The following is a 72,089-nucleotide window of genomic DNA, read 5'->3' as shown; positions in this document are numbered from 1 at the left end:
CATGAAGCATCCCCCTCTGCTAATGATTCATGAACAGGAAGATGAGGCATTCTTGCAGCTATTACCTCCCCTCCTAAACTGAAATATCATGCTGTTTACATCACCACACACATGTTCACATTGGTTGAAATGTGTTGTCATTGTGTATTATTAGCCACAATGGTTAGACTCCTATTTGAAACAAAACGAAACAAAGCACCATTATGTCACAGAGCACTAAGTGTTTTAGCTGTTATGTTAGCCCGGCTAGACTCTCACATTAATATACCTTGGTAGTGTTAATAGGTTAAAGTTTTATTAAACAAGACTTTGTTACAGTTGCTCTGGCCATTTAATAGCCAGGCATAATTATTACAATGGATGGTATTAGCAATAACAATTATCATATAATTGCCCCTTATAAGAAGATAGTTACTGTGTTCATTTTAAGTTATTAACTAAGACACCTTGTTTACTATCTCATTTAATCTTTTGAGCAATCCCAATGTGTAAGTGTTATACCCATTTTACATATGAGGAAACAACAGCACAGAGAGGTTAAGCAATGTGTCCAAAATCACACAACCAATGGCTAACAGAGCTAGATTTCAAACTCAGGTAAACTTTAATCCAGGTTAAGAACAATAAGAGAAGTCTTATTAGATGAAGAGGTTTATAAGGTATGTTTTGAAACTACTTATAATTTCTTGGGGAAAATACATTACTGGTGTATGGAATAATTTGTCAACCAAAAAGGGCTGCTAGGGCAGAGGATGAGTGGGAAACGTGTATGGGTAGCCTGGAGAGACAGAGAGTAAAGAGAAGAATCCTGTATCGCTCAAACAATACAACAATTGCCTGTAAAAGAAAACAGTTAATATCATGCTTTAATGCAATTCTTTTGGGGGGAAAAACCTGTATAGTTTTGAGGGAAATCATTATTTTCATCTATTATTTGAATTGATTCATTGGGGGAGGGTACAACTGAAAGACATTCTCAGGAATGTGTGAAATGAGAAAAAGCACCATACCCCTAGTCTCCCTGAAAAGAAGGAAAAGGAAAGGAAAGCTTTGAAAAACTATGCCAACTGAGAAATCAATAATTTTTAAAACGAGCTCAAGATTAGAAAAGGTGTAGCATTACAAAAAATAGACATTGAACCAGTGAAACTTAAAAGTTAGTGTCTAAAGGTTGTTAATATTATTACAAAAGTGCAGCTATCAAATAGTTTAAAAGTAAAGGTAAATAGTGTAAAGTCATGATAAAATCTGAAGCTAGGTTCTTGAATTCCTGGAACAAAACAACAACAAAAAGAAGTATGAGGAGGGTGATTGGGATAGAATAAAGTTTTTATTTTAAAATGATGGAGTGGGTTGCTATTGCTTCTTTATTGATAATATTGAAAAATATATGTTCATATTTTTAAAAATATTTGAAGATAATTATAAATAAAGTTAAATAAAGATACAGAACATCTGAATCTGTAGAGGAAAAGTATGATCTAATAAACCATATGTAATACCTGAAGATAAAAACAAAAATTAAAGAAATATAACAAATGTCAAATAAATATCAAATACAATTACAAATAAGCAGTCTTGTAATAAATATGATTGAATTTAAAATCTTATTAAGAGAAATAAATTATAAGGCGATTCAACATACTGTTTATGAGATACACAAAATAAAAAATTACACTAAAAGAAAGTTAAAATTGAAGTTGCCAGTTTTACCCAGTCATTGAAATCAAGGGCAGAAATATTAGTGACAGATGATATAAGAATTCAGGACAAAAGTATTAAAAATGTCAAAGAGAATTTTACATATTTGAACATGTCCAGTCTATAATTAAAATATAGATATCACATATGCAGCACATGCAAAATATGTCAGACTCTCCCCCACACCAGATACAAAACTTAACTCAAAATAAATCAAAGATTTAAATACAAAAGCTAAAATTATAAAACTCTTGGAATAAAATTTAGGTATAAATCTTTAAAAAAATTTTTTTAAACATTTATTTATTATTGAGAGGCAGTGAGAGATATAGCATGAGCAGGGGAGGGGCAGAGAGAGGAGGAGACACAGAATCTGAAACAGGCTCCAGGCTCTGAGCTGTCAGCACAGAGCCGGATGTGGGGCCTGAACCCACAAACTGCAAGACCATGACCTGGGCTGAAGTCAGATGCTTAACCAACTGAGCCACCCAGGTGCCCCTAGGTATAAATCTTAAAATAAAATCTAGATATCACAAATATTCATGTTCCAAGTGTCATAGTTTCAAAATATGTAATGTAAAATTATTAAAAGTATAAAAATGTAAAAGAGAGGGAGAAGTTACAAGCAAATAAAGCAGAAGAGTTTTATTTATTTTTTTTTTTAAGCAGAAGATTTTTTAACTTGAGAATTTTTCAGGTCAAGGAAACAAACAAAAAAGATGTAAATTATTTGGATAATGTCATAAATAAATTTTATATTGAAATTATTTGTCCCTAAGGCCTTCTTGAACTACTTCGTTTCAACATAGCCCCACCTCTAACATAATTCAGAGTTTTACTTGGGCTTCTGTACCTGTTCAGTACTTTTATTCCTATCACCTAGAACTATCTTTATTTTATTTATTTATTTTTTTAATTTTTTTTTTCCAACGTTTTTTATTTTTGGGACAGAGAGAGACAGAGCATGAACGGGGGAGGGGCAGAGAGAGAGGGAGAAACAGAATCCGAAACAGGCTCCAGGCTCTGAGCCATCAGCCCAGAGCCTGACGCGGGGCTTGAACTCACGGATCGCGAGATCCTGACCTGGCTGAAGTCGGAAGCTTAACCGACTGCGCCACCGAGGCGACCCTAGAACTATCTTTAAATATGTGAAATGCCAGTCAGAAAAAAAAAAGTCCACTGCTTTATTATTATGGTTCATGCTCTCAAAAGAGAGGAAGGGGTGAGGTGAGTTAAATATAAAATGCATAAATATAAAAAGCAAACATATTTTCTAGTTATAAAGGTGGTTAGCTATAATTTGTATGGGGTCAAAGTACAATGTAAACCGAATGGTATTGAACATAAAGTAATTCACTTCTGTAAAACTTTTGGATGCTGTTCTGGCTGATGCGTGGGGACAATAAATAGTATTTACAATAGCAAAAGAAGTACAGTTGTGTTCATTTTATAAGTCTGATATTTCATCTGTTTTCAGCTTCCATCCCTATTACAGATGGATTCTTTTTTCCAATAAGTATTTTGACATCCATTTCCCAAGATCTTTGGCTATTGAATACTGAACCAAAAGAAAAATATCAAGCACAGTCAGACCGTAGACACTGAGGACTCACATTACATTGGTTAAGAAGCTTAGAATAAGAGGGGCGCCTGGGTGGCTCAGTTGGTTAAGCATCCGACTTCAGCTCAGGTCACGATCATGAGGCCCGTGAGTTCCAGCCCCACGTGGGGCTCTGGGCTGATGGCTCAGAGCCTGGAGCCTGCTTCAGATTCTGTGTCTCCCTCTCTCTCTGCCCCTCCGCCGTTCATGCTCTGTCTCTCTTTGTCTCAAAAATATATAAACTTAAAAAAAAAAAAGCTTGGAATAAGAAACATACTTTTCAGCATCAACTGAAAGAACCAGATAAATTCAGAATACTCGAAGCTTAAAAATGTCACGGATCCTAAGTGAGGAGAACCTATTTATATCCTGATATCAGAATTGCATTTTGTATATTCTTTATGGTTACTTTATACATAACCATGGATAGGTAAATTATATGTAATTCATAATATTAATATAGATTGTAAGTTCAATCAGAATTAAGACATTTGTTTTTAGGTAGCAAGCTGAACTGAGAGATCCTTTCTGACTAATAGGGTGGCAATTCTGCCACCAAGAGAGATGAAAAGCTAGGTTAATAGCACCCCTTAAAGAACAGTCTTAATGAGGCTTTTTGTTAGAGGTTTTCATTTTCTGCCTCATTTCATAAACAAAAACAAGAGATTTCCAAATCAGTTATTTTATATTCAAGAAAAACTAACCAGACAGTCATGTTTGTGGAGGAGCATAATCTCTCCTTATATGTAGTACCTAGTTTGGTCCTTGGGCCTGGCATTAAAGTGAGTGAAGTCACAGTCCTCAGGCTCTGACAGCTCTATTCATGCATCCTTTCTGATACTAGAGCTGTCACACTGAGAATATTCTCCAAGGCCTTGACTAGAAACTCCGAGCAAAAAAAAAATCACAACAGAGTTTGAAGGTCTGAGTTTAGTATTTTTCACAGTGTAGGAAATGAACTGGTTTTAGAGTAATTTTAGAAAATACTAAGCTAATGGTTCATTTGCTATGTAGTGGGTTAGGCAGTGTGTGCTTCTTCTGTGTAGCTGTAGACTCTATGGCATAGGCGTCCCCTAGGAGAATTTCAAGTTCATAGCATTTAAGTGTTGCAGTTTCTTCACTTGTAAAAGGTTGTGAATTATTACTATAAAGAAAAGCATGGGCATTGGAAGAAAAATTATTTTTCATTCTGGAAAAAACTTGATTTTGCTTAATAGAAAAGGTAAAATCCATATGATACCTATGTAGATATCACAGAATGTAAACATGATATACCTGTACTGTATAATAGTAAAGGAATGTCAGAAAAGATGTGCCTGTGCCAGATGTAAATTGCAATTTTACTTGATATAAAACATTTGGTTTTGTAAGAAAGTGTGTTGAATTTATCAGCAGAGTGAGCTTTTATTTTGAGGTCATTTGTTCACTTTTTCTCCACAATTACCTTTTTTTTTTTTTTTTTTTTTTTTACTGAAAGGAAAGGAAAATACAAGTGATTTGCAATTAAGATGGTGCATATTCAAGGACACTTTATTCTTTTTTCTTTAATTTTATTTTTTATTTTTTAAAATTTACATCCAAATTAGTTAGCATATACTGAAACAATGATTTCAGGAGTAGATTCCTTAATGCCCTTACCTATTTAGCCCATCCCCCCCTCCCACAACCCCTCCAGCAACCCTCAGTTTGTTCTCCATATTTATGAGTCTCTTCTATTTTGTCCCCCTCCCTGTTTTTATATTATTTTTGTTTCCCTTCTTTTATGTTCATCTGTTTTGTCTCTTTAAGTCCTAATATGAGTGAAATCATATGATTTTTGTCCTTCTCTGACTGACTAATTTCACTTAGCATAATACCCTCCAGTTCCATCCACGTAGTTGCAGATGGCAAGATTTCATTCTTTTTGATTGCTCAGTAATACTCCATTGTACATATATCCATCTATCTATCTATCTATCTATACATAGATAGATAGATAGATAGATAGATAGATAGATAGATTATACCACATCTTCTTTATCCATTCATCCATTGATGGACATTTGGGCTCTTTCCATGCTTTGGCTATTGTTGATAGTGCTGCTATAAACTTGGGGGTGCATATGTCCCTTCGAAACAGCATACCTGTATCCCGTGGATAAATACCTAGTAGTGCAATTGCTGGGTTGTAGGGTAGTTCTATTTTTAGTTTTTTGAGGACCCTCCATACTGTTTTCCAGAGAGGCTGCACCAGTTTGCATTCCCACCAATAATGCAAAAAAGATCCTCTTTCTCCACATGCTTGCCAAAATCTGTTGTTGCCTGAGTTGTTAATGTTAGCCATTCTGACAGGTGTAAGGTGGTATCTCATTGTGGTTTTGATTTATATTTCCTTGATGATGAGTGATGTGGAGCATTTTTTCATGTGTTGGTTGGCCATGTGGATGTCTTCTTTGGAGAAGTGTCTATTCATGTCTTTTGCCCATTTCTTCACTGGATTATTTGTTTTCTTGGTGTTGAGTTTGATAAGGTCTTTGTAGATTTTGGATACTAGCCATTTATCTGATATGTCATTTACAAATATGTTCTCCCATTCGATCGGTTGCCTTTTAGTTTTGCTGATTGTTTCCTTCTCTGTGCAGAAGCTTTTTATTTTGAGGAGTTCCCAGTAGTTCATTTTTGCTTTTGTTTCCCTTGCCTCCAGAGACGTGATGAGTAAGAAGTTGCTGCGGGCAAGATCAAAGAGGTTTTTGCCTGCTTTCTCCTCAAGGATTTTGATGGCTTCTTGTCTTACATTGAGGTCTTTCATCCATTTTGAGTTTATTTTTGTATCTGGTGTAAGAAAGTGGTCCAGGTTCATTCTTCTGCATGTTGCTGTCCAGTTTTCCCAGCACCACTTGCTGAAGAGACCATCTTTATTCCATTGGATATTCTTTCCTGCTTTGTCAAAGATTAGTTGCCCATACGTTTGTGGGTCCATTTCTGGATTCTCTGTTCTGTTCCATTGATCTGAGTGTTGGTTCTTGTGCCAGTACCATACTGTCTTGATGATTACAGATTTGTAGTGTAGCTTGAAGTCAGGGATTGTGATGCCTCTTGCTTTGGTTTTCTTTTTCAAGATTGCTTTGGCTCTTCGGGGTCTTTTCTGGTTCCATACAAATTTTAGGATTATTTGTCCTAGCTCTGTGAAGGACACTTTATTCTTGAACATGCTTGTTTTACTACTTATGTACAATGAAAAGTAGTTGTCTTTATTTGTTTTTAGTTATTTTTAAATTCTCTACTCTTCCAATTTCACCATCAAATAAAAGAAAGCTTGGCATATACAATTTTACTGTGATTCTTTCTATGTTACTAGTTTTTTCTTGTATTAATTCCTCTGCTAGATTAAAACCACCTCAGATATAACCAACCAAGTCATACTTCCCTTGTATGGCACATATTTCAACTAGCATCTTTACAATGGCACATATTTCAACTAGCATCTATTAAGTTTAATGTAGCCCTCAAGTAATTGTTCAATGGCATAACCATTTTCTAACATGTATTTTACTACCATGCCATAATATATAAAATCCAGAGGACTAAAAGGAATTTATAGTGAAATAACATGAAATTAACTTGATAAGGCATTTCATTCATCTTCTGTGTGTATATATATATATATATATATATATGCATATATATATATATATATACACATATATGTATTTTTTTTTTTCATTTAAAACACTGGTGACTGTTTCAACAGTATGGAGTAATAGAAGTTTTTTTTTTTGTTTTTTTTTTCATTCTGGTTAAATAACGTCCTGATACTCTAGATTCTTCTGAGAAAATGTACACATCTGTGCCTGCCTCTGTTTAATGTGTTTAGGAAATGTGGGAAAAGTACTTTGCTTATATTATTGATTAAAATTTAGGTATTTTAAGTTGACAATCATGTAGAACTTTTAAATATTTATTATTTTTTCTATTAAAGAAGACTGCTGAGATTAGAGAGAAATATCTTTAAGTATTTTCTTTATCTGGTTTAAAAGAAGCTTAACTATTTTAATTTTTATACTTTTAAAATTCTATCATAAAGAAAATGAAAAAGGAATAGTTTCATTCTCAAAGTAAACACCTATATAGTTGGGAAACTGTTAATGTGACATGTATAATTTTATATAAAGAGAGGTTAGTTCTTCTTCAAAGAATGCACAGTATTTCCCCAATCATTTAATCAGAAAAAAGAACTAGAGTTCAGAATCAGGGTTTAAATTAGAGAGAGAATAAAAAATTTTCAGTGATGAGGTAATTTGTAGACAATCCCTGGGATCATGTAGGGTTTATCTAATTTAAACCCTAAATAATAAAATTTAAACTTAGGAATGCATTATTTAGTTTTGTGAATATTTTAGTTTATAGGTTTCTTTATTCACTTCTCCTTAACTGTGCTAAAAAGGAAATGATTAACAACTACAAAATACTGCAGTCTGGTTAGGAACTGAGAAAACCCAGGCACATAGTAATTTTAGTACTACATTTGAACACATAGGGAAAGGCAAGGAGAATGGGAAAAAAATCAGCCAAAAATATAATTTTGGAAAAAAATAGAAAAGCACAAATTTTTACAATCACCAATCTTTCACCACTCAGAAATAGCCTTTATCATTCTGGCATATTTCTGCATATTGACAGAATATAGCTGTCTAGTAATAACATCAAAAGGAATATATATATATATACACTTGACTTTTTGAATGTCAGTACAAATTATTTTTTAATATTTTAATTTTTCATAGTATTATGAGAATATAATTAACTCTCTAATGCAGATATTTGAGTTGATTTGGAATTATAAACAAGGCAGAGATGAATATTTCATAGACTATAGATTTTTGAGCATATTTCTGATAGTTTCTGTTGGATTAATTTGTAGGAAAAGAACTAGTTTAAATGGTATGAATACTTTAAAGTTAAAAAAACTCTTATCAAGTTATTTGATGAAAATGTTTAAATAATATCCTCTCCCTCAACCCCACTCTAATGTGTGGGAAACTCATTTTCTTAACCCCTTTGTTAGATTGATGAATGGAAAGAAAATATTATCTCATTTAATGCATTTTTAATTATTGGATATGTTTATTGACTAGTTGTATTTCTTTTTTTTTCAATATATGAAATTTATTGTCAAATTGGTTTCCATACAAGACCCAGTGCTCATCCCAAAGGTGCCCTCCTCAATACCCATCACCCACCTTTCCCTCCCTCCCACCCCCCCATCAACCCTCAGTTTGTTCTCAGTTTTTAAGAGTCTCTTATGCTTTGGCTGTCTCCCTCTCTAAGCTCTTTTTTTTTTTTTTTCTTGCCATCCCCCATAGACTTCTGTTAAGTTTCTCAGGATCCACATAAGAGTGAAAACATATGGTATCTGTCTTTCTCTGTATGACTTATTTCACTTAACATAACACTCTCCAGGTCCATCCACGTTGCTACAAAAGGCCAAATTTCATTCCTTCTCATTGCCACGTAGTATTCCATTGTGTATATAAACCACAATTTCTTTATCCATTCGTCAGTTGATAGACATTTAGGCTCTTTGCATAATATGGCTATTGTGGAGAGTGCTACTATAAACATTGGGGTACAAGTGCCCCTATGCATTAGCACTCCTGTATCCCTTGGGTAAATTCCTAGCAGTGCTATTGCTGGGTCATAGGGTAGGTCTATTTTTAATTTTTTGGGGAACATCCACACTGTTTTCCAGAGTGGCTAAACCAGTTTGCATTCCCACCAACAGTGCAAGAGGGTTCCTGTTTCTCCACATCCTCTCCAGCATCTATAGTCTCCTGATTTGTTCATTTTGGCCACTCTGACTGGCGTGAGGTGATACCTGAGTGTGGTTTTGATTTGTATTTCCCTGATGAGGAGCGACATTGAGCATCTTTTCATGTGCCTGTTGGCCATCCGGTTGTCTTCTTTAGAGAAGTATCTATTCATGTTTTCTGCCCATTTCTTCACTGGATTATTTGTTTTTCGCGTGTGGAGTTTGGTGAGCTCTTTGTAGATTTTGGATACTAGCCCTTTGTCCAATATGTCATTTGCAAATATCTTTTCCCATTCCGTTAGTTGCCTTTTAGTTTTGTTGGTTGTTTCCTTTGCTGTGCAGAAGCTTTTTATCTTCATCGGGTCCCAGTAATTCATTTTTGCTTTTAATTCCCTTGCCTTTGGGGATGTGTCAAGTAAGAAATTGCTGCGGCAGAGGTCAGAGAGGTTTTTTCCTGCTTTCTCCTCTAGGGTTTTGATGGTGTTCTGTCTCACATTCAGGTCCTTTATCCATTTTGAGTTTGTTTTTGTGAATGGTGTAAGAAAGTGGTCTAGTTTCAATCTTTTGCATGTTCCTGTCCAGTTCTCCCAGCACCATTTGTTAAAGAGACTGTCTTTTTTCCATTGGATGTTCTTTCCTGCTTTGTCAAAGATTAGTTGGCCATACGTTTGTGGGTCTAGTTCTGGGGTTTCTATTCTATTCCATTGGTCTATGTGTCTGTTTTTGTGCCAATACCATGCTGTCTTGATGATGACAGCTTTGTAGTAGAGGCTAAAGTCTGGGTTTGTGATGCCTCCTGCTTTGGTCTTCTGCTTCAAAATTACTTTGGCTATTTGGGGCCTTTTGTGGTTCCATACAAATTTTAGGATTACTTGTTCTAGCTTTGAGAAGAATGCTGGTGCAATTTTGATTGGGATTGCATTGAATGTGTAGATTGCTTTGGGTAGTATTGACATTTTAACAATATTTATTCTTCCAACACATGAGCACGGAATGTTTTTCTATTTCTTTATGTCTTCTTCAATTTCCATCATAAGCTTTCTATAGTTTTCAGCATACAGATCTTTTACATCTTTGGTCAGGTTTATTCCTAGGTATTTTATGCTTCTTGGTGCAATTGTGAATGGGATCAGTTTCTTTATTTGTCTTTCTGTTGCTTCATTATTAGTGTATAAGAATGCCACTGATTTCTGTACATTGATTTTGTGTCCTGCGACTTTGCTGAATTCATGTATCACTTCTAGCAGACTTTTCATGGAGTCTGTAGGATTTTCCATGTATAATATCATGTCATGTGCGAAAAGTGAAAGCTTAACTTCATCTTTGCCAATTTTGATGCCTTTGATTTCCTCTTGTTGTCTGATTGCTGATGCTAGCACTTCCAACACTATGTTAAACAACAGCGGTGAGAGTGGGCATCCCTGTCGTGTTCTCGATCTCAGGGAGAAAGCTCTCAGTTTTTCCCCATTGAGGATGATGTTAACTGTGGGCTTTTCATAAATGCCCTTTGTGATGTTTAAGTATGTTCCTTCTATCCCGACTTTCTTGAGGGTTTTTATTAAGAAAGGATGCTGAATTTTGTCCAATGCTTTTTCTGCACCGATTGACAGGATCATATGGTTCTTATCTTTTCTTTTATTAATGTGATGTATCACATTGATTGATTTGCGAATGTTGAACCAGCCCTGCAGACCAGGAATGAATCCCACTTGGTATGGTGAATAATTCTTTTTATATGCTGTTGAATTCGATTTGCTACTATCTTACTGAGAATTTTTGCATCCATATTCATCAGGGATATTGGCCTGTAGTTCTCTTTTTTTACTGGGTCTCTGTCTGGTTTAGGAATCAAAGTAAGGCTGCCTTCATAAAATGAGTCTGGAAGTTTCCCTTTCTATTTTTTGGAATAGCTTGAGAAGAATAGGTATTATCTCGGCTTTAAATGTCTGGTAGAATTCCCCAGGGAAGCCATCTGGTCCTGGACTCTTATTTGTTGGGAGATTTTTGATAACCGATTCAATTTCTTCGCTGGTTATGGATCTGTTCAAGCTTTCTATTTCTTCCTGTTTGAGTTTGGGAGTGTGTGGGTGTTTAGGAATTGGTCCATTTCTTCCAGGTTGTCCAGTTTGTTGGCATATAATTTTTCATAGTATTCCCTGATAATTGCTTGTATTTCTGAGGGATTGGTTGTAATAATTCCATTTTCATTTATGATTTTATGTCTTTGGATCATCTCCCTTTTCTTTTTGAGAAGCCTGGCTGGAGGTTTATCAATTTTGTTTATTTTTTCAAAAAGCCAACTCTTGGTTTCATTGATCTGCTCAAAAATTTTTTTAAATTCTATATTGTTTATTTCTGCTCTGATCTTTATTATTTCTCTTCTTCTGCTGGGTTTGGGGTGTCTTTGCTATTCTGCTTCTAATTCCTTTAGGTGTGCTGTTAGATTTTGTATTTGGTATTTTTCTTGTTTCTTGAGATAGTCCTGGATTGCAATGTATTTTCCTCTCAGGACTGCCTTTGCTGCATCCCAAAGTGTTTGGACTGTTGTGTTTTCATTTTCATTTGTTTCCATATATTTCTTAATTTCTTCTCTAAGAAATTCATTCTTTAGTAGGGTGTTCTTTAACCTCATGCTTTTGGAGGTTTTCCAGACTTTTTCCTGTGGTTGATTTCAAGCTTCATAGCATTGTGGTCTGAAAGTATGCATGGTATGATCTCAATTCTTGTATACTTATGAAGGGCTGTTTTGTGACCCAGTATGTGATCTATCTTGGAGAAGGTTCCATGTGCACTGGAGAAGAAAGTATATTCTGTTGCTTTGGGATGCAGAGTTCTAAATATATCTGTCAAGTCCATCTGATCCAATGTCTCATTCAGGGCCCTTGTTTCTTTATTGATCCTGTGTCTAGATGATCTATCCATTGTTGTAAGTGGAGTATTAACGTCCCCTGCAATTACCACATTCTTATCAATAAGGTTGTTTATGTTTGTGATTAATTGTGTTATATATTTGGGGGCTCCGGTATTCGGCACATAGACATTTATAATTGTTATCTCTTCCTGATGGATAGACCCTGTAATTATTGTATAATGCACTTTTTCATCTCTTGTTACAGCCTTTAATTTGAAGTCTAATTTATCTGATATAAGTATGGCTACTCCAGCTTTCTTTTGACTTCCAGTAGCATGATAGATAGTTCTCCATCCCCTCACTTTCAGTCTGAAGGTGTTCTCAGGTCTAAGATGAGTCTCTTGTTTTTTTATCCTCTGATACCCTATGTCTTTTGGTTGGCGCATTTAGTCCATTTACATTCAGTGTTATAGAAAGATATGGGTTTAGAGTCATTGTGAGGTCTGCAGGTTTCATGCTTGCAGTGATGTCTCTGGTACCTTGTCTCACAGGATCCCCCTTAGGATCTCTTGTAGGGCTGGTTTAGTGGTGATGAATTCCTTCAGTTTTTGTTTGTTTGGGAAGACCTTTATCTCTCCTTCTATTCTAAATGACAGACCTGCTGGATAAAGGATTCTCGGCTGCATATTTTTTCTGTTCATCACATTGAAGGTTTCCTGCCATTCCTTTCTGGCCTACCAAGTTTTAGTAGATAAATCTGTCACTAGTCTTATCAGTCTCCTTTATATGTTACAGCATGTTTATCCCTAGCTGCTTTCAGAATTTTCTCTTTTTCCTTGTATTTTGCAAGTTTGACTATGATATGTCGTGCAGATCGATTCAAGTTACATATGAAGGGAGTTCTCTGTGCCTCTTGGATTTCAATGCCTTTTTCCTTCCCCACATCAGGGAAGTTCTCAGCTATGATTTGTTCAAGTACACCTTCAGCCCCTTTCTCTCTTCTTCTTCTGCAATTCCTATTAAACGGATATTGTTCTGTTTGATTGCATCACTTAGTTCTCTAATTTTCCCCTCATACTCCTGGATTTTTTATCTCTCTTTTGCTCAGCTTCCTCTTTTTCCATAATTTTATCTTCTCGTTCACCTATTCTCTCCTTTGCCTCTTCAATCCGAGCTGTGGTTGCCTCCATTTTATTTTGCAGCTCATTTATAGCATTTTTAGCTCCTCCTGACTATTTCTTAATCTCTTGATCTCTGTAGTAATAGATTCTCTGCTGTCCTCTATACTTTTTTTAAGCCCAGCAATTAATTTTATGACTATTATTTTAAATTCATTTTCTGTTACATTGGTTAAATCGTTTTTGATCAGTTTGTTAGCTTTTGCTACTTCCTGGAGTTTCTGTTGAGGAGAATTCTTCAGTTTTGTCATTTTGGATAGTCCCTGGAGTGGCACAGAACTGCAGGGCTCTTCTTCTGTGCTGTCAAAAGTAACTTGCGTTGGTGGGCGGGGCTGCAGTCAGACCTGATGTCTGCCCCCAGCCCACCGGCCACAGTCAGACTGGTGTGTACATTATCTTCCCTTCTCCCAGGGACAGGACTCACTGTTAACTGGTGTGGCCCCTGTCTGGGCTACTTGCACACTGCCAGGGTTGTCATGCTGCTTTGATGGGATCTGGGGTATTAGCCTGGGTGGATCCGCAAGGTGCACAGGGGTGGGAGGGGCCGACTCAATTCTCTTTGCCCTAGGTGGTATGCTTCAGGCGGGGCCATGCGGCTGACCTGTTGGAGGGATGGGTCTGCAGAGGCACAGCATTGGGTGTTTGCCCGGGGCAATCAATTTCCCTGGCAGGAACTGGTTCCCTTTGGGATTTTGGCTGGGGGATGGGTGAGGGAGATAGCGCTGGTCAGCACCTTTGTTCCTGGCCAAGCTGAGCTCTGTCCTCAGGGGCTCAACACCTCTCCCTCCCATTGTCCTGTAGCCCTTCAGTTCAGGGAGCAGAGCTGTTGACGTATAACATTCCAGATGTTAAGTCCCGTTGGCTGTCAGAACTCACACAGTCAGGCCCCTCCGCTTTTGCAAGCCAGACTCAGGGGCTCTGCCTTGCCCGGGAGGCTGCCCCTCCACTGCCCCGGCTCCCTCCCGCCAGTCCGTGTAGCGCACACTGCCTCTCCGCCCTTTCTACCCTCTTTGGTGGGCCTCTTGTCTACTCTTGGCTCCAGAGTCTTCTCTGCAAGTGCTCCGGAGCACTTGGCTCTGCTAGTCTTCTGGCGGTTTTCTGGGTTATTTAGGCAGACGTGGGTGGAATCTAAGTGGTCAGCAGGATGCGGTCAGTGGCCAGTGTACTCCTATGCCGCCATCTTCCTAGTTGTATTTCTTTTTAAAAATTATATATTAACCACCATTTCCTTCTTTCTATAAGTGTGCTCATCATTTTATATTGATTTATGATTGCTTATTTATGAAATAGACTAAGGTTTGTACATTAATATTTTGTCTTTTATTTGTTATCTGTGGTCACTTTTGAGGTACTGATGTTTCAAATTTTAATATTAAATCTATAAATTATAATTTGTTAATGTTCTCTGGCATTGTTTCAAAAATTCTTTTCCATTCCCAATAACACATATATTTATGTACATTTTCTTTCAGTTCTTTAATTCTTCAATAAGCTCTTTATTCTACATGTGTCCTATTGGAAATAACAAATGAACCAATGTGTAAATCTCTGTCTTTTAGATTATGAATCAGTCACACTTTTTAATTATATTTCATGATGATTAATTTGGTGAAGGCTAACTTCATGTGGTTTATACTACCAGAATTTCTAAGAGTATTAACATATTAATGGAAAAGGTAGTCTTACCTACTCTCCATAAAAAGAGTATTAGCTGAGTTATAGAAATAAACTGAAGAGATACATAACAAATTTTAGTTTTACTATGTTCTAGCATTAATGCTAAATATCTCATGAAGTCCTTATACTCAGGGTGTCTGTATATCTTTATGAAATTCATAGTCAGTAGAATGGGAGCATAGATGAGATAGGAGGTGGGTGAATTCTGATGCCCTAGAAGGCAGAAATTCTGTGCTATTAACTCCCCTCAAAGTCATGTTCATTTTAATTCTTTAACCTTCACTGACTTGCTCCCTATTTGTGATGCATTTTTCAGAAAAAATCTCGCTCAAGTGTTTTTTATGACAACTATTATCTTCCATGGTTTTCCACTGCTTTTTCCATCCTCGGTCCTTCTTTTCACCTTTTCATCTTGGTAAGGTGGGTTTTACAATCATCCGAAGAATAATTAGTAATCTGATTGCCTCTTTAAATGCAGTATCAGCCATGGTCCAGTAGGGAAACTGAAATGATGTTACACATTTGAACAGAGAGAATGTTTTTTGTTTTGTTTTTTAATATTTATTTATTTTTGAGAGTGAGACAGAGCACACATGGGGGAGGGGCAGAGAGAGACACACACACACAAATCTGAAGCAGGCTTCAGGCTCTACACGGGGCTGGAACTCACGAATTGAACCACGAGATCATGACTTGAACTGAAGTTGGACTTTTAACTGACTAAGCCATCCAGGCACCCCTGAACAGAGAGGAGGTTGTATGAATTGCTAATGAGGCATAAAATTGTTAGCTGAGTAACCGAGAGGGTAAAAAGAGAATGAAAGATAAGCTCTCATGGAGGTAGCAACTACAAGAAACAGCTACCATTCTTGGGAAGAGACTGGAATTACTAAAATTTAGAAACTTAAAAAAAGTCCCAGGGGGCAGGAACCAGACCTTGGAAGAGAGAGCACCAGTCAGCTGGTCCCAGTGCCATGAGGAGCAGCACATGAGATGAAGCTGGTTCTGCACTGCAAATTGTATTCAGTATTTTCTATGGGAAGGCGCTGCCCTTGTTGGGGTAAAAAAGAATTGCTAGGATGATACTCACAGAATCAAGAGGAAGCCAGGAGGTCCACAGGAAGCAGTCAGGAAGGTTCAAGTTCCTTCTCCCTCCACTAGGCTCCTAGTTTCCTCTGGCACTTCTTTCCTCTGGCAAAACAGAAATGTTGGGTTATAGTCTCACCTTCAATATCAGAATGCAGAGAAGAGTAAGGTGGGTTTGGAATGGAACGGCAATAACTTAGTGGCACAGGGGATTTCCCCTCTACAACTCACTACTCCTTCATTCTTTTATTTATTTATTTTTAATTTTTAAATGTTTATTTTTGAGAGAGAGAGAGAGACGGAGACACACACACACAGAGAGAGAGAGAGAGAGAGAGAGAGAGACAGAGAGACAGAGAGAGAGAGGCAGAGATACAGAGTTTGAGCAGGCGAGAAGCAGAGGGAGAGGGAGACACAGAATCTGGAGCAGGCTCCAGGCTCCCAGCTGTCAGCACAGAGCCCGGACGCAGGGCTTGAACTCACAGACTGTGAGCTCATGACCCGAGCTGAAGTCAGATGCCCAACTGACTGAGCCACCTGGGTGCCCCTCTTTCATACCTCTTAGAGTCCTTAACACTGACCTCTCACATTTTCATTCCTGTCTACATACCATTTCCATCTTATGCTTTGCCCAAACTGTGATCACAGTGGTTTGCTTGTTACTTCTAGTTACTTTGTGATATTTTCCTGTTAAAATGGTTTATAACTACTGTTTTACTGTATAGGAAAGACAATTTCACCCCCAGCTTGACAGTGAAATTGAGTTAATTTAGTGTTGACTGCTTTCTGAAGAGTTCTTAGGTAGATCAGTAGGTAATCAAATACACTTGATATCACAGAACAGGGTATTGAGTAATGTGGTAGGGCAGTGAGTAAAGTAACTGTTGGGAATCTCCAGGTATTAATTATCTAGACAGTTTGTGTTTCTGTACAAATAATAATGTGGATCAAGCAAGGTATATCCATTATTTTCTCACTGTTTCAGGGTGTTGATGTGTTCTGTCTATAGCATTCTAGCTAGAGAAAAATTCTATACCGGAGCATCAATGGATGATTCCCCTGGAGGAGCATGTTATTAGGTAGGAGCAGAAAGCATATCATGGAAAAATTCAAGTCTTGTACAAAGAAAATAACCAAAGCCATTAGCAACTGAACTCATAAACCATAATAAAATGATAAACTGTAATAAAGCTGTAGCAATTATCCTATCAATTTACCCATAAACTTTTCTGATCCTTTTTCACATACATCATTCCAGCAAAATACCCAGATGTAGTAATTACAGGAAATTTCCACGTCTGTTGGCAAAAATTCAGAAGACTTTGGCCCATTGAAAGTCTTACTGCATTAGCAGAAGCTGTGTAAATGGGCCATTCTATCGTTACAAGGCAAGACCTATTGGCTTTGGTTCAGTTTTTAAGTGACTCTAAGGGAAATTTCATACTGGGTTTTATTGACTATGAATTGCTATTTCTCCTTAACCAGAGCACATAATTTTTATAAAATACAATGCGTGAGGTTTACAATTATCCATTATCCAACTGCAAAACAGGAATTGATACCCTTGCTTAACATGGAGATAAAATCTGGCACTTTTTCAATTGAAAATTATTTCAATTTTATGAAAAAATGAAAAATTTGCATATTGTATGACAATATTTTGTTGCTCAGAAAATGAATATCATACTATTTAAAAATTACTTCTAATATTAGAGTTCAACTGTTAGTTAATTGGCACATGTTAATTGGTATCTAAGATTCTGTAATTAAATCAGGTTTGGATGTTTAGCTGCTCAGTGTTTCGATAAACAATTAAATACAAGGCAATAGAAACTACTTGATGTGAAAACTACTCCATATAAAGCAAAAGTACACAAATATTATTTTTTGGCCTAGTATTGCTATTATATAGTCCTTTAAAATGTAAGCTCCTATTTAGGTAAAAACAACTTTATTTATTTGGGTGCTTCCTATCTTTATTTTTTGGCAGTTTTACATTTCATAAATGTCTTACCAACTTTTTTTTTTCCCTTTGAGGAGGAATCCAAGACAGAGAGTTAAAAATATTCATTATTTTCATATTGTAATCAACACCATCAGTAGCACTAAAGCCATAAAGAGAACATAACATTAAAATGCACCAACTTATAATGGATATAAATTTGAGATTGCTATGTATTGTCGCAGACTGTGAGTCTGGAGTTCTCTCTTGTCCAGCAAGAGAGAGGATACAGAATTGAATACGAGAGAGGGCAATGTCCAGGAGGAGACAAGAGCCCCCAAACAGGGATTTCATTTCTATTTATGGAGCTCACAAGATATTACACACATGGTGAGCATGAAGAAAATACTATCTTACACACGTGAATGTGGAGAAAACAATCAGACAGTAATCATTAACTTGTGTGTGTAAGAAGAAAAGGGTCTGGGGGGCAAGTGGAATTTGTGATCAAAGTACGATATAGTATATTGGTGTCAGATGGAAAGTAATTTCCTGCAGGTGATATAACAAGTTACTCGTGATTCCATTACAATATCTTGCTAGCCAACCTCAGGCACTGTGGTGGCAGCTTTTCACCCTAAGCTTTTTTCTAACCTATTTATGTAAGTAGAACCTATTTCCCCACAGTATATATTAACGTAATGGCTTGGATATCAGTCAGGATATTAATTGGAAAACACTAAGTATTTGAAACAAAAGGAATTTAATGTAGGTAATTAGTTACATAGGTGATAAAAGAATTAGGTAGCCATCAGGTTGGCAAGGCAACTCAGAATTTAATAACTGCAGAAAGCCATCATCCATGGGCTGGAGAGACAAAGAGTAGAGGTAGCTTTACCAAAGCTCAGAGCACAGGGTCCCCTGTGATAAGATGTGATCATAATAGGTTTATCAGTTGGAGTTGGCAGTTGGAGAGAGAGTAAAAATGTATTGGGAATGCCACCTGTGACCGAGAGGAAGAAAGACAGCTGGCTGCCTCTCCCTTTCTTCCCACTTTCCCATGACCCACCAGTGCCTTCCTTGTCAGAACCAGCCAGAAGCCAAGAGACATAGGGGCCTAAAAATGCAGCTGGCAGGACATGGTCTCTCCCATCCCTACAGCCACCTAACCCCCATGATACAAAGGCAAGCAAGGAAAGCAGCAAGAGAAGGATCTCAGAGCAAACAGATCCTGGAAAGGCCAAGATTATTAAATAAACAATAGAACTTATGAGCCAAAGGCAAATATTTTGTGAATCCCTCATATATTAACTCTTTATTGGTACTTGAACTTTCCGAATGTGGCATACAATTTCTAGGAAATCCAAGTTTTTTCTGAAGATTATATAAACAAAGAAATATATTTTACAGAATACATAGGGAAAAATAATAAATTTCATCTTTTTAAAAATTTTGTAATACAATCTAAACTTTTAATGGCAGTGTGATTATTTTTCTTGGTTGAAGAGAGAAAAATCTCCTAAAATGGAAAGATAAGGGCAAAGGATCAAGGAGAGACATTTCCTTTTGCTACTGCATTAAAAAGAAGCTGTGAGGGAGGTCATAACTCCACTACAGAAATCCAGAAGGGTGATACATCCTCCTCTTTGATCTGGATGGTATCATAACCAAAAAGAGAGCAATGGAATCAGAAGTTATATTTGACAGAGAAGGCAGGACAGCAAAGAAGTTGAGAACCAGAGTTAGAATTTAGTGCTATCTTGGGGTGCTTGGGTGACTCAGTTGGTTAGTGTTTCACTTTGGCGCAGGTCATGATCTTGCAGTTTGTGGGTTTGAGCCCCATGTCAGGTTCTGTGCTGACAGCTCAGAGCCTGTAGCCTGCTTCAGATTCTGTGTCTCCCTCTCTCTCTTGCTGCCCATCCCCTGCTCATGCTCTGTCTCTCATAAATAAATCATAAAAAAAAGACATTAGTGTTATAGCTTCACTAAAAATTAGAGATATGTGCTTGGAGACTGAGTTGCCCTTCAAAGGCTCTGGCTTCTTCCTGAGGCTCCAAGGCTCACTGAACTAGGGAAGTGAAATTTTATCAACTAGTCTCTAGCTGAAGCTTCAAATCTGAGAATAGGGTTCTAACCGCAATCAGGTGGCCAATGAATGGTTCTAAGAGCCCTCTGTTCTGTTTATCACCAACATCTGTCCTGGATAAATCATTCTCTATTCTAGGATGAGTCAACAGAATATGTATCATATTCCAATGAATTAAGGTCTGTGGGAATACTCTTCAACATTGAAAGGAACATAATATAGAAGATGTGGAAAAAACATATACTTAAAAAAGGTTTACTACAAAAAATTAAAATACATTTTACAACCTTTCTGCATTGAGTTAGTAAAAAAATTCAAGGAATCAGACTTTATGGAAAGAGTAAAGAACCATTCACTTAACATGAAAGATGGAAATAAAAAGGAAGCTGGGAAATAAGAAAATATTATAATTTTTAGTAGGAAACTAAAAATTTAATAGCATAATTGAAATCTGAATAAAACACTAAAGAACAGAATAAATATTTTCTTAAATTGTATGAGTGATGTAATAAACAAACTGGATAGATCTCTTGAAATGAAATGGCATCTGATGGAAGGACCATGATAAGGGAGATTATTATGGTTCAAGAAGTCTTAATTTAGTGATCTAATATAAGAAAAAAAATGTACTTATGAATAAGAAACAAAACAAATGGAAAAAGCCAGCCATGCAAATACTTTCAATAAAAGGAATATATTCTGAAATAGAGAATGTTAAATCACCTGAGTATGATTTAAAAATGTTCCTTATTTACCAAGAAAAATAAATGAAAAAATAAATTAGACATATTATGGCAAATTTTATTTTTTTCAAGAATATGAAATAATTAATCAAGCACTCAAGACACTTAGATGCAGGAATTTAGCTTTGATATGTCTTTGTATCTCTAATGCCCCTCTTTGAGCCTGCCATTTCCATCTTGCCGATAGAGACATTGAGGTTAGAAATATTAAATAATTTTCTTAAAATATTTTAACATTTGCTCCACAAATATTACCTTGGTAAAATTGGAAGGATTTATAACATTAAGCAAGTTAAGGGCATGATTCTTGACAAGAAAATAATATGTGCATTGCATATTAAGTACTCTCTCTGAGTTGAGATCGATTCCCAAAGTATATGAAGGAAAATGATCATAAAACAGAGAAAAAAACAGGTTACTGGGCTCAACTGAAGTGCCAGTGTGCTCTACTAAAAGAAGTTCACTTTGAGAATCAGTGGCAAGGAGGCTGAGCTTCTGGCATTCATGGCATAATAGGTAGAAGGAAATAAAAACTTGGATTGTGAAATAATATGTTAAATAGTACACCAAAATTTATAATAAAAAAGAATTGTCCCATGCCTTTCTTTCTCCTCCTAACCCCTAATTTACTTACCTAGAGAAATACTTTTAAGCATTTTTATTTCAGTTCTGGCATATGTACTCTTTCTTCCCAAATATAGTTATATGTGCTACCCTTTTAAAATATCTCTGTTACTCAGGGTGCCTGGGTGGCTCAGTTGGTTGGGCGTCCGACTTCGGCTCAGGTCATGATCTCGCAGTCCATGAGTTCAAGCCCTGTGTCGGGCTCTGTGCTAACAGCTCAGAGCCTTGAGCCTGTTTCAGATTCTGTGTCTCTCTCTCTCTCTGACTCTCCCTCGTTCATGCTCTGTCTCTCTCTATCTCAAAAATAAATAAACGTAAAAAAAAATTTAAAAAATCTCTGTTACTCAAATTTACACAGGTAGTCAACTATTTTGAAACCATTAAACTAATGTATTTTTTTATTCCTTATTTCTCCCATAGCAGTTCTATCATCATAGGTCAAAGAAGAGGGAAAGTCAAATGGAACATGGAGAATATGATGTAGAGGGAGTGCTTGCCAGATAAGAAGTGGAGTAAATGAAAACCCTTGGCAGGTAGTGGATTGTGAGAAAGACAAAAAGGAGAGAAGCAGTAAAAACCCCTATTTGCACACTTTGCCCTAGCTCTCCACCACTGGGGAAGGAGGGTGGAGGACTGTCTGGTTGAGGGAAAGCCAAAGACAGTGAAGTCTGTGGAAATGTATTCTTGCACAAACACAGCAGGGCACACATGGGGGCTCAGTGTGGTTATGGAGAGAAAGGGTGTAATTTATGACTTTGTGATATAGAATGAATTCACAAGTTCCTCATGTCTTGTGGGGATGGGGAAGTAGCTGAGATGAAAACCAGCTGGCCTGCCATGGGGGCTTCAGTGGGGAGGTTTGAGATGTTTGGATATTTGAACTAAGCCAAGGGACAGGGGGAGACTTTGCTGAGACCTGGAAGAATGGGCAGCTGGAAAGAGCCAAAGTGGGGTTAAGTCAAAGAGGGAAGTTCATCAGGCCCAAGGGAACCAAGAGAACAAAACACAATTCTTCATTGCAAACGTTAGCAAAGGAAGCCAATAGGGTACCCAGGCGCATAAAGAAACAACCGTGAGGGGGCCAGAGAACCTAGTGGAATGCAGTACAGGAGCTCACATCACCCTCTCCTACTTAGATTTGATATCAAGTTGGGGTTGGAGGGGAGGAAAGTCTGTGAGGGAGAAAATTTTTTGCAGACAAGACATTTATCTAGAGTAAGCTGAATTATTCAAAAGAAACGATTTAAACTGGAAACAATGGATTTAACAGGAGCTTTGTCAGAAAGATTAGATCAATTTTAGAAAAAGAAACTTATTTTTGTACTGCTGAGTGGTAGTAAGTTTATATTTTAATACAAATTATACATTCAATCTTCTATTTATTGTTTAATGTCTCTTTCTCAGCCTGAAAGATGAAACTACTTTCTCCTTTGCTTTTCCCTCCACCTTTCCTTCCTTTTTCACCTTCCAACAGCTGTCTCCTGTACTTGTATATATATGTGGTCAAAGTGGATAAAAATTGCAATCTATTTTGTAACCCTAATTTTTACAGCTTTTCTTAAAGGTCGATTCTATAGGCAGAAAATTTGAGTCATCTTCTTGCATTATTGTTTGGACTAGGTTCCATGCCCCTAATTGAAAGGTATTGAATTCCTTTTCCAATTTGAGTAGTTTCTTTATATTTGGATTCTGATTATCATCTTGTATTCTTTGTCTTTCCTGGAGTCTTCACATGGTTGCTTTGTAGACTTGCTGAACACTTGAAGTGCTAGGACTTCCTTTTATTTCTCTCCTTGGTTAGATCCTTTATTTCCTATTTTATGTTTACATTGTCATTTTTTTTCCAGAGTAAATCCTTAAGTAATTATTCTGAAAAGATATGTAAGAGATAAATATTTTAATACTCTGAATGTCTAATGATACCTTTATTTTACCTTCATATTTAATAATGATGTGAATGGGTATAGAATTTGGACTAAAGTAACTTGTTTTACATTTTTGAAGGCATTGCTTCATTGTGTTCTTCACTGTGTAGTATGTCAGCTGGACAGTGAGAAACCAGTTTTCTTTTTGCTTTGAACGTAATATGTTTTTCTGTCATTTTAGATGATGTTATTCTTTTTTGAAATCAAGATATGATTGATTATATATATACATTGAAAATTGATAAAACCATTTACAGTGTACAGGTGTACAACATAATGATTAGATATTTGCATATGTTGCAAAATTACCATGACAGTGAGCATAGTTAATATCCATCACCATGCATGGTTAAATTTTTTTTTTCTTGTGATAGGTACTTTTAAGATCTACTGTCTTAGCAATTTCAAATATACTATTGTCAACTATAATTACCCATGACTTATGTATCTTATAACTGGAAGTTTGTGCCTTTTGCCCTCCTTCACCCATTTTGCCCAACCACCCTCCTTGTCCCCCAATGATGATTTGATTCTTGAGGTAGTTAAGTTTCATATTGTTATGTCCAGTTATGCGTCAGGTCTCAACTTGTCCTACTATTGCAAGGTAATCCCTTTCAATCTGAAGGTTTATTTTTTCTTCTGCTAGGGAAATTTTGCTTATTTTATTTTTCAAATGACTTTATTTTCTCAATTTGATATTTTTGGTTTTGTTTTCTGTTATTACATCTTCTAGATTTATCTTCTGGTTCTCTTGTGTTTTTTCCCCACATTGTTTATCTCTTAATTTTGTTTCCACGTTCTTGGAGCTTTCCTAAACTTTATATTCCAACTTTTCTACTTATTTTGTATTGTGACCATCATATATTTAATGCAGCACTATACTTAATACCTCCAACTGAAAACTTCCCAAATGCCTATCACCAGTAGGATTAGAGTCACACAGTAGAATGCAGTGGAATTCAGTGGAATGAATGCAATGCTATGGATAAATTCCAGGAATTCAATGTTGTATAAAAGAAGCCAGGCACAAAAGAGCACATATAGTATAATTTCAGTTACATGATGCTAAAAGAAATAAACGAAGCTAAGCTAACAAATGAAGCTAGCTGTCAGAAGTCAGAATATTAATCACCTTTGGAGGGGAGAATGAGGACTAGAAGAAGCAGAAAGGTCTCCGGGTGTCATGGTGCTCTGTTTCCATATATGGCTGCTAATTGCACAAATGGATATAGTTTGTGAAATTTATCAAGCTGTGTAATTTCTGTTTTCATACTACACTTGAATAAAGAGTTAAGAGTAATAACAAATTGGTAAAAATAGTATTGGCAATATACTTTACACAAAATATTAATTATTTAATAAGGAGAAAAAAAACACTTCATTTAATATGTGAAAATAACAAGGATTTTAAAAAATCGTATATGAATGTATACAAGTGACTAATAAACATTTTAAAAAGTTTAAAATTCATTGGTAAATAAATAAATGCAAAGTAAAACGGATATGACACATATCTTAAACTGGAAGTAGTAAAATGAGGGAAATGCTCCATGTTGGTAAAGCTTTGGGAACATCTTCTGAAATATTGCACAGGAGATTAATATTGATAGAGAGTCTCTTGAGGATATATTGGCCATGACAACAACAAAAACAATAAAAGTAGATACTCCGTAGCCTTCCATTAGGCCTTAAGAGTTGATCCTTAAGAATTTTGATTATAGATGCTCATAAATATTCCATTATGTTAATTATTTATCAAATCATGATTTATCAGAACTAAATAGATTTACCAACTAAGCCTAAGAATAAGAGATGGGCTAATCAATTTGTGTTAAAGTTTTACAATAGTGTCTGTGCAGCTTTTAAAAATGGTGCTATGGATAAATATTTCAAGATGTTAAGAATACATTACCAAGAAAAAATTTCCAAACTACATAAACTTGTTTTTTTTTAAGTGTACTTTTTTTTGAATTTTTGTTTATTTTTGAGAGAGAGACAGAGAGACAGAGTGTGAGTGAGGGAGGGGCAGAGAGACATGGAGACACAGATTCTGAAGCAGGCTCCAGGCTCTGAGCTGTCAGCACAGAGCCTGACATGGGCCCCAACCCAGGGACCTGATCATGACCTGAGCTGAAGTCAGACGCTCAACTGACTGAGCTACTCAGGCATCCCTGAATGTACTTTTTGTGTACTTTTTCTTCCCTGGAAGGGAATGGAATGAAACTCATCAAAATATTGGGTTCTATATCTTACAGATGAACTATAAGTAAGTTTAATTTTCTTAGTTTATTTTCTGAATTTTCAAATGTTTCTATAATCAACAAAAAAGTATTTGTCACTCTTAAAAATAAAAGATATTGTGTGAGTATTGATATTTTGCTTTACAAGATAAATTATTCAGATTCACAGAACTTTCATTTTTGCCTCTCTGTGACAAAGTATCTTGATCCTTTTCCTTTATGTAATTTCGTTTTAAAATTTCTTAAATGTTTTTTATGTATTTTTGAGAGAGCGTGAGTGGGAGAGAGGCAGAGAGAAGGAGACACAGAATCCAAAGCAAACTCCAGGTTCTGAGCTGTCAGCACAGAGCCTGATGTGGGGCCCGAACCCAGGAACCACGAGATCATGACCTGAGCCGAAGTCAGCCACTTAACCGACTGATCCACCCATGCTCCCCTCCTTTATGTAATTTCTAATACTACTAAGCACATCATTTTAATTTTCATATGCTAGAGAGTTATTTTTATTCCATTTTAATTTAAGTAATTATGTTATTAGAGTAGAAAGCAAAGAAAAAGTCATGTCTTATCTATGGGGAGTAAGTCAAATTCTATAATTCTAGCACAGAAGCAATGAGCAGACACATTAATTTTGGGTGTCTCTGCCATTTAAGCAAGAACCATAAATACTCCATTCAGTTTGTGAGCTTGGTACAGAGGCCAGATACAACATTGACTAATTATATTCAGGCTACAGAAAAGCAGGACTGAGACTGACCAGGCTTTAGGGCTCTGCATCTTTCTTTGGATGATTTAGGATTTAATCAGTGGCATACGTCAGACCCTAAAGGGAATGACATTCTTAACTAAAAGCTGAAGATTTAGTTATACAATCTTGGTAACAGTAGAAAGTGTAATAGTGAAAGTTAAGTTTATAATTGCAAGTGTAATTTTCTTTAGAATTTTTGTAGCACTACATTTCACTTAATTTTCCATTCATATGCAATAAAATTACTGATGTAGAACAGTTGTGCTATTGCCTGGATGCAAAAGTGTATTTTTCATTTGCGTAAAAACAAGGATAATCTCTTGTGAGAGGCAAGAGAAAAAATATAAGAAGTAATAATGATAAAGGCATTTCTTAGAAACGTCTATATATTCCAAAATAGCAGTTAAGGCATTCGACTGTATGGTGTTTCCTCTGAGTTGTCTGTTTTTCCTTTTAATTATGATAAGTACAATGATGATATAAATATAGTCAAATTTACTCTAGCTTCAAATAGTTACATTCAGTCTACATTTGTATAGCAGGTATGAATCTCAGGCTATGCAGTGTTTTACTTTTTATATTACTGAAATTAATTTTTATGTTCATCTCTTATTTTGCCAGCTGAAAGAAAATTAATCTTAGCCAGTTCAGGGTTCATCCACTCTTTGGCCTGGACTTTCATTAAGTTCCAGGAGGTTTAGAGAGTGCCCATAGGTGGGGAGGGCATCCATTACTCAGTGTCCCTTCAATTCTGGTGGCAACTGCTGGGTTATCCTCATTACCATCTTGTCTTTTGTTACTGATCTCTATAAGTAGCTACTGGGTTATCCTTTATCTCAAGCCATATGCCTTGCCAGTTGTCAAGCCTACTTCCTTTTCCTTGCTCTACTGTATCAGGTTTTAGGAAACTGGAGCTGGCCAAGGTTATCATCTGTACATCACTAAACTGGGATGTACAGAATCCTATTGCTTCTGGGGTATGGGAAACTCTGGCTGCTGCATCTCCACATTTTTGTTTGTAGCAACAACTTGAGATGAATCTATAGGATGTCTTGTAAAGTTTTGAGCATGTTAAAAAATGGCACTCCCTCTAGGTTGATGAGGTGTGGAGCAGAAATGCACTTTTGTGGTTGTGCTTCCTGCAGGGGGGTGTGGAGCCACCCTAGACACCTGGCTTGATGTATGGAATGTGAGCTGGATTTCAATCTCTTTATCCCCCAAGTGCCATGATTCAACATTTTTTAAATGCCCACTGGCTACCTCTTCATGCAATATATAATTGTTTAAAACACAGTTGGTTAGGCATCTACCAATATATACAACAGTACAATCATCAGACCTGTATTTCTCAATTATACCTAGAAAGCAATTGTTATATTGTTAGTAAATGCCTTGCTTAAGCCACAATGCACAGTGTCTTTGCCATTATCCAAATCTAAATGTACGATACTCTCTGCTTCTTAAAGTGAAAGTAGCCTTCCATGACTTTTGGTCATCATTACTATTTCTCATTATCACTGATAGGTCTCATAAGTGTTCACAAACGATCTTAAAATTGTCTTATAAAATTTCCGTTAATTACAGTGTCTTGCATAATCGTTATTCTAGAAACAGATTTTCTCTTCTTTCTGACATCTCTGAAAGTAAATATTTTGTAGCCCTACTGATGTGTAAGGTATTGTGATAGATATTATCTATTTATAAATAAATAGATGTATAAGGTATTGTGATAGATATTCATCAATTGATAAAATATCAATATGGCATTTCTGAGTGTGTGGGAAATAGCGTTAGGGAAGGAAAATTATGTGTCATTGAATGCCTATGATATTTTAGGTATATTTTATTAGATTTATTTTCACACCTGATTCATGTGCTACATATTATTATTATTTTTTATTCTCTTTTTTATGGATATGAAAATTTATGCCAAGAGGTCACAGAACCAGATGAAACTGTATCTGATTACAAAGTTAGTACTATTTCACTTCACTGATAGTGCTCATACTTTAGTGTATATAATACCAATTTATTAAGAAGCAGATTCTTGGGTCCTTATCCCTATATAGTGATGTAGTTAGTCAAAAGGGGGCACTGAGATCTGATTTTTAACAGCCAGTCCAAGTGATTTTGATGCAGTCAGTCTGTAGGTCACAGTCTGAACAATTGTTTTAAAACATATGTTCTTAGAAAGTGACAATTTTATACAGGACCACCAATGCATATAAAATTCCAATAAAGGTAAACTGGGCTTATTCTAGAATGCAGTTGTAAAGTACTCCTTTGTCAAAACAAATCTGAATCTGGAAGACTTTTTAATCTGAGTATTAAAAGTTGGCTTTGATGTAACAAGAGGATGTGATCCTGAAAGGATCATGAGCATATGGACAGGGACAGTGGCAGGGAAATGAAGTTCAGCATTGTTAGAGATTATGATGCAGGGTAAGAGGCATAGCAGATGAGAACTTTTGCAATTAGGGTGTGCTTAGGTCACACACTCAAAACTGATCTGTGAAAAAGTAATTTTTCTTTTCATAATGTGAACCATCTCTCTTGATAGTTATACAAGACACTATGATAATAGTGATGTTGGGGTGCCTGGGTTGCTCAGTTGGTTAATCGTCTGACTCTTTGTTTTTGCTAAGATCATGGTCTCATGGTTTGTGAGATCAAGCCCTGTATCAGGCTCTGTGCTGTCAGCTTAGGATTCTCTCTCTCTCCCTCTTTCTCTCTAGCCTCCCCTGCTCATGCTCTCTCTCAAAATAAATAAACTTTAAAAAAAAGTATAGTAGTGACGTAGATTAGATCTATGTTTTAGATGATAAAAATTAAAAGGTATTAGAAACAATGAATAGGGCAGTGGTTATAGTCCACTTTAGAAAAAGCTCTGGTTTTAGATCAATAAATGTATAATAAGTATCTGAGAGAATAAAAAGTGAGTGAAATGAAGGGGTCAGATCTCAGAATGTTTTATATTAAAATTATCTGGATGTGTTGATTGACTAAATTAGCTGAAAGACTTAAATATTTCTTTAACACTAAATCAAGGTGACTGGAAATATGGAAGTGCCATTAACTCTGAAAGGAAACATAAAGGAACAGATTTGAATGGGGCATATGAGTTCAAGTTTTGATTTAATGTATTTGAGGTTCTAACAGGGTATTACTGTGTAGCTAGCATTATAGCCACTTAGAAACATGGAACTGGAACATAGTAGGAAGGTCAAAGCTGATATATACACTAGGGAGTATTCTGCATGATGAGTTTATAATACCATGAGTGCACTTGATACTAAATTTGGTATATCAGCTAAAAATATTTTTGTGTCCTGAATTTGAGGTAATATACTTTTAAGAGGTAACTAAAGAAAAATGAACCGTTAAAGAGTATAGGATAGAGTCCCTTATTAAAGGCATGAGAAAAGGCCAAAAGAATACAGTGTCATAAAGTTATAAGGGAAAGAGAGGCAGTAGGGAGGGGATTCTAGTTCTGATATTGGAGTATGGTCAGGAATTTATGGAGAAGAGAACCATCCATCTGATTTGGAAATTAAGAAATCATTAAGCAGCTATTGGGTGCCTGGGTGGCTCAGTCAGTTCAGCATCCAACTTTAGCTAAGGTCATGATCTTGTGAGATTCGTGGGTTCGAGCCCTGTGTTAGGCTCTGTGCTAACAGCTTGGAGTCCGGAGCCTGCTTTGGATTCTGTGTCTTCCTTTCTCCCTCTGTCTCTCCCCAGCTCATGCTCTTTCTCTCAAAAGTAAATAAATAAACTTTAAAAAATTATGAATCAGCCTTGAAAAAGAAGAATTTTAGCAGATAGTGGACAAGAAATCCTGGTGTCAGTGGGTTGGTAAATTGAGGTTAAATAAGGAAGCATAGCCTATAAACCTAGATGACCATCATCAAGAATAGCATGCCTGTGAGGTAAGTAGAGATAAGGGATAATAGCCTGAGGAAAACACAGGGTAAGGAGAGAAGGTGATTTTTTTTAAGAACTGGGGAAATTTAATATGTTCAAAAACTGAGATGAAAATAGTCAAGAGACTGGGTGAATTATAAAGGTAGAAGAGAAAGCAGATGATTGGACAAAAAAAAAGATAATGAAATTAAGAGCTTAAGGGAAGGGGAAAGGATGGACTTCTTGGTAAATAATCAGCCATGGAGTATTCTCTGTCAGGTCTTAGAATATCTCTCTTGTTTCAGAACATCTTTAAGGTATATATATTTTACACACGAAGAAATTGATGTGATAAAGAATTAGCTTAAGGTTACCCAGCAAGAAAATGGCAAATCCTTATTTTTTTCAATTATTTTGGTCATCTCCTTCCTTTGTGTCCAAAAGTAAATAAAAACTGAGGAATTACAGAACATTAGAGAAAGAGGAAAAGTAATTTGGGTAATTTTAACATTTTAAATGAACAAGGAGATGGAGCCATTTGCTCATAGATTTGACTGCATTCAGAGATGGGCAAAAGTCAAGACTACTGGGGAGGGGAGTTACTGAAGACAATGTAAGATAAATAAAGTAATAACTAGTGATTAATATTCATTATTTCAGTTGTAGTTAGACTCCATGCCTTGTAGTGAGGCCAACTAGCACAATAATGTGAATTTTGCTATGTTTAGTCATTTCAGTTGGATATAGAGAAACGGCAATATTAACATAGAATTAGAAACTGCTGAGGTATGTAAAACAACAGGTCAATTCTTGGCTGCTTATGAGAGAGCATGGCTTACTGATTGACCATGGTCAGGCTTGGTAAGGAATTGAGTGAGGCTAGAAGGAGGGATCTATAGGGTGGAATGAAGAGTTGTGCAGAGAAATTCAGACTTTGAAGGATGCACACCTTGTAAGATTTCAAACTACTGCTGTTATCAGATTTTGGAGGTTAATCAGTGGAGGTGATGATATGCTCCAAGTTTGCTAGATGTGTGGGAAGCTGGAAGGGAGATGTTGGCTGTTAAGGTCAAGATGTTTCAAAACTTAGGGTCTCTGGTGTTTGGCAGGTTATCAGTGTGAACAGTGATATAAATTATAGTAGTCCCCTCATATCCACGGTTTTGTTTAGGCAGTTTCAGTTACCCACTGTCAACCACGGTCTTCCTTCTAACATATGGTCAGAAGTTTAGCAGGAGCTTCATGCCATCTCACAACATCTACATCATTCACCTCACTTCATCTCATGATGTAGGCATTTTGTCATCTTACACCATCGCAAGTAAAAGAGTGAACACAGTACAGTGTAATATTTTGGGAGAGACCACATTCACATAATTTTTATTACAGCATTCTGTGATAGCTGTTCTGTTTTATTAATAGTTACAATTGCTAATTGTTTTCTGTGCCTAATTTATAAATTAAACTTTTTCATGTGTATGAATGTATAAGAAAAATAGTATAAGGTTTAGTACTATGCATGGTTTCAGGCATCCTTCGGGGTCTGGAAATTATCCTCCACAGATAAGGTGGGACTACTGTATAGTAGAGGGAAGACTGCAGAGTAATTATGTAATATAGTTGTTAAAATTGAGGATTATGGAGTATTGTCTTGAAATCATTTAGGTTATGAATGGAGAAGTAGTGTACATCAAGTGAATTATGGAACAGAGGAAATGGAAGCAAACACAGGGAGTAAAGAGGATGTCAGCTTATCTGCTTGTTCTTATGAGAAGACAATTTGCATGGAATATTACACAATTTATGCAAGTAATAAGTTAATTTATCTTTTACATAATTGTGAAGGTGACAATTTCTGATTAAATAAAGAATGACTATTAATTTATTTGCAGAGTTAATCAAGACTAAGTCTTAACATACAATATCATGGTGACCTTAGATTAATATTGAGACATTTAAGTTATTTCCACTAACATGGATTGTTGCAACAATGACCAAGTAGAAATTTTGTTGTCTCCAACTTGTGATATGGGTAAATTAAGTAAAAGTGGTGAAATTGGGCGCCTGGATGGTTCAGTCTTTAAACATCTGACTTCAGCTCAGGTCATGATCTCACAGTTTGTGAGTTCAAGTGTCACATCAAGTAAGCATGAGCCCTGCTTCGGGTAAGCACTAGCCCCGCTTCAGGTGAGCCCTTTCTCTCTCTCTGTCTCTCTCTCTCTCTCTCTCTCTCTCTCCCGCTCTCTTTCTTTCTCTCTCCCTCTCCCTCTCCTGGGATTCTCTGTCTCTGCCCCTTGCTCACTTGCATTCACTCACTCTCTGTCTCAAAAAAGAAGAAGAAGAAGAAGAAGAAGAAGAAGAAGAAAGAAGAAGAAAGAAGAAGAAAGAAGAAAGAAAGAAAGAAAGAAAGAAAGAAAGAAAGAAAGAAAGAAAGAAAGAAAGAAAGATAGATAAAGTCACATACTCCTAAGATGAATAAAACTCTATGTTAAAAATAAATGGTGAAATTGAATAGGCAGTAATGATCAAGAGCCATATACCAGATACTGCTTCTGTTACCTTTCAGGTTGGCATCCTACGAGTGACCTAAATTATCTAAGAGTTTTGGTACTTAGTGTGTATAGAGATAAAATGCAGTGAAAAGCTAAATATTGGCTACTAAAGAAAAGGCAAGCATATTTCAGTTTATTTGGAGTTCATATCACTTCATGAGTCTTTAAGATTTCTCATTACAGTCCTCTAACTAAGCAGTGTTATGCCCTGAAGAAACCATTCAAAGTCTACAGTTATTTAAAGTTCAAATATTTTTCAGTTGCAAGTTTTCAGTTACAAAGATCTCTGTGGTATTTTTTAAGGAGGAAATTTTCACTTTTGATCTGTGTTAGCAAGCTCCATTAAAGCTCTCACACAAGGACTCCCTGAGATTTATATTATGTGCTTGCAATAAAAATAATTATAAAGTTTAGGTACTATATTCCCTTTGCCAAAATGAAGTCTATCTGGAAAGAGCTAAATAGATACCTCAGCATGTAAACTGAGCCAAATGGATACCTCTTGTTTCATCTGTGTAGCTTGCTTTCATAATGATACAAAATGATTATAGTAACAAAAATCATACCTTAGTTAAAAGTGTATTTTCCATTAAAAAACAGTATTTGGATTTCTAGTTGAGTCCTAACAAATATGTGGCTGAATTAAAATTGAGGCATATCAGGCCTCAATCTGAAAGAACGCAGAGGAGACAATTTCAATGGTTCCTGGTTATTCTAGAAAACATAATACCACAATATATGTTGTAGAACTAACAATTTGCTTTGGATTAAATATTCTGCAGTGTAATCCACTCTCTTTCTCTTTTTTTTTTTTTTTTGAAATAACTTCAGACTTACAGAAGAGTTATGAAAATATTACAGTTTGTCTTACATTAGCTTTGTCTAATACTAAAAAGTTACATAATCATAGAACAATTGTTAATGTTGGTATAATATTATTAACTATATTGCAGACCATTTTTTCTTCTAATATCTTTTTTACCAGAATCCAATCTAAAACTCCGCACTGCATTTACTTGTGTTTATATACTCTCCGATCTGTAACAGCTCCTTAGTTTTTTCTTGTGTTTCATACCTTGACACACCATACTGTCTTGATGACTACAGCTTTGTAATACAGCTTGAAGTCTGGATTCATGATGCCTCCAGCTTTGCTATTGCTTTGGCTATTCGGGGTCTTTTGTGGTTCCATATAAATTTTTTTAGGATTGTTTGTTTTAGTTCTGTGAAAAATGCTGTTGGTATTTAATAGGGATTGCGTTAAATGTGTAGATTGCTTTGGGTAGTATAAGCATTTTAACAATGTTTGTTTTTCCAATCCACAAGCATGGAATGTTTTTCCATTTCTTGTGTCATTCAATTTCTTTCATCAGTGTTTTATAGTTTTCAGAGTAGAGGTCTTTCACCTCTTTGGTTAGGTTTACTCTTAAGTATCTTACTAATTTTGGTGCAATTGTAAATGAAATTATTTTCTTAATTTCTCTTTCTGCTGTTTTATTCTTAGTATATATAGAAATGCAACAGACTTATGAACATTGGTTTTGTATCCTGTGACATTACTGAATTAATTTATCAGTTCTCACAGTTTTTTGGTAGAGTCTTGAGGACTTTCTATACTTAGTATCATGTCATCTGCAAATAGTGAAAGTTTTATTTCTTCCTTACCAATTTATATGCCTTTTTTTTTTTGGTTTTGTTTTGTTTTTTGTTTTCTAATTACTGTGGCTAGGTCTTCCCGTACTATGTTAAATAACAGTGGTGAGAGTGGATATGCTTGTCATGTTCCTGACCTTAGGGGAAAAGCTCTCAGTTTTTCCCTGTTGAGTATGATGTTAGTTGTGGGTTTTTCACATACGGCCTTTATTATATAGAGGTATGTTACCTTCAGACCTATTTTGTTGAGGGCTTTTATCATGAATGGATGTGTACCTTGTCAACTGTTTTTTCTACTTGTACTGAAATGGTCATACGGTTTTTATCCTTTCTCTTATTGATGTGATATATCAAGTTGATTGATTTGTAAATATTGAACAACCCTCATATACTGGGAATAAATCCCGTTTGATCATGGTGAATGATTTTTTTAAATTTATTATTGGATTCTGTTTGTTAGTATTTTATTCAGGACTTTTGCATCTATGTTCATCAGAGATACTGGCCTGTAGGTCTCTTTTTTAGTGGTGTCTTTATCTGGTTTTGGTATCAGGGCAATGCTGGCCTCATAGAATGAATTTGGAAGTTTTCCTTCCTCTTCTATGTTTTGGAAAAGTTTGAGAAGAATAGGTATTAACTTTCTCTATATCTTTGGTAGAGTTTGCCTGTGAAGCTGTCTGGTCCTGAACTTTTGTGTGTTGGGAGTGTTTTGGTTACTGATTTCAATCTCCTTGATTGTAATTGGTCCATTCAAATTTTCTATTTTTTCCTGCCTCAGTTTTGGGAGGTTATATGTTTCTAGTAATTTATTCATTTCTTCTAGGTTGTCCAATTTGTTGGCATATAGTTTTTCATAATATTCTTTTATGATTGTATTTCTGTGGTATTGATTGTTATTTCTCCTCTTTCATTTGTAATTTTATTTACTTGAGTCTTTTTTCTTTGTTTTTTGATGAGTCTGCCTAGAGGCTTATGAATTTTGTTTATCTTTTCAAAGAACCAGCTCCTGGTTAATTTATCTCATCTACTGTTTTTTTGAATTTCTATATCATTTCTTTCTGATGTAGTCTTTATTGTTTCTTTCCATCTGTGGGTTTTGGGTTTTGTTTGTTTGTTTTGTTTTATTTTTCTAGATCCTTTAGATGTAAGGTTAGGTTGTTTATTTTAGATTTTTCTTGGTTCTTGAATTAAGCCTGCATTGCTATTAAGAAGAATATGCTTCTTAAGGAAGCTTTTGCTGTATCCAAAAGACTTTGGACTGTTGTGTTTTCATTTTCATTTGTTTCCATATACTTTTGGATATCTTCTTTGATTTCTTGGTTAACCCGTTTATTGTTTAGTAGCATGTTATTTAACCTTCGTGTATTTGTTGTCTTTCCAGATTTTTTTTTTGTGGTTGATTTCTAGTTTTATAGGATTGTGATTGGAAAAGATGCATGATATGACTTTGATCTTTTTGAACTTGTTGAGACTTGTTTTGTGGCCTAACATGCAGTCTCTTCTGGAGAGTGTTCAATGTGCACCTGAAAAGAATATACATTCTGTGCTTAGGATGTTTCGAATATATCTGTCAAATCCACCTGGCCCAATGTGTCATTCATAGCCATTCTTTCCTTGTTGAATTTCTGATTGGATGTTTTTGTTGGGGGTTCTCTATGCCTCCTGGATATGGGTATTTGTTTCCTTTCCCAGGTTAGGGAAGTTTTCAACTATTATTTCTTCAAATAAATTTTCTGCCCCTGTTCTCTCTCTTCTTCTGGGATCCCTGTAGTACTTATGCTATTATGTTTTATGGAGTTACTGAGTTCCCTAAGTCTTTTTATGTTTTGTATAGTTCTTTTTTCTATCTTTTCTTAGCTTGATTACTTTCCATGCTCTGTCTTCTAGGTCATTAATACACCTTTGCTTCTTCCAGCCTTCTGTTCATTCTATCAAGAATGTTTCTCATTTTGTTTATTGAATCCTTTCTGTGCTGTGTTATTCCTTATCTCTGTGGTAAGGGTCTCACTGATGTCTTCTGCTCTTTTCTTAAGTCCAGTGAGTATCTTTATAATTATTACTTTCAATTCTCAGGCATGTTACTTATATCTGTTTCTCTTGGATCTCTGACCATGGCCTTGTCCTGTTTTTTCATGTAGGACAAATTCCTGTCTTCTCATTTTGTCTAATCTCTGTGCCTGTTTCCCTGTGTCAGGAAATCCAGCTATGTTTTCTGTTCTTAAGGGTGATGGTTCTAATAAGAGGTCCTATAGTGCCTTGCCATCTAGTGTCCCTGTTCTCTAGGGCCTGGTGTTTCAGGTGTTTCCAGTGTGTATTATGCATACTCTGCTGTTGTGTCCTGGCTGCTTTATCTTTCAGACCAGCTGTCTGCAGAGGTACTCTTTGCCTGTTGTGAGCAGTGTTTGGTCCTTGGCCTGAATGTGGTGAGTTTTAACTAGGTGTGCTCTGGTCTGCTTGTGACATGAGACCTGTCACCACTGCTGCCAAACTGCGGCCCTGAAAAACTCCCAGATATGGAGAGGCAGTTTTTGTAGGAGTTTGGACCTATCTTCTCTGGAAGAAGGTCTGCCACACATCAACTAAGTGAAGGGTGGGAAGGGTGGGAAGGGTGATTCCACCAGAGCATGGGGGGGCAGGTCTTGGTGTAAGTAAGTTAAGTAGCAGTGTCCATGCTGCCCTGGTTCCCACAGGTGGCTCTGTGCTTATGCTGAGGAGCAGAGGAAGGAAATGGCACTGGCCGCTTCCTGTGTTCCTGGAGGAATCTCTATGAATGATGCCTGTCTGGGATATGCTCTTAGATGAGCAAATAACCTCCCCACTATGTGCCCCAGGTGCTCTTCAGATCTCTGTTTCCACACTGTATATCTGTGGGCTGTTTGCCTACCCTCTCTCTAAGAACAGAACTGTCCCTGAGCCAAGCCTGCTGATTTTTAAAACTCCAGGCTTAAACCACACTTGTTGCAAGAACTCATGAAACTCAGTCCCTCTTACTTTCCAACCCATTGCTATGGAGATTCATTTTCCCTGTGAGGGCTCCTTTGTGTACTAGTCTGTCTCTTGCCCTTCTCTGTGACTGCAGTGACCACAATCCGTTTCTCTCCCAAACCACGTCTTTGTACTTCCTACCTTCTTTGATGTAGTCTTCCCTACTTTTCATGTAGAGTTTGTTCTGCCAGTCTTCGGGCTGATTTCTGGGGTATGTAGGATGATTTTATAGTTATCTAGTTGTATTTGTGGGTTGAGGTGAGCCTAGGGTCCTTCTACTCTGCTGCCATCTTTCCCCTCCAGAAAATTTTTCTTAAGTGAGAAAGAACATAACTGCATGAGTGCTGGAATTTGTGTTTTTTTGATTTGTAATAGATTTATCTTAAATACTTGAAATCGTTCCTGACACATTGAAAGTTCTCAGTATTTGTTGAATAAATGAATGAGAGATCATGTAATGATTCCTTATTTTTTAATAGAAATTAAACTACCTAGATTCCTCAGACATATCCCTATTTTATCTACAAATATTTAATTCTCCCATTATCCTATGAAAATATGGGGTCCATGTGAGCTTAAACCTTGAAATCCCCAATTCAACTTTCTTTTGTTCCTATATCTTACTTGGTAATTTTTCAGTTAGGAATCAACTTATTTTCTTATCATTGCAACGGTTGTAGGTAGAGAACAGTGGGAAATACCTAGAGATTTTCATTCTGACTTCAACATTGTTGCACACTGTCCTAAGCCAACTTGGGTGCCTATGATTTTAAGCTTTCTTCGGTAGGTAAATCTTAGCCACTAAAGGAGTTTGAGGTGAATGAGGATTAGTTACTCCCCATTGCTACAGGTTATAATAAAAATAAATCTCAGACTAAATCTCAGTGACATTGACTAAACATTTATTGGTAAGCAAGCACAAAAAGTTTCTTTACCTGTTCTATAAGTACCAGCTCTCTGTTCAGTTAGGTATTCTAAAATCAACTTATAGGAAAAGTTCACTAGAAGAAAAAGCCAGGATTCTAAATGGTTCTTCCATCCTTATAGCTGTGCATCAGGCAACCAAAATCCTGTTTGTGGATGACCAAAGACTTGCTTAGAGATTTAGATAACATCTCACTGAATTTTTGTACTCTGTTCATGCTAATGGAGTCTGAAATCTTTTGACTGATTTGTATTAGCACACTTCATTTACTAGTGGAAGCCCATTTCTAACATTCAGCAGGCCATCTTAAAAGGCTACTGGTTTTTGTTGATAGTGCTGCTATAAACATGGGGGTGCACTCTTATGAGGACTTTAAGAGACAAAACAGATGAACATAAAAGAAGGGAAACAAAAATAATATAAAAACAGGGAGGGGGACAAAACATAAAAGACTCATAAATATGGAGAACAAACTGAGGGTTACTGGAGGGGTTGTGGGAGAGGGGATGGGCTAAATGGGTAAGGGGCATTAAGTAATCTACTCCTGAAATCATTGTTGCACTATATGCTAACTAATTTGGATGTAAATTTTTAAAAATTAAAAATAAAATTTAAAAAAGGCTACTGGTTTACCAGTAAAAATGCCCTTAATTTTTACAGTGCAATATTTGGTGCCAACCCAGATACAATAACAGAAGGAACTGTAGCGATCTTCTACAAAGTACAATGAACTTTCTGATAGAACACTTACAGACCATGTTTAGACTGAATTTTTTCTTTTAAAATATGTTTTTACTTTTAGATAACTTCAGACTTCATAAAAACTGAAAAAAATAGTATAAAGTATCCCCATATATTCTTTACTCACCTTCTCTAAATGTTAACATTTGTTTATTTTTGAGAGAGAGAGAGAGAGAGAGGGAGGGAGAAAGAGAAAGAGCATAAGCAGGGGAGGGGCAGAGAGAGAGGGAGACACAGAATCCTAAGCAGGCTCCAGGCTCCCAGCTGTTAGCACAGATCCTGATGCGGGGCTCGAATCCAGTAACCGTGAGATCATAACTTGAGCCAAAGTCAGATGCTCAAATGACAGAGCCACCCAGGTGCTCCTTTAATGTAAAAATTCTACTACATTTTCCTTATAATTCTCTATGATGCATGTGCATAATTATCTGAACCTTGTTATCATGATTATCCTTTACCTAGATTCTTCAAATTTGACCAATTGTTGTTACTAATGACTTTAATAACGAAAGAAAAAAATTCTTACAGTATTTAGTTTAGTTTCCTTTCATTTGGGTTATTTCTAGGCCTTTCTGTGTCTTTCACAATCTTGCCATTTTAAAGAGTACCAATTACTGATTTTGTAGAGTGCCCCTCAGTGTATGTGTCTGTGATGTGTTCTCATGGTAAAGTTCAGATTATGCAATTTTGGCATATTGATAGTGTGATATTCTTTCCTTTCAAATTCATTATATAGGTAGGTTAATCTCATGGTTTCTGGTTTCTCCATTGTAAAGTTATTATTTTTCCTTTTGTAGTTAATATGTGTTTTGTAAATAGATAGTTTGAGACCATAAAAGTATTTTGTTTCTCATTAAAATTTCAGTCATTAATTTTAGCATCAATTGTTAAATTTTGAAGAAAATTATTACTAAGATGTTTGCCAAATGATGGTTTTCTGATCTTTTATTCTATTCTCTCTACTGAAAGGACATTCTCTTATTATTATTAATTTATTCATTTCATATTTACTTTTATAAGTATGGATTCATAGCCTTTATTTTATTCTGTGGGTTAGATAATCTGTTACTATTGCTATTCATTTTGATGTTGAAGTTTTTGGACTGTGTATTTCGGATTAGAATGCTATTAGTTGCTTAGTAGACTGTTATGTCTGATTTGAATACTTAACTGCTCCAGGAGTATAGCTTAATCAAACAGCCCCCTCCCCCAACGCATACACACACACATACACCCCCCTCCACACACACACCATCACACTGTATATGCTAAAGTATTTTCAAGTGAATTACATTGTAACTTACATCAGATCCATTATAGGTGAATAAATTAAAGTTGAAATATGGGCCCTCCAAATGAGAACCGTAAATTCTGAAAGCTATAAACATTGTGAAAATGCTTTGCAGCATGATTGTCAAGTCAGGTCCAAAACAAATTCAGGTAAGACTTGGCATTTGATATATCACTTATTGAGGCACACAATTTCATTGGCATTTTTAAACAATAAACATTCACATTAATATATTTCTTTACTTTTTTGGAAAAAAAATTAGTTTGAATCAGTCTAGGATTGAAAAAACCTAAATATTCTTTGAAGTTAACCTTCTGCTGGTTTCATTTCTGGTGATTCATAGAAAGTACTGAGATTTGAGGGACGCCTGGGTGGCTCAGTCGGTTAAACGTCTGACTTCGGCCGAGGTCATGATCTCACGTCCGTGAGTTTGAGCCCCGCGTCGAGCTCTGTGCTGACAGTGCAGAGCCTGGAGCCTGTTTCATTTTTTTTTTTTTTCAATATATGAAATTTATTGTCAAATTGGTTTCCATACAACACCCAGTGCTCATCCCAAAAGGTGCCCTCCTCAATACCCATCACCCACCCTCCTCTCCCTCCCACCCCCCCAATCAACCCTCAGTTTGTTCTCAGTTTTTAACAGTCTCTTATGCTTTGTGGAGCCTGTTTCAGATTCTGTGTCTCCCTCTCTCTGACCCTCCCGCATTCATGCTCTGTCTCTCTCTGTCTCAAAAACAAATAAACGTTAAAAAAAAAAAAAAGTATTGGGATTTGAGGTTTCCCATTATTATTCCTAAATTAGTTATTCAAAAATTGAAATAATTGCTGTATGTTCGCTCAAACTGATCTTGGGAAAATGAAAAACTTCTTTCAGGTCCATATAGATTATGGATGAAATGTAAATGTTTACTTATTTACTTCTCCTATAAAATTTCTCATTGTGTATTTAAATTTTATAATTACAAAAAATATTTGCAGTAGGGGCGCCTGGGTGGCGCAGTCGGTTGGGCGTCCGACTTCAGCCAGGTCACGATCTCGCGGTCCGTGAGTTCAAGCCCTGCGTCAGGCTCTGTGCTGACCGCTCAGAGCCTGGAGCCTGTTTCGGATTCTGTGTCTCCCTCTCTCTCTGCCCCTCCCCCATTCATGCTCTGTCTCTCTCTGTCCCAAAAATAAATAAACGTTGAAAAAAAAATTTAAAAAAAATATTTGCAGTAATCAAACTTCATTTTTTCTGATGTTATTATTTCATAAATATTGTTCTAATAAGCCAATTTTATAGAAGATCATGAACTTGACATATGGACAAATAAAAACCAATAGTAACTTTCTATTTTTGGACTTTATAGGTAATTCATGTAAGAATAAGGTTAATTAGGATTTAAATTCAAGGAAGGTATAGCATTTCCAAGGCAGTCAAAAATGCTTTGGGGTGCCCTCAAACATGATAATCATAATTTTATCTTAATTCTAATATTTTTCAGTGTACTGCTAATTTTTTGGGAAAAATTAAAATGAAGAGGAGGGAATGATGGCAATGCGTAATTTCTCATAATGCTTTAAACCTCCAGTCTGTTTATTTTCATACTTTCATTTCATTCCAACCATTGTCTTGTGAATAAGGTGTCATTATCCCTGTGTTTCAAGTGAGGAAACTTAATTTCCAGGATAATTTTCCCATGATTATATAAATGAATTTACTCTACTGGAAATGGAACTGAAACCTAAGTAATTTTACTTCATATCCTGGCTTTTCCACTTAACCACACTTTGCTTTGTGACATGTGATGGAAAGAACACTCAGAAAATGAGTTGTCATCCTGGCTCTGCCACATTTTATATGTGAGTTTGAAGAAATGACTTCCTCCCCACCATCAGTTTTCTCTGAGATCTTTAATAGTTCAGTCAGTCATCTGGACATTCATTCAGCACATCTTCACTGAGTGCCAACCCTGGGCCAGGACATGTCCTAGCCTTGAAGATGCAGAGTGAATGATATCACTCTTTTTATGGAACTCATATTAGTATAGGAAATGTAGGCCATAAACAAGTCAACACATATATAGATGTAAATTCTATTAACATTTATTTAAAAATTTTTAATGTTTATTTATTTTTGAGAGAAAGAAGGAGACAGAGCATGAGCAGGGGAGGGACAGAGAGAGAGAGGAAGACACAGAATCGGAAGCAGTCTCCAGGCTCCAAGCTGTTAGCACAGAGCCCTGCATGGGTCTTGAACCCACGAACCATGAGATCGTGACCTGAGCTGAAGTCAGACACTTGACCAACTGAGCCCCCCAGCTGCCCCATCTATTAACATTTATTTAAAAGGAGGAAATTCTAAGATTTGTAGTTGGTTAATAAAACCTAAGGAAATTACTGATATGTATAATATTGACCAAAATCTGGACTTTTTAGTCAATTTTATTGACTAATTAATTTTAGTGTGATTAATTCAACCTTGTCGATCAGGTTGTGAGTTTTGTTTTGATTATATAGGCATACATAATCTGATTTCCACTATATTTTATTTTTCTAAACGTATTTGTTTAGAGGCTAAACTATTTGCTTTGGGCATTATTGCTGAGCTTATGTAATATACAGCTGCTTTTTAAAAGTATTTTTTTTTAATTTTTTTCAACGTTTTTTATTTATTTTTGGGATAGAGAGAGACAGCATGAACGGGGGAGGGGCAGAGAGAGAGGGAGAAACAGAATCGGAAACAGGCTCCAGGCTCCGAGCCATCAGCCCAGAGCCCGACGCGGGGCTCGAACTCACGGACTGCGAGATCGTGACCTGGCTGAAGTCGGACGCTTAACCGACTGCGCCACCCAGGCGCCCCTACAGCTGCTTTTTAAAAAAGTTTTATTTAGATATAATTCCAACTCACCTATTTAAAGTACAAATTCAGTGGGTTTCTCAGCGTGTTCACAGAGTTGTGCAACTGTCACCACAGTCACTGTTAGAACATTTTATTTTATTTTTATTTTATTAAAATGTTTTTTAATGTTTATCTTTTTGAGAGAAAGAGAGAGAGAGAGAGAGAGAGAGAGAGAGAGAGAGAGAGAGAGAGAGAATGGGGGAGGGGCAGAAAGAGAGGGAGACACAAAATCTGAAGCAGGCTCCAGGCTTTGAGCTGTCAGCCCCAATGCAGGGCTGGAACTTAGGAACTGTGAGATCATGACTTGACCCAAAGTCAGATGCTTAACTGAACATTTTAAACACTTGAAAAAGAAACCCCATACTCAATTGTGGTCACTCTCTATTTCCCTCAAACCCCCTGACACCTGCTTTTGTGTTCTCTGACCACAGTAAAATTAGATTAGAAACAGATAATCTAAACATCTCAGAAACATCTCCAAATATTTGGAAACTAAGTGATAAACTTATAAATAACCTTCAGTTCAAAGGAGAAATTAAAAGAAGAATTAAAATGTATGAAAATACAAAGTTTGTGGGGTGTCCCAAAGCAATGCTTAGAGGTTACTTAATAGCCCACTGATTAAAAAGTTCTCAAATCAATAACCTAAGTTTCCATTCTAAAAAATTAGAAAAAAAAAAAGCAAATTAAATCCAAAGTAAGTAGGAGAAAGGATAAAAATCAGAGCCAAAACTCACCAAATAGGAAAAGAAAACAATAAAGCAAAACCATGTAATCAAAAGTTAGTTCTTTAAAAAATTAATCAAATTGGTAAACTCCCTCCAGACAGATCAGAAATAAGAGAAAACAGAAATTGTCAATATCAGGAATGAGAGAAGGGACACCATCACTACAGATTGTGTGCATATAAAAAATATTCTAAGAAAATATTTTGGACAACCTTTTTGTCAGTAAGTTTGGCAACTCAGATGAAATGAATAAATTCCTTGAAAGACAAACTTGCAAAGTTCACCTAAAAAGAAATGCATAATGTGAATTGCTCTGTATCAATTAAAGAAATTGCATTTGTAATTCAAGGTCTTGGCAGAAAAAAAAGTTAGACCCAAGTGGCTTCACTATTGAATTTTGCCAAATGTTTAAGAAATAAATAATACCAGTTCGATTCAAGTTCTAGAAAATTGTAAAGGATGGTATGTTTTCCAACTTATTCTGTAAAGCTAGAATTACCTTCATACCACAAGAAGAAAAAAGACATTACAAGAAAAAACAAAGACAAACTAATATCTCTCCTAACATAGATATAAAAATTGCTCTTTAAATTTTAGCAAATCAAATCCAGCAATATGGAAAATGTATGTTGGATTAAGATGATCACATGCTCCTAACATTGTCTTACATTGTAGGGACAAAATTCATCATATTAGCAAACTTTTGAAAAAAAGGAAAAAACATATGATCATCTTAATCTAACATACATTTTTGATATAAACTCTCAACAATGTAAGAATAGAAAGGAACTTGCCTAACTTGATAAGGGGCATTTATGAAAAACCTACATTTAATGTCATATTTATTGGTGAACAACTAAATACTTTCTTCCTAGGATCAGGAACAAATTGGATATCCACTCTTAATATTCTGTTTAACATTGAACCAGAGAATTCTTGCAAATGCAATAAAGGAAGAAAAATAAATAAATGACATCCAGATTGGAAAGAGTAAATCTGTTATGTTTATAAATGACATGTGGTCTATGCAGAAAAATGTGATAGGATCTTCAAAAATGCCACAGAACTGAAAAGTGAGTTGGCCAAATTTGCAGAATATGAGATCAATATAAAAAAGCAATTGTATTTCTATATACTAGCAATGAGCCATTTAAAATTAAAAAGAATACCATTTGGAATAGCATCATATTATGATATACTAATGGATAAATCTGATAAAAGATTTAAAAGGAATACACTTAAAATGGAAAGTACTGCTGGGAGAAATTAAAGATCTATATAAATAGATGTATGACATCCACAGATGTGAGACTCAAAGTTATCACTATGTCAGTTCTTCCAGGTTAGTTATAAATTCAACTTCAATGCCAATAGTCTTTTTTCTTTTGTTTTTCTTTTTGGTAGAAGTTGACAAATTTATTCTAAAATCACATGGGAATGCAAAGGACCTAGAATAGCCAAAACAATTTTGTTATGAGGGAAGTGGCAATTACAAAAAGCATGAGGGAACTTTTGGAGTTGATAGAAATATTCAGTACTTTGTGGCAGTGGTTTCATGGGTGTGTGTGTGTGTGTGTGTGTGTGTGTGTGTATGCATATGTGTGTATATATATACATATATATGCAAATTTGTCAAATTAGGAAAGGTAAATATGTGGAGTTTATTCTATATCAATTATACATCAAGAAAACTTGAATTAAAAAAATAAAGGAAATTCATTGAGTGTATTTCATTCTTTACATCTTCAATTTGAAATACCTAACATTTCAAAACATTCCATTTTATTTCTCATAGTTTTGGGTTGTTAATGCCTCATTACCTGAACCTTTAAAACTCTTAATGCTATTTCAGGGTGGATTTCAAAAGCTGAAGGAATAATTTAGTCAGGCCCTTTTACTATAAGTCTTGGCTTACTTCCTGGAAACCTAGCTAAATGATTGCTAAAAACTAAAGGACTTACTTTGTGTGGCCATTTAAAATATTTACATACATGTTTGATTAAATCTCTTATGTGCCCAATTGCTTTATAAATGAAAAAGGCACATATAATGTATCCAGTTATTTTAGTGTTCAAAGATGGTCTCTTCAAAACAAACTTACAAAAAATAATAATAAAAGCACCTGAGAGAGTTATAATAATAATATTAAGAAAAATCTAAAGATTTTTTTTGTTTTGTTTTCCGTGTTAACTTCCAACATTAGCTAATTTTATTCATAAGCAGCAGGACACATGTCATTTGAAATGAAGTAATTCTTGAGGCATGAAAATAAATATTCTTGAATTCCAGGCCACTACCTCCACATATTATAAAATTTTTGTTTTGTCTTGTTTTGTTTTAGAGGTAGAGAGAGAGAGATAGAGCATGCACCAGTGGGGCAAAGGGGCAGAGGGAGAGAGAGAATCTCAAGCAGGCTCCATGCTGAGCATGGAGCCTGACACAGGGCTCAATCCCACGATCCTGGGGCCATCACCTGACTGAAATCAAGAGTCAGATGCTCAGTCAACTGAGCTACCCAGTTACCTCTAAATTATATAAGTTTTGAAGTGGGTAGTTAAACACTACCTGGCCAGGGAGCTGTGTCTTCCAGATATCATCTAAATGATAGCAGATTTCTTATCTGAAACTATGGTGGCCATAAGGAATTGGAAGATTTTTTTAGTGCTAAAAGAACAGAACTGTCAAATTGATTTCCTGTATCTGTTAAAACAGTCCTTAAATAAGAAGGGGGAAATAAAGGCATTCTCCGATGAAGGAAAATAGTTTGTTGCTAGTAAGTCTACCCTTCAAGAATAATGAAAAGAAGCTCTTGTAAGGGAAAGATAGTGACAATAGAAGGAGGCTGGGGCCTTCAGAATAGAACAATGGCATGGTAAAAATAAGTAAACTGAATAGAGTTTCACCTCAAGAGCTTCTTTAATCATATTTTACTGTTAAAGCAAAAGCAGTAACACAATTTATTGTATGTCTATTCATGTGCTTTGCCCATTTCTTTACTGGATTTTTTGTTTCTTTGGTGTTGAGTTTGATAATTCTTCATAGATTTTGGGTACTAACCATTTATCTGATATGTCATTTGCAAATATCTTCTCCCATTTGGTAAGTTTCCCTTTAGTTTTGTTGATTGTTTCCTTTGGTGTATGGAAGACTTTTATCTTGATAAGGTACCAATAGTTCATTTTTGCTTTTATTTCTCTTGCCTCAGGAGACATGTCTAATAAGAAGTTTCTGTGGCTGAGGTCAAAGAGGTTGCTACCTGTTTTCTCCTCCAGGATTTTGATGATTTCCTATCTCACATTTACGTCTTTCATCAATTTTGAGTTAATTTTTCTGTATGGTGTGAGGAAGTAGTCCAACTTCATTCTTCTGCATGTCACTGTCCAGTTTTCCCAACACCATTTGCTGAAGAGACTATCTTTTTCCCATTGGATACTTTTTCCTGCTTTGTTGAAGCAGGAAATGTTAGCCATACAGAGCAGGAATATTGATCATACATTTGTATGTCCACTTTTGGGTTCTCCATTCTGTTCCATTGATCTGCATGTCTGTTTTGGTGCCAGTACCTTACAGTCTTGATGATTACAACTTTGTAATATAGCTTGAAGTCTGGAATTGTGATGCCTCCAGCTTTGGTTTTCTTTTTCTCCATTACTTTGGCTATTTGGTGTCTTTTCTGGTTCCATACAAATTTTAGGATTGTTTGTTGTAGTTCTGTGAAGAATACTGGTGTTACTTTAATAGGGATTGCTTTGAATGTGTAGATTGCTTTGGGTAGTATAGACATTTTAACAATATTTGTTTTACTGACCCATGAGCATGGAATGTTTATCCATTTCTTTGTGTCTTCTTCAATTTCTTTCATAAGCTTTCTATAGTTTTCAGTGTCCAGATCTTTTACTAACTCTTTGGTTAAGAGTTATTCCTAGGTAACTTGTGGTTTTTGGTACAATTTTAAATGTAATTGATGCCTTGATTTCTCTTTCTGCTGCTTCTTTATTGGTGTATAGAAATGCAACTTATTTCTGTACATTGATTTTATATCCTGCGACTTTGCTGAATTCACATATCAGTTCTAGCAGGTTTTTTTGGTGGAATCTTTCAGGTGTTCCATGTAGAGTATCATGTCATCTGCAACGAGTGAAAGTTTGACTTCTTCTTTGCTAATTTATATTCCATTTATATCTTTTTGTTGCCTGATTGCTGTGGCTAGGACTTTGAGTACTATGTTGAACAGCAGTTGTGAGAATGGACATCCCTGTTGTGTTCCTGACCATTATAATTTAAAGTTATTCACAAGAAATATCCAGGCCCAGGTAGTTTTAATGGAGAATTTTAGGAAACATTCAAAGAATTATTGAAAGTATTATTCAGTGACTTCCAGAAAACAGAAATGGAAGAAACATTTCCTAACTTCCAATTGTATAAGGCAGATAACAAAAGACATACATGCACATGTGAACACACACACACAAACACATACTCAAATATACACATAAAGAAAACTAAAAAATTATATCTCTTATGAACATATCTGCAAAATCCTCAATAGAATTTTAGTAATCAGAGGTGATATCCTGGGGAAGAGCAGAGTAAAATCCTCTACAAATCCTTTCCTCCACAGAAACAACAAGGACACTTGAAAAAAAAAACATCAAAATAAACTTTTCCAAATTTTGAAAATTAACAAGGCTGACAACTATATGCAGAGAATTTATTCAAGAAGAGTGACTGAAACTTGGTGTGAGATTAGTGGCATTTTATTTTGCCCAATTTCCATCCTTTCCTCTCCTTCTCCGGTTCCTTGTAAGTTCTAGTAGGCTTGAAAACTAAGAAGGTCCTTTTAAGACTTGTCACATTTTAAAAAAATGTGTTTTTTTGCCAACAAAAAAATGATGAAGCATACGAAGAAACAAGAAAGTATAACCCTTATATAGGGAATAAAAGTGGTCAATACAAACTGTCCCTGAGGAAGCCCAGATGTTCAACTCACTAGACAAAGATTATAAATGAGCTATCAGAGAACTAAAGGAAAGTAGGAGAATATCATTAAGCAGGTAGATGTATATTTAATAAAAAATAGGTATCGTGGAGTGGAAAGTATAGCTGAAATGAAAAATTAAAAAAATACTCATAGAAGTGCTCAAAAAAAGATTTGAACAGGCAGAGGGAAGAATCAGCAAACTAGAAGATGAGGCAATTGAGATTACTTAGTCTGGGGAATAGAAAGATAAATGAATAAAGGAAGAGAATGAGAGTCAAAGATATGTGAAACACTGTCAAGCATACCAACAAAAAATATAGTAGCAGTCCCAAAAGGAGAAGAGATATTAAAAGAGGCAGAAAGAATATTTGAATATTATAGGTGACCGTTTTCCAAATTTGATGAACAAAATTAATCTGCACATTTAAGAAGCTCTATGAACTCCAGTACAATAATCTTAAAATAATCCTCCCCTAGAGACATCATAAACTACTGAAAGCCAAACAAAGAGTCTTGAAAGCAGCAACAGAAGTGACTCATCACATACAAAAACTTGGTAAGATCAATAGCTATTTTATAATCGGAAGTCATGGAGTCTAGAAGGCAGTGGGATGACACATTTCAATTGCTAGAAGTTGTGGTGGTTATAGGTGATAAAATTTTAGACACCTGTACACACACAAACACACACACAAGGGCATATACAGCTGGTGAAATATGAATAAGTTTTATGGTTTATACACATGTCAATTTTCTGATTTTGATATTTTACTATAGCTATGCACAGTGTTAACATTGGGAGAAGTTGGGTGCAGTGTGCAGAGGATCTTCCTGTAAATTTCTTTGTAATTTTATGTGGATCGATATTAATTCCAAAATGAAATTTTGAAAAAAAATAACCCTTAATCATATGAATACCATGTAAGATATTACTACTAAAGAGATAATTCTCAAAGCTCTTGAAACAATAGTCATTAAAGCTAATACTAGTTGTTGTAATTTTACTTTTCAATTCTCTCAAACCTTTAGAATGAAACACTGTATATAAAATCAACCTGGTACCAAACTACTAGTGTTACATTCTTGAAGCTGCCTTATAAACTGTAGTGTGACCTTAAGCTAATCATTGAATTTACGTACTCTTGAGAATCTTCAACTGTTGTCTAACAAAGCAATTTTACACATGATATTAGGCAACATGTTTTTACGTCTTTGAAAAGTAAGTGATATTTTATTAAAAAGCAGGATAGTAAATAATTTTTCTAATTTAAATTGTCCTTACATTAGAAAATAATCTAATGATGGACACAGAAAAATAAAGGCTTTCATGAACAAACATCATATTTCAGTGATACTGGCCTATTTCACTTTACAAATTACATGATATGCAAGTCTGTCGCTCCCAGTAATCTTATTTATCTTTTGTTAATATTTTTACATGATTATTGACTCCACAGACTTTCCTTCATTCCTAAAAGTTATTCTCTATCCTTTGTTAAGTTCTATGTCATTTTCAATATACTATGTCCAGTTTTGGAATAATCCAATGCTCCTTGCTTACCTTTGCAATATTTAAGTATCATGTTAGAGTAAAGCACTTTTGATCTCATTGACTGGTCTCTTATCCATTAACAGCAAGGAAAGTCACAAGAAAAACTGCAGTTTTTGCCTGAAGGTTTTTTTTTTTTTTTTTACTGTATCTTAGGAAAAGTTCGATTTACACTGTGACTGGAAAAAATATTTTATTGATTTTGGGGATTTTAAGAAACCTTGATTGGTCAGTATGGTTAAACTATACAAATGCATCTATTATACTAGTCAAATCACATTGAATATGGAATTAAACAGATTATAGTTAGTAATATTCAATCAGTAAAAATTAAAGTGTTTAGAGAAGTCTTTCTAGTGCCTTCTCCCTTGTGGTATTACACATTCTTTCTCTTCCTTATATAAACTGAGCTTTAGACTGTCAATTGTTCAGAAATCCTGATGAAATGGCTGCTGTGGTAAATCAAATTTAAGATTTTCAGCATCAGAAAAAGAAGCTAGAAGGAGTCACCTTCAGAATTTTAATGAAGAAAATCCAATATAGGCGTATATTTTTCTGAAGAAAGTCTTCAGAGCAAATGTTTTATTTCACATAATTTTTTTTCTCTGCTTCTGATTTAATTTGTCCTCTGACTACTTCAGGATAATAAGCAAAATGATATAGTCATTTCTAGTGGATATATAATCCAGACTTAGGATAAGATCCACAAGCTTTAATAGGTGGTCCTTTCAGGAAGTCAATTATGGAGAAGTTTGTGGTTGGAATCTAGTTTCAGTGAGCACAAGGGTTTGTTTCAGCCTTAAAACAAAGATGGGCTTTTATGCACAGAAGAAAAAATCTTGACAACTAAGGAGACTGCGTTTTCAGTAGGATGTGTGTAAAATATGACTCCTTTAAGAAGGAAAAGAAAATTGCTTGTTATGAGTTTTTCTCTGCCAAGATGTCTTTTTGTTACACTGTGAGAATGTGATTAGAGTTCTATTTATTGAAGGCATAAACAACAAAATACCTTTTTAAGTGCCACCGTGAGGGCTTAGTGCTAGGTTCTTTACAAAGTGTGTTAAATAATATAGGTGTTGCCTTTCATTGGGAGACATCCCATCATGTCACATAGTAAAATTTTGCCATTTTTTTCTTTGTGGTTGAATTCATTAAAGGCCATATGTATTAGAAAATTTAGATATACTACTAATTATATTACATTTATAGAACACATCTTACTGTATTGAACATCAGACATAAATAGATTTTGATTCTATAATCTAATGTCAGTGATTAAAAAGCTCCTTGTATTTACTTTTGTTTTTATTATCTGTTTTGAAAAACATCTCTCTCCCTCCCCTATCCCACTTTATCACTAAAAAAGTGCACTGGAAAGTGTGTTGGATGCACACTCCATTTATTTTAAAAATGCATACTTAAGGTATTCAGAATTAGTATTCAAATCATAAGAAACCATGATTTGTGGTCCATTGACATTACTGAGCCATGCACGGCCACATTAAAAAAATTTTTTTAAATAGTATAGTTAACATTCATTAACCTACTATCAAACTGTTGATTGATAAGACTGACAAAAACTTATATTTGTTGAGGTGTTTCTCCTCTTCAGTAAATTCAAGTTCACTAAGAGTTTTCTTTTCTATTTGTTTGTTTTTTATAATGCACAGGATAGCACTCAGCACAAATAACTATCCAGCCCCAGAAGTCAACAGTGAGAAGGTGAGAAAATCTATTCTAGACCAGCACTTCTCCATCTACAATGTGCATGTAAATCAGTCAGGATTCTTGTTCAATACCAATCCTGGTGGCTCTAGAAGTTCTGAAAATCTTAGAAGCTCCTGGGTGGTGTTGATACTGTAGATCTTAGTCTATAGGCTGTGCTTTATTTTTTCTGGTTGAAATATCTTTATTTTTTTTCCCATTCATTCCATTTTTTTAAAAAAATTATTTAAATCCAAGTTATTTAACATATAGTGCAATAATGGTTTCATGAGTAGAATTTAGTGATTCATCACTTACATATAACACCGGGTGCTCATCCCAACAAGTGCCCTCCTTGATGCCCATCACCCATTTAGCCCATCCCCCCATCCAACACCCCTTCAACAACCCTCATTGTTTTCTGTATTTAAGAGTCTCTTATGGTATTCCTCCTTCTCTGTTTTTATCTTATTTTTCCTTCCCTTCCCCTATGTTCATCTATTTTGTTTCTTAAATTCCACATTTGAGTGAAATCATATGAGATTTGTCTTTCTCTAACTGATTTATTTTGCTTAGTGTAATAAACTCTAGTTGCATCTACATTGTTACAAATGGCAAGATTGCATTCTTTTTGACTGCCGAGTAATGTTTCATTGTATGTATGTATATAACACATCTTCTTTAACCATTCACCAGTCGATGGACATTTGGGCTCTTTCCATAATTTGGCTGTTGTTTATAGTGCTGCTATAAATATTGAGATGCATGTACCCCTTTGAATCAGCTGGATCATAGGGCAGTTCTGTTTTTAATTTTTTTGAAGAACCTCCATACCATTTTCCAGAGTGGCTGCACCAGTTTGCATTCCCACCAGCAATGCAAAAGTATTCCCCTTTTTCCGCATCACCACCACATCTGTTTTTTCCTGAGTTGTTCATTTTAGCCATTCTCAAAGGTATAATATGGTATTGTATTGTGGTTTTGATTTGTATTTCTCTGATGATGAGTGATGTTGACCATCTTTTCATGTGTCTGTTAGCCATATGGATATCTACTTTGGAAAAGTGCCTGTTCATGTGCTTTCCCCATTTATTCACTGGATTATTTTGTTTTGTTTTGTTTTTTGTTTTTGTTTTTGTTTTTGTTTTGGTGTTGAGTTTGATAAGTTATTCAAAGGTTTTGGATACTAATCGTTTATCTGATATGTCATTTGCAAATATCTTCTTCCATTCCTTCGGTTGCCTTTTAGTTTTGTTGATTGTTTCCTTTGCAGTGCAGAAGCTTTTTATCTTGATGTGGTGCCAATAGTTCATTTTTGCTTTTATTTCCCTTGCCTCCGAAGACATGTCTAGTAAAAAATTGCTGTGGCCAAGGTCAGTGAGGTTGCTGCTTGTTTTCTACTCTAGGATTTTGATGGTTTCCTGTCTCACATTTAGGTCTTTTATCCATTTTGAGTTAATTTTTATGTATGGTATAAGGAAGTGGTCTAACTTCATTCTTCTGAATGTCGCTGTCCAGTTTTCCCAACACCATTTACTGAAGAGACAGTCTACTTTCCATTGGAAACTCTTTCCTGCTTTGTTGAAGATCAGTTGGTCATACATTTGTGGGTCCACTTTTGGCCTCTCCATTCTGTTCCATTGATCTGTGTGTATGTTTTTGTGCCAGTACCATACAGTCTTAATGATTACAATTTTGTAATATAGCTTGAAGTCTGGAATTGTGATGCCTCCAGCTTTGGTTTTTCTTTTCTTCATTACGTTGGCTATTTGTTGTCTTTTCTGTTTCCATACAAATTTTAGGATTGTTTGTTGTAGTTCTATGAAGAATACTGGTGTTATTTTGATTGGGATTGCTTTGATTGTGTAGATTGCTTTGTAGACATTTTAACAATATTTGTTTTTCTGATACTTGAGCATGGAATGTTTATCCATTTCTTTGTGTTTTCTCTTTCTATTGAGATAACCAGTGGTGACATTTATATATTAAGTGCTATATATTATTATATGTTAAATTTTTACATATTAAATGTTAACCCACCTAATATTGACCAATCCTTACATTCCTGGAATAAATCCTACCTGGTCATGTGTGATTCTCATATATGTATCTCAAATATGCTCCTTGATTTAGTTTTTTTTCATGTATGGTTATTTATGAGAAGAACCTATAATTTATTTGTCAGGTGTTGCATTAATATTTTACAGGCTTGAAAACTAGTCTTTCTTCCATTGTCTAAAAGAGTTTCTACTAGATTGTAATGATCTTTTTCATGAAAATTTGGTGGAACTCACTTGTAAATCATTTGAGACTATTATTTTCTTATGGGATGATTTTAAGCTATGGTTTCAATTATGAGTCTTCATTTTTCTATTTTTTGGAATCAGTTGTGGCAAGTTACATTTTTTTAGGAATGTTTCCAAGCAACTAAGTTTTAAAATTACTCATCATAAGTTTATTGATACATTTGTTACATCTTTAATATCTGTTTTATCTCTAATAATATCTCCTCTATCTTATTCAAAATGTTTTTTACATATATCTTCTTTTTTTTTCCTTTATCAATTTTGTTAGAGGTTTGTGCTTTGTTCATTTTTTTGAACAACCAACATTGACTTTTTGAGCCTCATTTTGTTCTCTATTTCACCAATATTTGCTTTTACCTTTATTACTTTTTCTATTTTTTTGGTTTCATTCTTTTCTCTCTTAAACTCTTAAGTTGTGTGTTGAACTTATTAATTATTGTCATTTGTTTGTTTACTTGGTAATTATTTGAGATATTTAATTTCCCTTTAAGTACTGTTTTGTTGTAGCTTCAAATTTTGACATACAGTCTTTTCATGATTATGCAGTTTTCATTATGTTGTCTTTGAAAGAAGAGTTACTTAGAAAGTATGCTCTATTTCCAAATATGTGGGAATTTTTATTTGTATTTTTAATAATTTCTAACTTAATTTTGGTGTAGTCAAATAATCTCTGTATGTATGATACCTATTCCATAATCCTGATGTACCTATTTTTCCTTTAAAGAGCTGTGTTTTAGTCTTGTCCTCTGATTGGAAGATTTGCCAATTTCTCCTTAGAAGTCTATTAATTTTGATTTTATAAATTCTGTGACTTTTTATTAGGTACAGTATATCTGTAGTTATAAAAATTTTTAATAAACTGGATCTTTCATCTTCATGAAGCAATCACATCTATAATACCAATTTTTCACTTAAAGTTGAATTTGTCTGAAAACAAAATGACCATACCAGCTTTGTTTTGAATAGTATGTACCTACCATCATTTTTCTCACTTTTAGCTTTTCTGTCCTCAAGTGTCACTTGAGTCTTTTCTAATTGAACTGTAGCTGGAGGTTTAAAAGCCATCTAACAGTTTCTGTTTTGTAACTAATAAATTTAATCAATTTATTTATATTGATTGTGATTGCACGTATTTTGGACTCATTTCTTACTTGTTTACTTTTCATTTCAGTTTCTCTCTCCTACAAAATTTCTTTCTTCCTTTTTTTCTTTGTTACTGTTACATTTATATCTATCTCTGCATTTAGGAAAATAAGAATGTTTGAATCTTCTTGGCATGCTCATAGACCCCTTGAACTCCCTTTCACCCCTTCAGTAATGTTAGTATCATCTAGAATTTTAAATCTGGGTTATTTGAAATTGCTTCCCTCTTTTCCTTCCTTCCTCCCTCCTTTCTTCCCATCCTCCCTCTTGTCCTTCCTTCCATTTTTCCTTTTCTTCATATTTACTTTATTTGTTTTAGGTAGATTTATTTTTTTTTTTAATTTTTTTTTAACATTTATTTTATTTTTGAGACAGAGAGAGACAGAGCATGAACGGGGGAGGAGCAGAGAGAGAGGGAGACACAGAATCGGAAGCAGGCCCCAGGCTCCGGGCCATCAGCCCAGAGTCCGACACGGGGCTCGAACTCATGGACCGTGAGATCGTGACCTGAGCTGAAGTCGGACGCTTAACCGACTGAGCCACCAAGGCGCCCCTGTTTTGGGTAGATTTAAATAGATTTTCCAATTAATTTTTATCACTATTTCTACCTTTCCCTAACTATTTCAGCATTTCTTGGATTTTTTTCTCTTATTGGTCCAGCTCCTCAGAAACTATTCAGTGTGCTTTTCAAATGGCAATGTTTTAGATAATTTAAATGTCTGAAAATATTTTCATTGTACGTTCACATTTGACTAACACTTCACAGAATGCAAAATTGTGATGTTAAAGTTCTCTTCATTTAATAGTTAAAATATTTCCTCACTGTAGTCTTAAACCTTGTGTGACTGTTGAGGGTGTCTTATGTTAACCTAATTCTTGTTCTTTGGAAGTTGTTTTGCTCTTTTGGTCTTGAAGTTTTTAGAATCTTTCTTCTGTATTTGATTTTTGTCTTAGTCTGTTCAAAGGCTGCTATAACAAAATACAGACTAGGTAGTTTATAAACAACAGAGATTTATTCCTCACGGTTTGGGAGGCTGGGGAGTCCAAGATCAAAGTGCCAGCATGGTCACATTCTGGTGAAATCCTTTTTCTTGGTTCATGGCTTGCACTTTCTCTCTGGATCCTCACATGGTGGAAGGGACTAGGGATCTCTCTGAAGCCTCTCTTATAAGGCATTAATCCCATTTCATGAGGGCTCTGCCCTTATAACTTTAATATCTCCCAAAGGCCCCATCAACTAATAGCATTATCTTTGAGGTTTAGAATTTCAACATGTGGATTTTGGGAAGACAAACTTTTAGGCCATAGCAGTGTTTTAAAATTTTTCTGAAATAGTTCTATGTGTGTATTTTTTTTCTTATATCATCTCTTTGGCAATCTATTAATTTATTCAGGAAATATATATTAAAAACCCACTCTATCTAGTCATTGTTCTAGGTGTTTAGAATGTATCTGTAAACAGAATGTATTTATATTAGAATGTATCTATAAACAGAATGTATTTATATCAGAATATATCTATAAATAGCATCACAGATTTTTTACTTATTGAACATGTAACTTAATTGAGAGGGAAGAGGATGAAGAGTAGTGATCTAAAATAAATATAATAAATAAGTATAATATATCGTTTGTTACACAGTGTTAAGGTTAGAGTGGTCTGAGATTGTTGGGGGGACCAGTTTATGATTTAACTGCAGTAATCAGGGTATAGGCTTCATTGAATAGGTTGCATTTGAACAAAATTTGAAGGCGGTCAGAGTGAGTCTTGGGATAACTGGGGAAGAGAGTTCCAGTTAATGAGAACAACCGGTGAAAAGCCTGAGGTCAGAACATTCTGGAGCATAAGAATGGTAGGGAACATTGTGGTTAGAACTGAGCAAGATGGATACCTGGGTGCCTCAACTGGTTAAGTGTCTGACTCTTGATTTGGGCTTAGGTCATGATCTCATGGTTTGTGACATCAAGCCCCATGTTGGGCTCTGTGCTGACAACATGGAGCCTGCTTAGGATTCTGTCTCCTTCTCTCTGGCCTCCCCCTCCTTGCTCTCTCTATCTCTCACTCTCTCTCTCTCTCTCTCAAAATAAATAAATAAACATAACAAAACAAAACAAAGAACTGATCAAGATGGGAGAAATAGTAGGAGATATGGCTAGAAAATACTAGAAAGCCAGGACACGTAGAGGAATTCAGATCATTGTAAGAATTTATGTTTTAAAAGAACTAAATCCACACTTTATTCAGTTTTCCTTAGTTTTTACCTAATGTTCTTTTTCTGTTCTGAGATCCCATTCAGGTTACGAGAGTACATCTACTCAACATGTATACTTTGGCTTCTCTGGGCTGTGACAGTTTCTCAGACTTTCTTTATTTTTGATAACTTTAACAGTTTCAAGGATTCTAGGCCAGATATTTTATAGAATGTTCCTCAATTGTAATTTCTCTGATGCCTAACTCATGATATATTTAGCTTATATATGTTTTTGGAAGAAAGACCACATGGGGCGCCTGGGTGGCGCAGTCGGTTAAGCGTCCGACTTCAGCCAGGTCACGATCTCGCGGTCCGTGAGTTCGAGCCCCGCGTCAGGCTCTGGGCTGATGGCTCGGAGCCTGGAGCCTCTTTCCGATTCTGTGTCTCCCTCTCTCTCTGTCCCTCCACCGTTCATGCTCTGTCTCTCTCTGTCCCAAAAATAAGTAAAAAACGTTGAAAAAAAAAATTAAAAAAAAAATAAAAAAGAAAGACCACAGAGGTAAAGTGCCATTTTTATCCTATCACATTGACGGTACATCCTATCTGTATGACTTACCACTATTGTTTTTAATCTTGATCACCTGGATGGAGTACTGCTTATCAGGTTTTTCTACTGTAAAGTTATTCTTTTTCCCTCCCATTTCCATGCTGTACTCTTTGCTAGAAAGTCACTATGCATAGCCCACATTCAAAGAGTAGAGTGTTATTTTCCACCTGACATTATTGTTATGTCCTACCAGTTCCATTGTTCCTGAGTGCAGGTGTCTGCATAAATTGCTTGGGATTCTTCTGCATAGGAAATTTATTTCTTCTACTTTATGTATTTGTTTATTTAAATATTTGTATCTGTATGGACTCCTAGATTTTTATTTTTTTTTTACTTTAGGTTATAATTCAGTACTGCATTACATTTTGTGTTTATGTTGTTCTAACTCTGGCCATTGGGAACTCTTTCAGTTGGCTCCTCTATCCCTTTGACAAACCCCCATTGTTGTATTTAATTTGGACACTTCCCGTGCTTTCTGTCACAAGATGCTGCAAGTTAATTTTGTGTGTTTCCTGCCTCAGTTCTAGAATCAGCCCTTTCTTCAAAGAACCCTGGTGACTTTTATTGGGGAGTGGTTTAGCAACCAGTATCTGGATACTACATGTAAAAATACTGACTTTTAGTCAGAGTGGCAGTTATAGGGTTTTGAGAGAACAGTGATGTGTTATGGTTTATAATTTGAATAGTTTCCTGTAACTGCTATGTTAGACTGGATTTAGTAGGAAAAGAGTGGAGGCTATTCAGAGGCTATTAGGCTATTAGGAGGCTACTATAGTTATCCAGGTCAGAGGTGACAACTTGGGTTAAGGTAGTAGCACAGAGGTGGTGAGAAGTTGTTAGATTGTGACCCTTTCAGTTTGAAGACCATTTGTCTTCATCTTTTTTTCAAATATTTTTTTCCTTTTGAAAAAATATTATCCTCCTTCTAGGACTTCATTATGCAGATATAAACATACCCATCTCTCCTACCATGTAGCTATTATATTTTCATTTTTTTTGTCCTTTTCTACAATTTTACGGGAAAATTTTCTTGATGCAGTCTTCTAACTCACCAGCTCATCCATTCATTTCACTTATTCTATTTTATGTGTTTTTTTTATTTCACAAATTATATTTTACATCCTAAATATGATTACTATTGAATTTCTACTGTCACCTTATTGCCCATCTCCATCCTTTGTTTTGTATTATTCTTTAGCAATCATCACCACTTAATGTACTATATACATTTCTTATTTTTCTCACTGTCTGCCACTACAATAGAATATAAATTCCACGAAGGCTGGGACTTTAAATTTTTTTTAAATGTTTATTTACTTTTGAGATAGACAGTGTGCAAGCAGGGGAGGGGCAGAGAGAGAGAGAGACAGAATCAGAAGCAGGGTCCAGGCTCTGAGCTGTTGGCACAGAGCCCGACATGGGATTTGAACTCATGGACTGTGAGATCATGACCTGAGCCAAAGTTAGATGCTTAACACAGTGAGCCACCCAGGTGCCCCAAGGGCTGGGATTTTTGGTGTTGTTTTTGTTTTTCCATACTCTAGATAGTGATACTGATCTTATCATAGCACCTGAAACATGGTAAGAGTTCAATAGATATTTTTTGAATGAGTGAGTCGGCTTAGATAATCTTGCGTTTGAGAGAGTGGGGACATGACAATTTCATTAAGGAAATTTATTCTACCTCTGGTTTTAGAGAAGTAGGTAATTTATTTATTGGGCTACCCTAGTGACTGTTATTATACCATGTACTTAGCCTTAGGCAAGTCCACCTTTGGAATATGCCTTTAATATTAAGTGTTGTTCAAATACACCCATGTCTGCGAAAGGAAATATAAAGAGGGTAAGTGGGAAATGTCAAGTGGAAAGTACAGTATAGTCAAAGATATGATATTCGCAAGTAATCTGTGTTTGACAAGCCCTAAGATTATATAATTATATCTGTGGTTTGATCATTTTCTGAAATAGAAACTGAGAGTTATTTAGCCTCTAAACTAGGTGCAATTTAGGCAAACTAGATGGAAAAGCACCCCTTTTATTGAGTCTTCCTTCTGTCGCTGATTGTTCTTTCATATTTAATAGATTCCATGTTATTTTTTGAAAAAATAACAATTTCACTTTTCTCTTTGCTTTGTCCATAACAAGACTTCATTAGTTAGGGGAAAAAACTACTAATGAGGATGACTTCTTTTGGAAGACTTCTTACACTGTATAGTCTCTTTGTCCTGATTCCCTATCCCAACTTCTGTTATAAAGAAGGGACATTCCTTTAGAATATCTTTACAGACTCTGGGGGCTGCAGAACACCATTTTGCTTTTAAGACACTTATGTTGTGCTAGTATATCTCTTCATTTGCATATACACACATAAAGGAGCACACACATATGTATAAATCTACATCTGTATACATTTAACTTGAAAACAGACTTTTATAATGCTGTTTACCCAAAAGTCAAAGGAAGTTGTGCTTCTCCTTATATGTGTGTTTGTTGTTTTTGCATTATCATTATTTCTTATTTATTGCCAATTTGTTTTCCTCTGCCTTTGCAGTCCTAAAGATTGATGCCGTTTTGGGGTCTAATTACCCAAGCTGTTCTCAATTACATTTTCAGTGTGTTTTTTCTATATTGCCTGCAGCTTATGGCACTGCCCCAAATTGCTTGTTCTGCTGAGGTGCTTGCTCAGCACATCTTCTTTCCGCAATCATGTCACCTTCGATGAAGTCTCGCTTTCCCTACAGTCTTTTTTATTTGCATTTACATATTTTGTCAGCCAAATCCCGTCCTTTTGCACTTGGCATTTTAATTAAGATTTCTTTACCATGAAGTTACCATAATTTATAGGGAATTGGTCAGAAAATGCAAAGAAGAAATCAATAGGAAGACATTTTAATGTATCATCTAATTATTTTCCCTTTTCAACTCTTTCTTATTAAAGTGCATACATAATATTTTTCAGTCTAAAAGTGTTATTTTATTTCACAGTAATTTGATCTTACCATAGAGTATTTCCTAATTAAATGATATATTTAAATTTTCTTTTATTAGGAAATGGTGATAGTAAGGTAACAGCTGAATTCTCATCTCCCCAAAGGGACAGTTAAATAAATCCTTAGGTATATATCATACATAGTATATAAGAGTATTGGCGAAAAAATTACAAGAACAAGAAAAACATAGCCTTGTGTATAAGTTTAGCTTCTAGTTTCTGGGAGGTGCTATTTGATCCCATTTGTCCCCGGGGGTGGGGAGTGGTGCCTGCAGGATGTTATGAATAAGAGCTGGAAATGTTTAGAGGACTCACTCAGGAACAGATATATTAAGCAAATAAAATAGATGTAAAGGTATAGAAAAATTCAATAGTAAGATCAATAAGCTTGTGTATGTATTTATGTGTATATATGAGTACATATAAATTTATCCTTATATTCAACAAATACCAAATTCATGTTCATTCCAAAATGTATAGAATATTTACAAACATTGACAATATGCTAGTCCTCTAGAAGAGCTCCAATAATTTTTAAAACATTAATATTATACAGGCTAAATTTCCTAATCAAAATGTGGTATTACTACAAATCAGTAATAAGTGACTACCTATAAAAAAGTCCTATGTGACTAGAAGCATACTAAAAAAAAACCCAAAAAACAAAAGAGAAAGACACTAAATAATTATCTGGTTAATTAGGAACTCAGTGGGTAAATTATTAAATTTTTAGAAATGAATGACCAGGAAAACATTGTATGCTAAAATATATGAAATATAGTTAATGCAGTACTTAGGGGGAAATGACACATTTCATACATTTTTCATTTACCAAAAATAACTGAAAAAAATGAGATAAGTGTTTATTTCAAGAAGATAGAAAAAGAGTAACAGTAAAACCCAAATAAGCAAGAATAAGGTGAATATAAAACAACTACAGATACCAATTTCCATCAACCAGGTTGACAAAAATATTATGAAGTTGGATAATATTAAGTGTTGGCAAGAGTGTTGGAAAGAGAGATGATCTTCATTCACTGCTGGTGCAATAAAAACTGATGAAGAGATTTTGAAGAGCAAAGTGGCAGTTACTTAGTGAAGCAATGTGCTTATACATCTTGCAACTGCATGTTTAGTATAAGCTGAAAAACTCAAAACTCTTAGAAAGGTACATGCTAAGACTATGCAGAAATATCCACTGCACTGTTGTTTGAGTAAACAGATGGAAATAGAATGACCTCTCTGACACAGTAGTCTTCGTGGATTTCAAAAAACATATAAGACAACATTATACAATTTTTTGAGAATAAACATACTTAAACAAATAGATAGTGATTAGAAATATTAGCTAAGAGATAGGTCAAGCTACTATGATAAAGAGTCTCAAACATACAGAGGCTCAAATTAAAACAGTTTGTCTCTTAAGTAAAATTCCAGACGTTGAGTAGTTACATGTTGATGGGATAGCTCTGCCATTAATGGTTGGATTCCAGAGTTCCCATATGTGGATCTTTGCAGATGTGAGACAACTGGAAGGGTGTGTCCCTCTTCTGGCAGGACCGTTAAGCATGTTTATTCTTTTTAATGTTTATTCATTTTTGAGAGAGAGAGACAGAGAGACAGAGCATGAGTGGGGGAGGGGCAGAGAGAGAGGGAGACACAGAATCAGAAGCAGGCTCCAGGCTCTGAGCTGTCAGCATAGAGCCCGACGTGGGTCTCAAACTCATGAACTGTGAGATCATGATCTGAGCCAAAGTCGGACGCTTAACCGACTGTGCCACCCAGGTGCCACTAGACATGTTTATTCTTATGAAACTGCTTATAAATCTGACTGCCTGTAATGTGTTGCAATGATTGAATGGCTATCAGTAATGACTAACCAAGTATAACTCCGTTCTATAGTTTCTTTCCTATGAAAACCAACATTACAGAGACACATTTTTATCTGCAAAGCTTTAGAATTTATGAGGCAATTTTGTGTACATTACCTCATTTCATAATTTTGAGAACACAAATGTGAAGCATTCGTAATGCATAATTCATAGTGTAAACACTAGACAAAACCTGCTTAGAGTTTCTAAAATTCAGTATGTTTCTTATTGGAAGAATATCTTGGAATACTACTTATGCTTGGCCAGTTAATATACTTCATCCTCTAGCTAAAACGGGTCCTCTTGCTGGCATTGATATTTGTCTCACAGGACAGAAGACAAGTTGGGCAGAGTTAAAAATCCACTTGGCTGTCAAAAACATGTCAAACAGAAGTGAACCTCTGCTTCTAAAGGCAAAATTCTGTCCTGTTGATAGCACAATTCCTATTGTGTCATGGTATAAGTAGTACAGTGCCTGGCATCAAGTCCATACTGACTCTATCAACTCACTAGTCAATCGTTGATTGATTGATGATTCTGTGTCTCCTCAGTGATGGACATAGCAGTTTGGTGGTATGTCATGTTTTGCCTCTGTCTAGTGTTTAAGCATTTTATTACTATGTCATAGGAACCCAGGAAGCAAGTTAAAAAAAGATACAGGAAATTAATACACTTGAGAAACAGCTCAAGGAGTATTTACAAATTTGTAAAATTTATTTATAAGACATGAAGAATATTTGCCTGCATCACTGCATTAATGTGATCAGTTTAGGTTATTTAACTCACTTGATTTTTCCCTTTCGAATCAATTCAAGAATAACTGGCATCGACCTTGATTTTATTCATACTTGGTGCCATGATTAATAGCACAAAATAGTTCACTTTATTTTCTCTGTCAGAATATTTTTTATAAATGGGTTGCCTTGATCATATGATATGAACCTTACTCCTCAATTTTCTCAGTCATAATGCTACCTCTGAACAAAATTGAGATTTATTGGTGACCCTCCACTCAGGTGAATACAGCAATAAAATAAAGATGGCCAATACAGACCAAAAAAAAAAATGGGGACAAACTTTTCTTTGATGCACTTCTTTCCAAATATGGGGGAATGTCTTGATATTCAAATAATGGCTTTGTAATGAATTTTCCTCTCAATAAAAAGACTTCATCATAAAATATAATTATTTTTCTTCACTGAGGGATGAAGTGTGCTGTTTTGCACATTAGAATGGAGAACAGTGCAAAAGGAATAGGATCACTGGCTTTTGACTGTTGCTGCTTTCCTGACAAGGCAAATTGCTCTAATGAAAAAAGGCGCTTGGAACCTGAAGTAGGCCACTGTGCAGGGCAGGATCCATGTGGGCAGCCTCAGGGGTGCAGTTACCAGGGAGGTTTTGTCCAATCTTTTAAACCTGAGCACAGTCTAATGGTGTAGCCATGAGCGGCAGGATGACCTGATCGCCAGCCTTTCCCTGTGAAGACTTTGTAAAGACACTGAAAAGAGAAAATGCTTAATATGGAGAAGTATCTAGACTGAGTGATTTAGGGTGTGACCTCTGTCTTTCACGTGAATGTTGGGCTAGATGTAAGAGGTAATGTGAACGCTGAGACTTTTCACTTCTGGTAATATTCTTTCCATTTCTATAAGCAGAAGCAACTTCTCCCCAGGCCCCGGCCCAGACCAGAGCCCCTGAGGTTGACGAGAGCTTTAATGTCTCTATACCTAGCACTATACTTACATTAAGTGTCACTTTAAATGCTTATCTTAAATATGTTTGTGCCAAATGGAATAATGAGCAAATATGTACATTTACCTGTACTTTTGTTAAAAAACAATGTTTCCTGCATGAATGGTTTTCCCAGACATCTGGAAATGCACTCATTGGAGATCCTTGTGTTTTCTTTAATATCTATTAATGATATCTTACGAGAATGCTTACTCTGATCCTTGCCTTCTAAACATTGGGGATGAACAGATCTTGAGCTCCTCTCCATGTTTCAATATGTTATAATCCAGGCCTGAGTGACGACAGGATAGGCTGGCCAGAGGTTTAAGGTCAGACAGACCCCTGGCAGTAGAATGAGTGTTGTTGTCAGCAGTGGGAGAAGGTTGGGCAAGGGGGCAGTGGGAATCAGTGAGGAGCCACAGTGAGCAGCCTGTTGATGACAGAGAAGCCATATCAGGCCAGGAAGCAGTGGTTTGAAATCCAGGTGGATTACACTATAGCAGCAGGGAGTAATGGCCAGAAAAAATAGATTTAGCCACAGAGAGGGATCAAGCACCCAAGAAAATTGGAGAAGGAGTCACGGTCTCAGAGGATCAGGATCCCTGAACACAGGCCGACCCATTCATTAACGTGGAACATAAGACTAAATCTTCATGGAAAGGTGAGAATGGAACTAAAATGTTAGGTTGGCTTCTCAAATCCCCATTATGCAAGTTTAGGATTAACAAAATGAAATCCTCCACTTTAGAAGTTGGAAGATATTGAAGCTACAGGTAGTAGTTCAGGATTTGAAGCTGCAGAGTGTTAGAATTGATAAGCCAATCTATCCCTGGATGAACTACATGAACTTCCTCACTCTATGGGGATACAAACCTATTTTCAAAGGTACCTTTTCCCTCCCTCCCTCCCTCCTTCCTCCCTCCCTCCTTCCTTCCTTCCTTTCTCTCTTCTTTTCTTTTCTTTTCTTTTCTTTTCTTTTCTTTTCTTTTCTTTTCTTTCTTCTCTGCCCTCTTTCTATCACCTATCTATTCATTTATCTGTATATTATCTCTATCATCTGGCTGTTTATAAAGTATTAACTATGTTTCATTACTCCTAGAGTTCTATACTTTCTGTAAAAACTTTGAGCCCATGTTCAGGTTCTGGGAGAGTTTTCTCTCACATCTCTCATTGTCACCTGTTCCTTAATCCCCAAATAGTCACATCTGTTTTGAGCTGTTACCTCCTGCTTTCTCATTTTTGTCTTCGAATTTGTTGTAGGTAGGAAAACCAGATGACCAAGATATGTTGTCCTGTTAACAGAGACACTTGGGGAAAATAGGTCAGTGGCTCTTCACAAATCCAGAGACCTCTTAACCTGGAAGATGCAGCAATGAAATTGTTATTCTTACAGCTCTGCAGGAAAATTCTCTTAGATGTGAAAAGAATTCTCAGAAAGATCACGCCACCAATCTCCTGTGTTTTGTTTACAGGTGAATCTCTCAGGCTTCTATCCAGATTTAATTAATACTGTCCAAAGATATTCCTTTGATTCTGTAACAAATCCATGCCTTGACATAATTCAGAATTGGTGCAGGGAGAAAGAGGCAATTACTCCAACCCAAATATTTTATCAAGAAAAATATTTCCTATGTGTTTAACATCTAGCCTAATACTAAGTACATTACATCATTTATATATCTACAAAAGTTTTTGCTTTGAATTAGCAATGGATGATGTTATTTTGAAGTTTGGAATGATAATACAAAATTATCCAAAAGGCATGCTTTGGTGCTTATATCATGTAAGTCTTTATGTTCTAGCTGAAAAGAAATAGAAATAACACTGGCAGTGATGATTAGCAGGAGTAGAAATGTGAGCACAGGAAAGTATACAATTAGCAGTTGAAACTATACTATTTACATGTTTACATCTTTCCAATCATTTTATTGTCTTTCCCATCTTTTCCAGTTTTTCTTACACCGTTGTCCACTTTGCTCTCAGTCATTTTTTCCTTCATTATATTTTTATCATTTTTTATTTCTAATTTTCTCCATCTTCTTCCTTTCACATAATGCATTTCTTTCAAATGTACGTTGTCATTTCATCTTATCCCATCCTACCTCATTTGTATTACATTTTAGTTGCTTTTTGATTGTATCTTTTCAAAAGCTGCATCAAGGATCAAATAAAACAAAACTCAGCAGTAATTCTAAACTGGAAATATTATATTAAAACTGCTAGCCTCAAGGAGATATTTTACATAAATATGTGTTGCAACCTGACCTCAAAGTCAGGCAGCTGGGCATTTTGCCTGGCTGAGGGAGGCAGAGATTTGAAGGATGAGAAGGTTTTGGGGCTTTTTTCATCTGTGCATATGTGCTTGCATTCTCTTAGTTCAGAGGTAGCAGTGGGAAAGGGTAGATACCAGACAATGAAGAGTGGACTGATGCAATTGTTGGGAATTTGGTGAGTTTTAAAAATATATATTTATCTGCAGCCAGCAAATTAACTGCTATTAAGTGACGTGATTACCTTTCGCAATTAACATTCACTTGTAGGCACATTTAAATCCCCAGAATATCAGTCCTGCTTGTGCTTATATAATTACCCTCATGCTGTCAGTCTAACCTAAGATTTCTTTTGTGAATCAGAAAAGATTTTTAGTACAAAACATGTTGAAACCACTAAGTAAACTTGGATTGTAGAAAAAGGTGTAGGAGAGTATTTCAAATGACTAAAATTGGTAAAAACAAAGATAAAACAAATGACTGAAATTGGTGCCTAACATAATTTGCTTCATATCCTCAATATGACAGACCTCCTCGCCTGTCAAAAATAACCATTCAAAAGATATCATATGTGCTGCTGACAAAGATGTCAGGCGCAGTGGCCCCAGCCACCTCCTACTCATTCTCATGCTCATTCTGGACACTCCCTTGCCTTCCTGTCTTCACAGCACATAACACATCAGGCAAAAAAAAAAAAAAAAAAAAAAGGTGCTGTACATGATGAAGGTATGATACATATGTAAAGAAAGCAATGATAATGTTGTTCCCTCCTGCCTGGCCTCACAAAGTTGGTCATGTAAAGACCTCCTTCTCAAGTTGACGTTAAAAAATGTGTCAATCAAGTGGCAGCAGATCCTCTATTTGTTCTGCATTGAGTAGCTGTGTGAACCTTAGTTAAGTCTTTTATCTATTAAAGGGGCAGTTACCTCATTTGAAAATGGAGGTGACTCCTCACACCAGTCAGAGTGGCCAAAATGAACAAATCAGGAGACTATAGATGCTGGAGAGGATGTGGAGAAACGGGAACCCTCTTGCACTGTTGGTGGGAATGCAAACTGGTGCAGCCGCTCTGGAAAGCAGTGTGGAGGTTCCTCAGAAAATTAAAAATAGACCTACCCTATGACCCAGCAATAGCACTGCTAGGAATTTATCCAAGGGATACAGGAGTACTGATGCATAGGGCCACTTGTACCCCAATGTTTATAGCAGCACTCTCAACAATAGCCAAATTATGGAAAGAGCCTAAATGTCCATCAACTGATGAATGGATAAAGAAATTGTGGTATATACACAATGGAATATTACGTGGCAATGAGAAAAAATGAAATATGGCCTTTTGTAGCAACGTGGATGGAACTGGAGAGTGTGATGCTAAGTGAAATAAGCCATACAGAGAAAGACAGATACCATATGGTTTCACTCTTATGTGGATCCTGAGAAACTTAACAGGAACCCATGGGGGAGGTGAAGGAAAAAAAAAAAAGAGGTTAGAGTGGGAGAGAGCCAAAGCATAAGAGACTGTTAAAAACTGAGAACAAACTGAGGGTTGATGGGGGGTGGGAGGGAGGAGAGGGTGGGTGATGGGTATTGAGGAGGGCACCTTTTGGGATGAGCACTGGGTGTTGTATGGAAACCAATTTGTCAATAAATTTCATATATTAAAATAAAAAAAAAAAGAAAAAGAAAACGGAGGTGACTGTAACAAATGATTGCTAAAGTTTCCTCCTAAATGCAACATTCTGTGATTCAGATGCAACAGGTACAATAGCCAAATTAAAGATAAAGGGTTCTTGTCTTCTTTAAAAATTTTTAGAAATCCTTTTTAAAAGTAAATTAGTAGAGTTCCATTTTCCTAAATGGTGGCATTAGGAGCCCTGTAGATGTGTCCCCAGGGAAACAACTAAAATTGGTAAAAATCATAAAAAAAACAATTAAAATCTCTGGAAATTGTCTTAAGCAAACAAAGCAAATGAAGAAGCATTTATTTGGAACAAATGTACCAAATCTTAGGAAGAAAAGTGTCTGTGGCACTTGAGGCATGACCTGCTGCTTCCCCCCTCACTTCCTTCAGATGTGTATGGCCAAATAGATAGACTTCAGGTGTCTTCATCTCCAATCGAAGGAGATAGTATTTCACCTGGAGGGACAGGCCACCAGCATTTCTCACTTCCTCCAACACCAAGTTGAAGAGGCAAAATTCTGAAAAGATGTGGTCAAGAGGCTAAGGGCTCTCTTCCTTCATTTCTGCCCCATGCATGGAATGGAGGCTCTACTCTAGGTATGGCAGGCCCAGAATACTGGGACTCTGCCCCCAGTCCAGGTTGCTCATAGAGTGGAGATTTCATGCTGGGAAAGGGAAGTCTAGAGGAACAAACTCAAAGAACACTCTCCAGAAAGGGAAAAGACAACCCACAGAATTTGAGAAAATACTTGCAAATCATATTTCTGTTTAGGCACTAGCGTATAGAATATATAAGGAACTCTTATAACTCAATAGAAAAAGTCAATGCAATTTAAAAGTGGGCAAAAAAAACCTGAATAGCTGTGTATCCAAAGAAGATATAGATATGGCCAAAAGATTCTTAACATTAATAGTCATTAGAGATATGCAAATTAAAACCACATATGGGGCGCCTGGGTGGCTTAATTGGTTGGGCGTCCGACTTCAGCTCAGGTCATGATCTCACGGTCCGTGAGTTCGAGCCCCGCATCGGGCTCTGTGCTGACAGGTCAGAGCCTGGAGCCTGCTTCCGATTCTGTGTCTCCCTCTCTCTCTGGCCCTCTCCTGTTCATGCTCTGTCTCTCTCTGTCTCAAAAATAAATAAACATTAAAAAAAATTAAAAATAAAACACATAATACTTGATGCAGATAATAGCAATTGTTTTCAAGTGTATGGAGAAATTGGAACCCTTCTACACTCTGGTAGGAATGTAAAATGCATGCAGCCACTTTAGAAAACAGTCTGATAGTTCCTCAAAAGTTTGAAAATAGAATACCATATGACCTGGCAATTTTGTTTCTAGGTATATACCCAAGAAAAATGAAAGCATATGTCCATATAAAATCTTGTACAAAAATGTGTCTAGTGCATTATTCATAATTCCCAAGAAGTAGAAACAATTCATGTGTTCAACTGATGAATAAGTAGGTAAATTAGTATATTCATTCAATGAAACATTATCATCAATAAAAAGAAATTCATCAAGAAAAAGAAATTAAGTATTGACAATGCTACCCTACAACATGGATGAATCTCAAAAACATTATGCTAAGTGAAAGAAGTCAATCACAAAAGACCACATAATAATAAATACCATTTAAATAGAATACCCAGAGTATGTACAACTATGGAGACAGAAAGAAAGTTGCCTAGGTAGAGGGAGCTGGTTTGGGATGAAATGGGAGAGTGACTATTAACAGATACAGGTTTCTGGGGGTGATGAAAATATTCTAAAACTGATAGTTATGAGGTTGTACAACTCTCTGAGTATACTAAAAACCATTAAATGGTTAATAATATGGTATATAAATTATATCTTTAAAAAGGTTTTGAAAAAATTTTTGTAAACAAATTTTTAAAAAAAATAAATTTGTACTTTGGCTAATGTGCTGTAATTATATATTTTTTTCCATTTTGTCACTTGACTTTGTATTTAGTTTATAATATTGTTAACATACAAAATTTTTATCTACTTGAATTTATCAAAATGTTCTTTATGGCTTTTGTGTATTGTGTCTTACTTAAAAAGGAATTTCTTAACACAAGATTGTAATAAAGTTTTCCCATTTTTTTTTGTTTTAGTACTTTTATGGGTTACTTTGTTTGTTTAAATTATTATTCTAGGGACACCTGAGTGGCTCAGTCAGTTAAGCATGTGACTCTTGATTTTGGCTCAGGTCATGATCTCATGGTTCGTAAGTTCGAGCCCCGTGTCAGGCTCTATGCTGACATGCAGAGCCTGCTTGGCATTCTCTCTCTCTGACCCTTCCCTGCTCGCTCTCTCTTTCTCTCTCAAAAATAAATTTAAAAATTTTTTTTAAATATTCTAAAAAATAAAATAAATCGTTATTCTATCTGAGGTTATTACTATTTTTTAATCTTTCTTCTAGCTGGCTCAGTTGGAAGAGCATCTGCCTCTTGATTACTTAAATAAATAAAACTTAAAAAATAAATTAAATAAAAATCTTTCTCCCTAATTGTTAGGGCCACCTTTATCATATACTAACTGTTGACATTTGTTTAGGACTATTTCTAAAAACTCACCATCTAATCACGAAAGTACTTTATATCCTTTTAATGACTGTCACTACCAAATGTGTTTTCATAGCTATTAAGTATTGCCATAAATTATCTCATCTCTAACATTTTAGAATTTTTATGGCTTTTCTTGAATGCTTATTTTCATTGTAAACGTTTTAATCACTTAAACTAGTTTCAAAAAATGGATATTGAATATTCTGTTATTTTTATTGGAGTCATATAAAGTGTACAGATTATAGTTCAGATGTCTTTAAAATACTAAGTACTCATATGCAGTAAGAAACTGTCTGTTCATGTCTTTTATGTCTCTTGGAGCCTTAAAGTTATCTGCATATAGAATTGACATACTGCTTGTTATGTTTATTTCTAGGTTCTGTTTAGTTTCTTTTGCATTTGGTGGCTTAGAAATGGGATTTCTCCCCATTTTCTTCTGTGTGGTTATTTGTAAACAGAAAAGCTTAACTTTAATATATTAATTTAATAACTAGGTAATCTGTCTTTCTAATAGTTTTAGTTGATCCTCTTGGATTTTCTAGTTATGAAAATAAATTTTTTTTTTCTTACACTCAATTTTTTTTGAGTTTAGTTTTTTATTTTGAGAGGGAGAGGGAGAGAGTGTGAGTGGGGGAGGGGCAAGACAGA

The sequence above is a fragment of the Prionailurus bengalensis genome, chromosome B1 (genome assembly GCF_016509475.1).
Source record: "Prionailurus bengalensis isolate Pbe53 chromosome B1, Fcat_Pben_1.1_paternal_pri, whole genome shotgun sequence".
Lineage (NCBI taxonomy): Eukaryota > Metazoa > Chordata > Mammalia > Carnivora > Felidae > Prionailurus > Prionailurus bengalensis.
This window is presented reverse-complemented; position numbering follows the sequence as displayed.